The sequence below is a fragment of the Salvelinus namaycush genome, chromosome 3 (assembly GCF_016432855.1).
Source record: "Salvelinus namaycush isolate Seneca chromosome 3, SaNama_1.0, whole genome shotgun sequence".
Taxonomy (NCBI): Eukaryota; Metazoa; Chordata; class Actinopteri; order Salmoniformes; family Salmonidae; genus Salvelinus; species Salvelinus namaycush.
Window position 1 is genome coordinate 68,914,790 of NC_052309.1, and position 72,089 is coordinate 68,986,878.

Here is a 72,089-nt window from a genome sequence, read left to right on the forward strand (position 1 = left end):
AGTTTGGAAGGAACAGACATCTGTACAGTAGTCACTGAAGGTCTTCGTTTTGAAAATAGACTGCTGACTAGCTGATGACCCTGTAGCCTTTCTCACTTGCTCAAATCCTGTGAGTAAACTGATTTGCAGACTAATATGTGTCCCAATACACTGTAAAACCATTTTTATTCTATATGTGTTGATTCAACTTAAAATACTCACAGCAACCAGCTGCAATACAATTTCCAGTTTGCTCAACATTTGGGCATATTATCAACGACGTTGAAATGTCGGTTGGAGCATAATTAGAGTGTGCGACTTTCTTTATTTTTACATATTAGCAAAACCAGCATAAATTCTCAAGTTGAATTGTATGTTCACTCAACTTTAAATTTTAGGTTGAGGGAACATACAATTCAACTTGGAGATTCATTTTGGTTCAGCTACAATAATATGCCCAAATGTTGAGCAAACTATAAATCACATTGCAGCTGAACTATTTAAGCTGAACCAGTGTAGCGAATTCAGGCATAGCACCGACCAGGATACAGCCCTGGTCCAACAACTGTCAAACCAACACCTTAGCAGTTACACCAAGATATCCGAAGTTGGGTGAACGATAATATAGAGGATTGTTCAACTATGGAAAAGGTTTTGTTATTGACAGATGGCAGTTATATTTCTTGTTTTGGTTGAGTAAAGTATGTTAATGATATAGAGTCCCCTTTGACTCCTTTCCAGTTTCAGTCATGTTTCAATTAATGGGCCAGACAGTGGATTCTTTTAAATCACCACAGACCAGATAAACAGTTAAAACAATCTCAATAATGGTTTGAGCAAATTGACTATCTTTTTTTGCTATATGTGGTTTAAAGCATCATATTTCAGCCTCTGAAGTAAATGGTTTAGTTGTAAACTGGTCCCTCAAATTCATCTGACATTGACCTAAAATCATTGGGTTAGAGTAGTATCATGTCAGCTCAACAATTTACTAATTCCAAGTCCAGCCAGAATGGATATGTACGCTCTAGGGACATTTTTCTGAGTTGCATTCTTTACACAAATATCTTTCTTTGAAACACAAAAATACAGCCTGCTAGACTTCAGCTGTCAAAAAGGTGTGGATGTCTATTCATATAGACCGGATATACACTGAGTGTACAAAACATTAGGAACACATGCTCTTTCCATGACATAGACTGACCAGGTGAATCCAGGTGAAAGCTATGATCTCTTATTGATGTCACTTATTAAATCCACTTCAATCAGTGTAGATGAACGGGGTATGCTGTGGGGTATGGTAGTAGGTGCCAGGTGCACCGGTTTGAGTGTGTCAAGAACTGCAACGCTGCTGGGTTTTTCATGCTCAACAGTTTCCTGTGTGCATCAAGAACGGTCCCCCAAAGAAGAACATCCAGCCAACTTGACACAACTGTAGGAAGCATTGGAGTCAACATGGGCCAGCATCCCTGTGCAACACTTTCAACAACTTGCAGAGTCCATGCCTCAACAAATTGAGGCTGTTCTGAGGGCAAAAGTGGTGCAACTCATTATTAGGAAGGTGTTCCTAATGTTTTGTACACTCAGTGTAGCTTGCTTGAAGTGGAAAACTATTTTTAAGATGTATCCTCAATGTTGATTCACAGTAATTGAGATCACAAAGGCTGAAATGAATAGCTTCAACATGCTCTGTGACAACACAAGCTGTCAATAAAAAAATGTGATGCTATTTTGTTATGTCTCAAGGCTAGAGCTCCTTGTGAGAAACAGACGGAGCTGAATCAAGTTTGTAAGGAAACTTATATCAACTTCACTTTGTTTGTAGGGAAACAGTTATTAACTTAACACTAACAGTGAAGTGTACATAAGTCAAATATGATTTGGGTTTTCTGTCACTGTCAGCACAAGGTGTGTGGGGGAGGTCCCAGCTGGTGATGAGAGGAGATATGTTTTTATGTTTCTGTATTTATTATGTGAGGTAATGGCTGATGACAAATCTCTCCCCCCAGCAGTAGTTCCGTGGAATGTCTCACCCCCTGCAAAGCTGTCATTGGCATATCCACAGAGCTGCTGTAGTACATTGAGACACTGCTGGGCCCTCCAGTACACACAAAGAATGACGCATTCATCATGCATTCATCCACGTCACTGATGTATTGTCTGCCTCAGCTGGGACTGAGCTTGCTAGGACTCTGGGCCAAAATGACTTCCACATTTCAACACCGATCAATGATTTGTTTTTCTTTTTACAACTGATTGAATAAACCTCCAACGTTTAAGGACTTGAGTACATTAGCTAATCTGAATCTGCGCAGAGCCATCAAGGGATAATGCAACACATATCAATTGTACTATTGGTGCCATCGTAGAATTTTCACCATAAACTCAGCTACACTTCTTCTCTCTCTAGCTGATCAGCTTCCACCAAACGATTCCATTGGGAGGCTCAAATCAATGTTCAATGGGCTACAAGACACAAGCATATTTTGAGGAATGTCGAAAAAACGCTTAGCTCAGTACCTCAATTAGAGAATTATTTGAGATGATTAATAACTCTGCAATGTACTTCACCAGCTACACCGATAGGCCTCTGAACTGATCCATCTCCACTCTCACATCTGACGATTTAAAACCCTCTTTCCAGGTGCCAAGAGTTACACACACCGTTTACATAGAGCACAATTAAGAACTTTCCGCTGATAAGGGCCTCCCTCTCAAGCATATCTTCCTGCTTTCTCATGTTGACTATTGTTTCACATTCTAGTGTAAACTCGCCACGGCCCAGATCAAGCACCAATGTGGATGTGCCAGGAAAGAGAGAGAGAGCGGGCAAAGAAAAACGCACCGTAGAAGAGCACTGAAACTGCCTTACTGTCTGCAGTGTCAGAATTACGGATCAGGGGCTGTATTTAGCAAGCATCTCAGAGTAGGAGTGCTGATCTAGGATCTAAAAGGCAAGTCAGCGCTCCTACTCTGAGATGCTTAATGGCCCCAGGAATACACAGCCAGTAACTATGAGTGAGAATCAGAACTAATTGTACACAACAATTATTCCATTGTAGGTGGCCTGGACATACTGTGCTAAATGTGAATCAATGATCAATAAATTATCAATTAGGCCCGATGATACACAGTAAAGACTGAGCATATGGTTTATGTCAAAAGACAGCAACTAGACACATTTTGAAGATTATTTAATTACTTAGTCACTCTTTTATTCTGGTTTGCCTGGTGTTTTGAAGATGATTTCATTATTTAATCACTATTTTATTCTGGTTGGGCCTGGTGTTTTGAAGTGGATTATGTTATCCTTTTCCATCCTGTTGCTTGTCATTCGGCCCACCCCTGTTTAATCACCCAATGGCCCGATCATAAACCAGCCGTAGACTTGTCATTCTACACCCTGGAAGAATTGTAGGCCTAATATAGTGATATTGGTACAACTGTAATATAATGGAGAACTTTAATAAAAGTAGCCCTACAGTGCCATCTTGTGTATGGAAAAAAAAAGAGAGCAGGGTTCACTTTCACCATCAGTTTTGTTAGTTTTCACTCCTACCTCAACAGTACTTAATTTATAAAGCATCATGATGTAATATGAATCTATTAACTGTTTCTATGGTATTTATGAACACTCTATAATAGATTATGCTTTGCATAGTCTTTTCTTTCTATCTTCCAGACAGTTATTTGCCATTTAATTTAAACAGACATAGTGTATCATAAAAAGCAGTACGTACTCTAATGGTAGGCCAGGCTACTGTTCAATGAGCACTGACTGTTGAACACAGCTAACATTGGCCTGGCTGGGCCGCTGGGTTGTCTGTGTTTGGATCAGGCGAGTTCTCCTTCCTCTGAGAATCACGTGACTATGAGTAGCGTGCCACAGCCCCAGCTCGCGCTGCACACCCGCCCCCTGAGAGAAGGAAAACAACATGCGCTAGACTAGAGGCTGGAGGCTTCCTCTTCCATGAATGACGGAGGAACAATACTCACTGATAATATATGTTTATTATTACCCCTGTATAAATGTGTATGACATTTATACATTAATTATGGAAAAATACAACAGGGTACCTTAAAGTATGAGAGCAAAGGTTGTTGGTGATGAACGAATGATGTTACTATAACCTTCCCAAATACCATCACCTGACCCTCATATTAAAATGCATTACATCCATATAGGTATAGGCATTTGTTCTATTTTACTTTTTTTTTTTTAATTCTATCTCATTATATGAACAAATAATAAACATATTAAACATCATTATTATGACTACCTATCAACTGTAGCATTTTGATACATTAGTATTATCCACTAGTTATTAGTAGCCTATAGTAGCTTAGTCGCCTATGTAATAGTTGACTAATAGTAATAGTATTCTGATAGTAGTAATAATGTTAGTAGTAGCCTTATAGTAGGCGTGTAGCCCTTGTGAGTAGAATCATTCATAAGCTACATGTGGGCTATCCAAATGTCCATATACTTTCAAGTCGCACGCTTTTTACCCCAGTCCAGCTACCAAGCACAGAGTGATCATAATAAAGACGTCACTCTCTGAGCCAGTTAAGTGCGCAGCTTTTAACTGTACAACTTCAATTTCAGCATGCTTGCGGACGACATAGGAATCTTCGGATCCCATCGGCGTGTGAACACAAATACACGGACCCTATTATTTACTCCGCGTCCGTAGCGAAGAAATCCGTATTTTATGGTGGATTTCAAACGGGGAGTTCAACGCTGTAGTGGCGAGCTCAAGTCGCTACAAATAAGAGGACACGAGGATCCTTAAAGGTATTTCTAACTGCGACACTGTATCAAAACTGAACATGTGTGCGCGCATCCCAGAGAAGCGCATTAGAGATATCACATTATAATGTTATTGGTTGGGCGTGAAAGCTGTCCATTGCGTAAAACGAACATAATTGAAATGGATAGGCGATGCATCAACGTATGTGACTTCTGTTATCGACTGTTGGTGTAGGATTCTAAGGGTGTAGGATTCTATGGAAGGCTAATGCCTGGTACGGTTGATACGACTCATTTGCCCTGAAAACGAAAAGCCTTTACGCAGCGCGACATTTATTTTGCTTCTCACCAATCCCACAACATTTTTGTGGGATAGGGTTATAGAATTCTGCAGAAGAGGTTATGAAATCCTGGAAAAGTGTACTACGCACTTAGCTGCTCTGTTTTCATATTGGTTTTCAGAAGAGAAACGCCCACTTTTACTAATGTTGTATGTGTAGGGGAGAACGTGTTTTTCAGACTGCCAAATGGTCTAGGTATATGACAAGTTTGACGTGCTTGAGGTTTCACTTTATTATAGGCCCGTTATTTTATGATTCCGTTGTTCTAGTCCCACATGATAAGTGGCACATTGTAGCGCTGACCAGGATGCACTGGAAGGTGTTTAAAAAAAAAAGCCTTTTTAATGCAGTCCTTGGTGCTTTTGCTAACAGAAGGGGGCGGTGGTTCGCTCACGCACAAGCATGCAGAAGTTGGAGTCATGCGTTTCGTTTGGCTGTGTGTGTGTGTGTGTGGGGGGGGGGGGGGGGGGGGCTGAATCACTTCTCTTACGGGAAGCTCTTGGAAAATTACTTTTCCAATTGCCATTGATGTTATCACATCCCAGATCCAAGTAAAACGTGTTTTTGGAGTTAGTCACAAGCAATTCACACACCACATTCACACCAACAGTGATATCCATCTTTAATACTACTTCTAACAACACAAAAATTGACCCTGAAGAATCAGTGAAATAGAAAAGTGTTCTTTAGCATGATTGACCAGGGCACTTCCATGTGTTTTGTCTTTGTGTCAGTGCCAGTAACTCCAGTCATTTCTATCATTGTGCGGGACCATGGAGGAGGCTCCAGAGGCCCCTGTCTCAGACCCAGTCCCGGCCCTGATCCCAACCCCAACACCTTGTCCTGCCTCCAACATACCCTCCCGTAGCCTGTTGGAGTGGAGGAAGAGGGTGAAGTCTGAGTACATGCGCCTCCGTCAGCTGAAACGCTTTAAAAACGCAGAGGAGGTCAAGGTAAGGATTTTGAGCGAGAGAGATTGTGTGTATAGGTATTACAAACTCTTCTTACATTTCCTGTCTTTTCCAGGCCTTGTTCATGTCCAACCGGCAGAAGATAGAGGAACGTACCAACCTGCTGAACGAGGAGTGGTCCAAGCTGAGGATCCAGTCAGTTCCCCTGTCTACCCCAGGTGGAGCGCTACCTGGCAAAAAGGTGAGCGAGACAAAAGGATAGAGAGACATACAGTAGGAGCCGACTCATCACATTTTCTGGCCTATCCAGACAAAGCAACGATTTCCTGTGCCAGTGAACCTCGTAGCTGCGCTTGCAATAGCTCTTATGAAACGGGAGTGTCTAGCAGATGCAACAATAGCAGTTTCATCTCACATTGATGTTCTCAGATGGATTTATAGCTCTCAACAGGAAAAAATCTAAAATAATTTTGGAGAATTGAAACAAGACCACTTTCTCTTGGTCACAGATGGACAAAATCACTTAGTGCTTAAATATGAGGTTGTAACGAGTCTGCACCAAATACTTAAATACATGTAATGTTGTCTTTGAAAGATTTAATTGAAATACTTTAGAATTCCTTTCATTCCTATGGAGGACTGCTCCTACTGCGGAGTGCCAATATGGCCGACCGGTGGCTTCAAAGCCTCTCAATGGCCAATACATAGCACCAGCAATCCAGGAGTTGTAGGCATTGTTGGTCTGCACACATTTGAATGGTGTCTCTGGATTGCCCAGAGAATGTTTGTATGATCACATTTATTTTACAGTTATAAGAAAAGTGAAATCTTACAGTAAGTCATTTATAATTTGATTGTTTCAAGCCCTATTGTGCCACTTTTGTTGAATAGGAAAAAAAATAATATCAGATTTTTCATAATTTTTGTGCAATGTACTTGAGTTTGTGTCCTCAAAGGGGAGTACACCTTTATAAGGTTTGTTCTAGACCTTTCAACATTTTTGCAGCACTACCCGTTATTATTTATGGCCATCTCATGAAGAAGATTTACATTTGTGTATGTGTATTTAAGGAGAAATCTACATTTTGGCCATTAACTAGCCCTTTAAAGCCCATTCTGACTCCTGCCTCATTAACCAGGCCAGGGTCTGCTCTCCTATCAGGCCGACAGAGGACTGTGATGTTTCATCCCTTTTCAGGGAGATGCTGAGCTGCCAAAAAGGGTTCATGAGGCTGCCTTACTGAGGTCAATAACTAAACTCTCTCAGAACCTATGATGAAAACAGCCTGGAGGCAGACAGAGCAGCATCTTGTGTTCCTGAAATTCTCACTATGCTCTTCTCTAGTGTCTTGGTATTTGTTTCCTTGTTCATTTCAGAGTAGTGTCAGTGGATATAGCATTGTTTTTATCCATTTGGGTAATAGTAGCCTACCTGTTGGTTATAATCCAGTGCTGGTCTGTCCTCCTTTGTCATACTCACCCATCTGTCTCTGGTCCAATCACAGTTGTGCATGGTGGAGTTTGGCTTCCCAGCGTTTAAAGCTCAGGCGGTTGCCATGCGGCCCCTGACGACCGTGGCAGGAATCCCCTTCATGTACTCCTGGTCCCCTCTGCAGCAGAACTTCATGGTATGGGGCTTTCCCGACAACACACACACATTCAGTATACACTACCGGTCAAAAGTTTTAGAACACCTACTCATTCAAGGGTTTTTCTTTATTTTTACTATGTTCTACATTGTAGAATAATGTAAATAATCAAAACTATGAAATAACACATATGGAATCATATAGTAACCAAAAAAGTGTTAAACAAATCTAAATATATTTTATATTTGAGATTCTTCAAATACCCACCCTTTGCCTTGATGACAGCTTTGCACACTCTTGGCATTCTCTCACCCAGCTTCATGAGGTAGTCACCTGGTATGCATTTCAATTAACAGGTGTGCCTTCTTAAAAGTTATTTTTTTGAATTTCTTTCCTTAATGCATTTGAGCCAATAAGTTGTGTTGTGACAAGGTAGGGGGGTATACAGAAGATAGCCCTATTTGGTAAAAGACCAAGTCCATATTATGGCAAGAACAGCTCAAATAATCAAAGAGAAATGACAGTCCATCATTACGTTAAGACATGAAGGTCAGTCAATACGGAACATTTTCAAGAATTTTGAAAGATCCTTCAAGTGCAGTCGCAAAAACCATTAAGCGCTATGATGAAACTGGCTTTCACGAGGACCGCCACAGGAAAGGAAGACCCAAAGTTACCTCTGCTGCAGAGGATACGTTCATTAGAGTTACCAGCCTCAGAAATTTCTGCCCAAATAAATGCTTCACGGAGTTCGAGCAACAGACACATCTCAACGTCAACTGTTCAGAGGAGACTGTGTGAATCAGGCCTTCATGGTCAAATTGCTGCAAAGAAACAACTACTAAAGGACACCAATAAGAAGAAGAGACTTGCTTGGGCCAATAAATACGAACAATGGACATTAGACCGGTGGAAATTTGTCCTTTGTTCTGGAGTCCAAATTGGAGATTTTTGGTTCCAACCACTGTGTCTTTGTGAGACGCGGTGTGGGTGAACGGATGATTTCCGCATGTGTATTTCCAACCGTAAAGCATTGAGGAGGAGGTGTTTTGGTGTGGGGGGTGCTTTGCTGGTGACACTGTCTGTGATTTATTTAGAATTCAAGGCACATTTAACCAGCATGGCTACCACAGCATTCTGCATTTATACGCCATCCCATCTGGTTTGGGCTTAGTGGGACTATCATTTGTTTTTCAACAGGACAATGACCCAACACACCTCCAGGCTGTGTAAGGGCTATTTTACCAAGAAGGAGAGTGATGGAGTGCTGCATCAGATGCCCTGACCTCCACAATCACCTGACCTCAAACAAATTGAGATGGTTTGGGATGAGTCGGACCGCAGATTGAAGGAAAAGCAGCCAACAAGTGCTCAGCATATGTGGGAACTCCTTCAAGACTGTTGGAAAAGCATTCCAGGTGAAGCTGTTTGAGAGAATGCCAAGAGTGTGCAAAGCTGTCATCAGGGCAAAGGGTGGCTATTTGAAGAATCTAAAATATAAAATATATTTTGATTTGTTTAACACTTTTTTGGATACTATATGATTCCATCTGTGTTATTTCATAGTTTTGATGCCTTCACTATTATTCTACATTGTAGAACATGGGAAAAATTAAGAAAAACCTGCATCACTTCCGGCCGTGATTTGGAGTCCCATAGGGCGGCGCACGATTGGCCCAGCGTCGTCCGGGTTTGGCCGGGGTAGGCCGTCATTGTAAATAAGATTTTGTTCTTAACTGACTTGCCTCGTTAAATAAAACAATTAAATAAAAATGGTTTCCTAGGTGGAGGATGAGACGTTCCTCCATAACATCCCCTACATGGGAGACGAGGTGTTGGAGCAGGACGAGGCCTTCCTGGAGGAGCTCATCGACAACTATGACGGTGTCCATGGAGACAGAGGTGACCTGCCTACCTACCTAGACTAGGGATATCATAATTTCTGTCCTGTTTCGATTACCCACACTGTCAGTCTGATCTATCACAGAGTTATATTATTGGAGACGTGGGGGTTAGGCATGCTCCAGGATGTCACCGGTACAGTACGTGCGTTGCTGTGTGCTGCTGGGGCAATCTTAATTGTTTAGGGGATATGTGCTGACGTATATTGCATGATGTCATCAGTAGGTGCTGACATGTTGACTGTGTGGTTTGTCTCCCAGAGGGAGGGTTCATCAACGACGAGGTCTTTAAGGAGTTGGTGGAGGCCTTGAGCCAGTACTCCGACCAGGAGGAGGAAGAGGAGGAGGAGGCGGCGGAGGAGAAAGGGGGGAAAGAGGAGGAGGAGAAAGGGGTGAGGAAGAGCGCTGGGGAAGGGACTGAAGAGGCCAAGGTGGGCCCCACAGCCTTCTTCAGGAGGAAGAGGAGGAGTGTCATAGAGGGTAAGTGTCCTCCAGAGTCTTTTGACTGAAAGATGGAACCACAACTAACACAGTTGCTCATGTCTCCTAGATGTGATTGGATGCTTATCTAACAAAAGGCAATACGTGCTGTTTTCTATATGAGTCACTGGTTTTACTATGCTGGACTATCTGAAGGGAAATGTGCACGCTTATTTGTATTTGCTATAGACTTGTCCTCTTACTCTTATCAGTGGCATGAGAGAACAGCAGGTACAGGTCAGGTTGATCACTGTGACTGTACCCCATGTTGTACAGGAGCCAGCAGGTCGCTCTGTCCCAGCACGGTGGCACTGCCTGGCATTGTTTACATAGAGACTGTCCCAGGGACAGACAGGGTGGATGGGGGAACATGTTTGGTCATAACACCAATACAATACGACCAGGTTCTGGTTACAAGGCCCTTTGACCTCTGGCACATAGAGAGCACCAGCGATTATGGGAACTGGGGGGGGGGGTGACACTCACATAGAGAGATACTGTGGCATCAGACACTGTCACTCAGTATCAGAACACATCAGTATGACAAACACCCATTGGTACTCTCTCAATACACAGAGCACATGGACAAATAGTCCTTCTCAATATGCTTGGGACTTTGCTATCGTTCCAATATGATTGCTTACATGGTAAAAAGTGCAAATACAATTACATATCAAATTTTATTTGTCACATACACATGGTTAGCAGATGTTAATGCGAGTGTAGCGAAATGCTTGTGCTTCTAGTTCTGACAATGCAGTAATAACCAACGAGTAATCTAACCTAACAATTTCACAACAACTACCTTATACACACAAGTGTAAAGGAATGAAGAATACGTACATAAAAATATATGAATGAGTGATGGTACAGAACGGCATAGGCAAGATGCAGTAGATGGTATCGAGTACAGTATATACATATGAGATGAGTAATGTAGGGTATGTAAACATATAAAAGTGGCATTGTTTAAAGTGGCTAGTGATACATGTATTACATCAAGATACAGTAGATGGTATAGAGTACAGTATATACATATGAGATGAGTAATGTAGGGTATGTAAACATTATATGAAGTGGCATTGTTTAAAGTGGCTTGTGATTTAAAAAAATAATACATTTTTACATTGTTAAAGTGGCTGGAGTTGAATCAGTATGTTGGCAGCAGCCACTCAATGTTAGTGGTGGCTGTTTAACAGTCTGATGGCCTTGAGATAGAAGCTGTTTTTCAGTCTCTCGGTCCCTGCTTTGATGCACCTGTACTGACCTCGCCTTCTGGATGATAGCGGGGTGAACAGGCAGTGGCTCGGGTGGTTGTTGTCCTTGATGATCTTTATGGCCTTCCTGTGACATCGGGTGGTGTAGGTGTCCTGGAGGGCAGGTAGTTTGCCACCGGTGATGCGTTGTGCAGACCTCACTAACCTCTGGAGAGCCTTACGGTTGTGGGCGGAGCAGTTGACGTACCAGGCGGTGATACAGTCTAACAGGATGCTCTCGATTGTGCATCTGTAAAATTTTGTGAGTGCTTTTGGTGACGAGCCAAATTTCTTCAGCCTCCTGAGGTTGAAGAGGCGCTGCTGCGCCTTCTTCACCACGCTGTCTGTGTGGGTGGACCAATTCAGTTTGTCCGTGATGTGTACGCCGAGGAACTTAAAACTTTCTACCCTCTCCACTACTGTCCCGTCGATGTGGATAGGGGGGTGCTCCCTCTGCTGTTTCCTGAAGTCCACGATCATCTCCTTTGTTTTGTTGACGTTGAGTGTGAGGTTATTTTCCTGACACCACACTCCGAGGGCCCTCACCACCTCCCTGTAGGCCGTCTCGTCGTTGTTGGTAATCAAGCCTACCACTGTAGTGTCGTCTGTAAACTTGATGATTGAGTTGGAAGCGTGCATGGCCACACAGTCGTGGGTGAACAGGGAGTACAGCAGAGGGCTCAGAACGCACCCTTGTGGGGCCCCAGTGTTGAGGATCAGCGGAGTGGAGATGTTGTTACCTACCCTCACCACCTGGGGGCGGCCCGTCAGGGAGTCCAGTACCCAGTTGCACAGGGCGGGGTCGAGACCCAGGGTCTCGAGCTTGATGACGAGTTTGGAGGGTACTATGGTGTTAAATGCTGAGCTGTAGTCGATGAACAGCATTCTCACATAGGTATTCCTCTTGTCCAGATGGGTTAGGGCAGTGTGCAGTGTGGTTGCGATGGCGTCGTCTGTGGACCTATTGGGGCGGTAAGCAAATTGGAGTGGTTCTAGGGTGACAGGTAGGGTGGAGGTGATATGGTCCTTGACTAGTCTCTCAAAGCACTTCATGATGACGGAAGTGAGTGCTACAGGGCAGTTGTCGTTTAGCTCAGTTACCTTAGCTTTCTTGGGAACAGGAACAGGTGGCCCTCTTGAAGCATGTGGGGACAGCAGACTGGGATAAGGTTTGATTGAATATGTCCGTAAACACACCAGCCAGCTGGTCTGCGCATGCTCTGAGGACGCGTCTGGGGATGCCGTCTGGGCCTGCAGCCTTGCGAGGGTTAACACGTTTAAATGTTTTACTCACGTCGGCTGCAGTGAAGGAGAGTCCGCAGGTTTTGGTAGAGGGCCGTGTCAGTGGCACTGTATTGTCCTCAAAGCGGGCAAAGAAGTTGTTTAGTCTGTCTGGGAGCAAGACATCCTGGTCCGCGACGGGGCTGGTTTTCTTTTTGTAATCTGTGATTGACTGTAGACCCTGCCACATACCTCTTGTGTCTGAGCCGTTGAATTGTGACGCTGCTTTGTCTCTATACTGACGCTTAGCTTGTTTGATTGCCTTGCGGAGGGAATAGCTACACTGTTTGTATTCGATCATGTTTCCGGTCACCTTGCCCTGATTAAAAGCAGTGGTTGGCGCTTTCAGTTTCGTGCGAATGCTGCCATCAATCCACAGTTTCTGGTTTGGGAATGTTTTAATAGTTGCTGTGGGTACGGCATCGCCGATGCACTTGCTAATAAACTCGCTCACCGAATCAGCGTATTCGTCAATGTTGTTGTTTGACGCAATGCGGAACATATCCCAGTCCACGTGATCGAAGCAATCTTGAAGCGGGGAATCAGATTGGTCGGACCAGCGTTGAACAAACCTGAGCGCGGGAGCTTCCTGTTTTAGTTTCTGTCTATAGGCTGGAAGCAACAAAATGGAGTCGTGGGCAGCTTTTCCGAAGGGAGGGTGGGGGAGTTAGAAGTTAGAATAACAATCGGAAGCGGAAGTTAGAATAACAATGATCCAGGGTTTTACCAGCCCTGGTTGCACAATCGATATGCTGATAGAATTTAGGGAGTCTAGTTTTTAGATTGGCCATGTTAAAATCCACAGCTACAATGAATGCAGCCTCAGGATATGTGGTTTCCAGTTTACATAGAGTCAAATGAAGTTCGTTCAGGGCCATCGATGTTTCTGCTTGGGGGGGAATATATGCGGCTGTGATTATAATTGAAGAGAATTCTCTTGGTAGATAATGCGGTCGACATTTGATTGTGAGGAATTCTAAGTCAGGTGAACAGAAGGACTTGAGTTCCTGTATGTTGTTATGATCACACCACGTCTCGTTAATCATAAGGCATGCCCCCCCCCCCCCCCCCGCCCTTCTTACCAGAAAGATGCTTGTTTCTGTCGGTGCGATGCGTGAAGAAACCAGCTGGCTGTACCGACTCCGATAGCGTGTCTCGAGTGAGCCATGTTTCCGTGAAGCATTGAACGTTACATTGGACATTGGCGAGAAGTATGCTCGGGAGCGGTGTGCGATGTGCCCGTCTCCGGAGCCTGACCAGAAGACCGCTTCGTCTGCCTCTTTTACGGCGTCGTTGTTTTGGTTGAGTTGCTAATTATCTGCTCTTTGCTTTTCTTCTCACTACCTTCCTTAGTGAGGGACTTGGCTGCCAAAAAGAAGATCCCGCATGATAAGATATTCACGGCCATCGCCTCGATGTTCCCCTACAAGGGTACGACGGAGGAGCTGAAGGAAAAGTAAGAAAAGTGCCCAACAACTGTGCTGTGCTTAGCCGAGCGTTGCTTAGTGTTCACCATGGAGATGGGAGCTCTCAGGGAGATGCTAATAATGCTCTCTGCCTTCTCTCCTCACACTCAAAAGAAAAGTTGTTGCATCCCTGTCTGAAAGGGATGGATAAAGTAATCCTTCTAACCCCCCCCCCCCCCCCCCCCCCCCCCCCTTAAAAGATTTAGATGCACTATTGTAAAGTGGTTGTTCCACTGGATATCATAAGGTGAATGCACCAATTTGTAAGTCGCTCTGGATAAGAGCGTCTGCTAAATGACTTAAATGTAAAGGCCTTTTTCTTATAAAATACCGCAAACTAAACACTCACATCCAAATCCACCTGCAAATGAGCATAGGCCAGGGGTCGGCAACAGGGCCCCCCAAAGTTTTTAGTAAAACAAAGAATAATGATGTTTTGTTTTTCGTAAAAAAGAAAAGGACTGTAAAATCACCAGGAATTCAGCAAAATATTTGTTTCATTTAGGAAATCTGTTCCCAAGTATTTCCACACAAAAAAAATGTACTTGATCATGTCTCAATGTAATCAAGGTATGAAATTATTGTTATTTCCAAATGCAATTTATTTCTGGGCTTAGTTGTGGTCTATTTGCAATGTACAAATTATTATAATTATGTTCCGGCCCCCCAACCATCCTCTCCGACAAAAATCGTCCAGCGGCTGAATCTAGTTGCCTACCCCTGGCATAGACCTACTTGAGTCAGAATACGGCTACTTACTCTAGTTTCCCACTTCTACTGTATATCATGCCATATACCATGCTCATACAAAATACAATCCTAATACAAAGTTATATTATGCATGGTAAGGCTATGTTTTGTTTTATCCCCTTCTTCCCCAAATGACACCTCCCTAGGTACAAGGACCTCCTGGAGCCCCCCAGCCCTGTAAAGCTGCCCCCCCTCTGCACCCCTAACATAGACGGGCCGTTCGCCAAGTCTGTCCAGCGGGAGCAGTCCTTACACTCCTTCCATACGTTGTTCTGCAGGCGCTGCTTCAAATACGACTGCTTCCTCCACCGTAATGTGTCCTATGGGTTTACTCTTTTCTCTAACTTTCTGTATCTCTCTCTAACTCTCGCTTTCTCTCTAACTCTCTCTGTGTTTTTAACCTATTGACATCTGTCAACATGTGGCTTTTCCTCTGGATTTCTGTTTTTCTTTTTTCTCTCTGGAATCAACACGTCTCTAGTGTTATAATAAATGCATTATTACATATTTTCACGATTTCATCAAAATCAATGAATCGTAGCCCGTTTTTGGGCTCATTCAGTCGTTTTTACCTGATAAAGTATAATTCAGTTTTAAAATAATTATAAAAAGTACCGTTTGTATTCCCTAAAAAAACATTGAAAATGACACTGTTGCTGCTTCCTGTTGTCACGGCTTTTTGATTTATGGCCGAGTGTCAAAACACCGGTTTTAAATGTCCAAATTCATAATCAATATGCTGAAATACTTGTGATATTTTGAAGACCAATACATAAAAGTTACACCCTACACACACGTGTCACACATGTTCAGAATACTTGTATTTTGCTAAATGGTTAGTGCGTTGGGCCAGTAACCGAAAGGTTGCTGGATCGAATCCCCAAGCTGACAAGGTAAAAATCTGACGTTCTGCCCCTGAGCAAGGCAGTTAACACACTGTTCCCCGGGCACTGAAGGATGTCGATTAAGGCAGCCCCCCTCTGTGATTCAGAGGGGTTGGGTTAAATGCGGAAGACACATTTCAGTTGAAAACATTCAGTTGGACAACTGACTAGGTATCCCCTTTTCCCTTTCCCTAAATTAGCACCTTACAAACTGCACACGTACTAATATTTACCGAGCGGTCACTCAAGAATGGAATTGATGAGCTTGTTCTACTAATCAATAGCGCACGCATATTAATCACTCACATCGATATTGTATTGAAATCAATTAACTGGGACATTAACCGTGGCGATATGTACCATTAGCACTCTTCTACCAGACAAACCTCAATGAACTTGGCTATACAACATATATATGTCGAATGATGACAACCTGTCGTAGCCATTTATCAAACTATTTCTCTGTGAGAAAATGATTTTGGTAGATGGCCAATACGGAAAAGGATTTATTTTTTGGACTGGATAATTTCAACAAATCACCACCTCATCATCGGTTTCTAATAGCAATAGGGGTTGGCTTTCATTTGAATGATAGCTTAACCCTCAAATCCATTAATACATGTAATGCCAGAGCGCCCAATTTTTTTCTAGCCACCGTGGTCTGAAAATGACAGCTGAGTTCTAAGTCCCACAAAGGACTGGCGTGTATGATAAAAACCGTGGCAGTGTCCAAAATATCTGATTATCAGCTGTTGTCAGTCTCAAAATTATTCTCTTCCTCAATAGTGTGTAGCGAATTCTACTAGATGAAAACCCCCAAGTTAGTATGACATCCTGGCATTTAAAGCATACAACATTTTCAACATTTAAAATACTATCAAACATTCTTTTTTTGCATTCCCAAAATGCCTACTATTTAGAACAAGTATGGGTATTGATCTGTTTTAAGCAATTGATTTTATGAGATTATGATGACTATCAACTGTAATACTAACATCACCCATCTGAGGTAAAAAGGATGTGTATTTCCTGCAATTCTTGTGTGGTAAAAACGTTAGTATGTGTAATGTAGTAACACATTCTGTCCACCATTGGGAAATTAGCATAATGTAACCTAATTAAATATGTGAAAGTAATTCAATATTTTAATATATGATAATAGTAAATGTAGCAGACTCACACATTTTTACAACAATGACATATATTTCTTCCTACTTTAACCATGGAGAGAATTTATATGCTCCTAAGCACAATTTAACCAGGTGCTCTAGACTAGAGTGTCCATAGGGTCTGTGCAGCAGGCAAAATGTGTTATGTCCCTAGTATTACTGTTCTACTAACATACAGTATATTGTTACTATCAGTATACTAATAGTATGTGTCTTTCCAGCTTTTCACGCTACGCCTAATGTTTACAAGAGGAAGAGCAAGGAGATTCGCATGGAGACAGAGCCCTGTGGTCCGGACTGCTTTCTGCTACAGGTGTGCTCAGATCCTCTACGTGTCCTCTGTGTTTAACTCTGCCCGACAACAGACAGACAAGCCAATGATGACGCTCTGATCCATTCATCCCTCCTTTAACACTCTTCTACCTCTTCATTTCCGTCCCTCTCTTCCTCTCTCCCTCCTCTAAAGAAAGGGGCCAAAGAGTTTGCAGATCAGGAGATGCTGCGCTCCCAGAGGCCCCGGCGGCGGCGGCGACAGCCGCGCCCTCCCAGCTCCAGCTGCCCTGGCCCGTCAGGCACCACTGAGGAGGCCAAGGAGGTGGATAGTGACCACGAGACCACCAGCTCCTCAGGTAGCTTGGGGAAACACTAGCATTATAAGGGACAAGACAGATCAGTAGAGCACCTGCTGGGTGTCGACAAATGGTGGCAATTCAACATGTAGAATCGTTGGGAAATGAACAGAATATGACGACCGATGTTTTGTGGTCAGAGGCGATAGGACGGCCACCCACTGCGCACGGCCGATTTTCATGTTAGTCTGTCTGGTCCGTAAGTACTTTAAGAGACAACTATGGGGAAGACTAGCTTTTAAAGTACTATTCATAGGTTGCACCTGCGTCACTCGGTCGCGTCATGCATCTAAAGTTAATCTGGCGACATCAAAATGATGACAAAAGGTTTTTATTTATTTGCCTTCTTTTTTAGTTGCATTGTGTTTCTAAGCCACTGTAATTCTCTAGCTAGCAATGAGGAATCTGCCCAGAAGCAGTCCTCTTCCAGGCGTCCGGAACTGATTGAATTGGCCCGGAATCGGGTGTCGGACTCGGCCCGGAATCAAAATGAATGACTACCCAGAATCGGGCCGTTTCCATCTACCAGAATTCAGACGACTTTGTCGGCATCTTACCAGAATCCCCCCAGAAGCAGCCCGACGCAAATGTAAATAAATGTATACAAAATTAGTAATTTGAAATATTACTATTATACATTTTATACATACAAATTATACCCATCCACAAAAAAAACATTTTGTGTCAGAGGAAACACCATACACCTGGTGACCGTGTCAGCGTGCATGCGCCTGGCCCGCCACGGGAGTCGCTACAGCGTGATGGGACAAGAACATCCCGGCCAAACAAACCCTCCCCTATCTCGGATGATGCTGGACCAATTGTGCGTCGCCTCATGGGTCTTCCGGTCGCGGCCTGTAGCAACGCAGTTTTCACTACGATGCAGTGTCTTAGACCGCTGCGCCACTCGGGAAGCTCCATCCACAAAGTTTATAATGCTTATCAATCGCCTTCCACAAAGTATCACAATACTAAAATACTACACGGGACTCCTAAAGAATTTAATTTAAATGTTAATTGTATTTTTTGATCACAGAAACAATGAGAAAATATGGACAAATAAATAATGAAATGTTAATTATATAAAGCAGCGCGTGTAATCATCTGCTAGAGAGTAGCCACAATCGGCCCGGGCCCCAAGTAATACATTTGGGCCAGATAACTCACACCGGAATCGGCCCGAGCTCAATCCCCACATCCTAGCCATAAGCAATACTGCCGAAGGCGGACTCTCAGCCGGAATCGGCCCAGATCCACTGTGCTAGCTTGGGGCACTTTTGATTACATTTTCATCAGCGCTCATTGACAATACATCGAGTAGGATGCTCAGTTCGGCATCAGTCCAAAACGAACGTTCAAAACAATATTGTGACGAAAGATGCCACCCATGAATAGGAGACTACCAGCTTCCTGTCTTCTCAGGTAGGAGAACACTAATGCCTCAGCTGCTACGGTACTACAGTATATCTGTCATACCTCAGTGTATTAATGACAGAATGGATCGACTAAGTTCCCCATAATGCTCATCTGCCAGAATGGTTCATGTGTGCTGAATGCAGTACATCAGAAAGAAGAACATTGGCTGAAGAATATATATATATTTTTTTAAACCATTCACTCTCACTCGCTCTCCAAACACAAGAATCCAACCATGGGTTTCAGCTCCAAAACCAATAGATTCTTCACTCAGCCTCTCCCCCTGGTTTCCTCTTTCTGTTGACAGACTCATGTGGAGAACAGTGGGAGGGAGAAAGAGCAATCTCCTCAGGCTCTCGTTTTCTCTGTCTTAATCATTCACTCATTCACTCTCTCTACTGTCTCTCTCTCTTGCATTCCGTTTGGAAGGAACTCATATCTGTACTGTGATGTCACTGCAGCTCTTCATTTTGAAGATAGACTACTGACTTAAGCTGGTGGCCCAGCGGCCGTCCCCTCTAGCTCAAATCATGTGTAAAAACAGATTGATGAGCGGACTAATAAGCATTCCCCAGTCATAGCATGTGGTCACAGTAACACAGCCTTGAACCTGTTGCCAAGCAACATGTTGCTCTCTGCCTTTGGCAGTGGGTGTATGTGCATGAGTCTCAAATGCCCCCCCCCCTCTGTGTGTGTGTCTGTGTGCGTGCGCATGTGTGTGTTTTTGGGTACGGTCAGAGAGCAACTCTCGCTGTCAGACCCCCACCAAGCTGTGCCCGGGGGAGGAGCACGGGGAGCAGGTGGGACCTCCTGTCCAGTGGAGTGGGGCTGAGGAGTCTCTGTTCAGAGTGCTGCACGGAACCTACTACAACAACTTCTGCTCCATCGCTCGCCTCATCAGCACCAAGACCTGCAAACAGGTGAACCACCAAGATCCTACACCCACCAGATGTTCATATACTCTATTGATACGGCAATTAAAGCAAGTCTCCTGGACAACACACAAATGACCACAACACATTACAGACTAGTACAGACCGACAAGACAACGAAGTGGTGCGGTGACTGTGTTGTAGTGTGTTGGCATTGATACAAGTGTCGTAACACATAATACTGTGTGGGAAATTGGGATGATTACAAATGGAATGTAAACAACATAAATTAGGACTTTTACGACATGTACATGACATCTTTGTTATTCTCCGAGACTCTGTCACGGTCTCCGGGCTCAGACGGCTTATAGCAAACGGATCCCTTCTGAGCTGAGGTATTGTGGGGATGTTATGTGTCTCTAATATGGGGGAGTTATGGGAGTATTGTATGGGGAGCATATTAGGCCTTCTGATCAGATTTACAAAGCTATTGAGAGACACGTTCCAATCCTCCAAAACAAAACGGAGAGACAAAGACCGAGAAACAAAGAGGGCGAAGCGCGACGACAGAGATCCGCCACAGACATTGCAAAGTAGCTTTGCCCCCTGCAGCAGCATCCCGTCCCCCAACACAATGCCAGTGTGACTCTATAGCATGGCCTTGTTATCCCTCAGAGAGCCTGTGGTTTGGCTGGATGGAAACACCGCTGCTACGAGCCTCCCAGTCCCTCCCTCTGCGTAATGTGTCTGTCTGTTTTAGGGAGGAAGCCAAATCTGTTTTTTTGGCAGGCAGAAGTGGTTTGGGGCTTTGCGGGTGTGTGTGGGGAGTGGGATGGCGGGGAGGTGTGTGTGTGTGTGTGTGTGTATTACGCTGAGATGGTGGTGGGTTCTGATAGGGGAGGAGAGGGCCGTGTGTTTTATGGAGTAATCACATGCAGCGATGCGCTTCCCAGCTTAATTTGAGAGACACTCAACTACACAATGGGACCAATTCCAGAACCACACAACATTCTGCATAGTTGTGTATAGTTGCCTCATATCTGTGTGTATGCGTGTAGTGTATGCGTGGACAAATATGCCTGCATGTGTGTGTTTAATGTGTGTGTTCCCTCTCTTCTTCAGGTGTATGAGTTTGCTGTGAAAGAGGTCCTGATCCATCGTGTTCCGTTGGAGGATGGTGGCAGCGCCCCTCAGAAGAAGAAGAGGAAGCACAGGCAAGATGGCCGCCGACTTTTACACTCACTCACTCCCAGTCCCTGTTGCAGCATGACCTCAGGAATGTAGTGAGAATGGACCCTGATACACAGATCAGTGGGAGAAAAAGATTAAACCGTACAGAAAATGAAAGTAACTGCTCTTTTTCAAATACCTTTGTACAGAAATAGACATGATTATTGAAAGTGTTTTTCATTTCTTTCTGTAGGTTATGGGCAAAGATACAGCTCAAGAAAGGTGAGTTCTTCACTTGACTGAAGTATTGAAATAGTCAAATTAACATTGTCAAATGCCTTTCTTATACACTAATTCAGAATGATGTATCTGCTCATTGTATAATTAAAGCCTTTGTCCTCTCTAGATAACTCATCCAATCAGGTGTACAACTACCAGCCATGTGACCACCCGGACCAGCCATGTGACAGCTCCTGTCCCTGTGTGATGACCCAGAATTTCTGTGAGAAGTTCTGCCAGTGTGAGCACGAGTGTGAGTGTCACCTTACTCAAACACACATCCACTGCTACCACCACGTCCTAACACACACACACACCACTTCCCAACTCGTACAGACCCTTTGCAGAAGTCCAAGGCATATAAGTGTAAAAACAGACATATTTCAACACGTACTGAACATTCCTTCCACTAAACTGGCTGTGGTAAATGTGTACTACAATTACCTGCACTGACAGCGAGAGGTTTCACAGCTCAACTCTGTAATGGGAATAGGAATGTGTTCACAGGACAATTCTGCTGAAGACTAGCTCTCTTTTACTCGGTGGATAAAAAGGCCCTTTTGACAGGCCATAATAGACAGTGGAACAGTGTGTAAGACGATCCTACTCCTCGCTGTGTGTTCGCAGGATAAGCTGTCCTCTGGCAGGCAGGGTGTGGTTAGCGGCATGGGCATCTGTTCAGCATGGGGCCGTGTTCACAATGCTCTGACACATTCATCCCAGGAGAAATGAGCCTGAACCGCTGGGCCCACGCACTTCCACAAATGGCCACAGGGAGGAAGGAATGGAGAGAGAGAGACTCTGAATTCACAGCTTTGGCTCATTTTGTGTTCTAATAGGAATACAGTTCTCCCTCCCCCCTCCCTGGTTCTGACAGGAAGCAGCGTATGGAGGGTTTTATGTGTGAGCTCCACAGCCCTGGAGAGGAATCAAAGAGATGTGACAGGCACAGTGCCTGAGCTACAACATCCATCCCTACATTTATACGAGACAGACCGCTACAACTGAACACTGCTCGGTGATGCGCGCACACACAGCCACACAAACTGTAGGGAAGAAGACTTAGGAAGGAGGAGAGACAAGACTAATGTTACTGCTTTGGTTATGGAGTATTGTCCTCCAGCTAAACCTGTTGGAGAGGAGAGGGACATTTAAGTTGTCTGCTGCTCGTTTTCCTTCTTCCTCTGCCCGGAAGGCTTTCCATTACTCTCAGCACAGCTGTATTTCAGCATAGCTGCCAGCAGAGGTCAGTGATTGATGAGTTACATTACAGAGCAGCAGCTTTTTTACCGTTGAGGCAGCGTTCATTAATGAAAATGCAGTTGCCATTCGCCACACAGCCACAGAGAATTCTGTTACAAAATAGTTTTCTAGTCCACTGAGGCATATAACTGTTACCGCAGTATGTTTCTATGCCGTTTCTAAAAGCGACTATCAACCTCTCCGCTGAACGTTCCCCTGTCTGACTCTGAACACTACCCTGGGGTGTTACGTTGTTCTCCAGGCCAGAACCGTTTCCCGGGCTGCCGCTGTAAGACCCAGTGCAACACCAAGCAGTGTCCCTGCTACCTGGCGGTGAGGGAATGTGACCCAGATCTGTGTATGACCTGTGGAGCCGCAGACCACTGGGACAGCAAGGTAGTCTCCTGCAAGAACTGCAGCATCCAAAGGGGGCTCAAGAAGGTAGGCCAGTGGGTCATGTTCCAGTCCAAAGGAATAGAAAATAGAAGCTAGCTTGATAGCTGATGATGTGCTGTATCTGAATTCAGGTCGGAGTCAGAACCCATATTAACATACTTATGACTTGCTGAGGAATAAAAGGCACAGTTGTATTATTCCGGTGTTGTCTTGTCATTTTTGCGTAAATGTCAGCCAACTTTAACCTCTAACCTCTGACCTCTCCCAGCACCTCCTGCTGGCCCCCTCAAACGTGGCAGGGTGGGGCACCTTCATCAAAGAGTCAGTTCAGAAGAATGAGTTAATCTCAGAGTACTGTGGAGAGGTGAGGCTACATAAAACTGTTGAACGTAGCTTTCTTTATCCTGTAATGGGGTATAGTTGGATGTGGGGTTTATACCGTATCAGTATGCGTTTGTATGAATGTCTTTGTATTAATGTATAAAACATTTAGTCTGACCATCACACTCTGAAACTGTCTGTGTCTGCAGCTAATCTCGCAGGATGAGGCGGACCGACGGGGGAGGATCTACGACAAATACATGTCCAGTTTCCTCTTCAACCTGAACAATGGTAATAATATCCTTTAAAGGACATCACAGTCGCTGTGTTCTGTGATCGCTGAGCTGACACTGTCCCTGTAATGTCTCAACAGACTTTGTCGTGGACGCCACAAGGAAAGGGAATAAAATCCGATTTGCGAATCACTCTGTGAACCCAAACTGCTACGCTAAGGGTAGGATCACATAGAAAAATACAAAGCCTGTTTTGTGGAATGATTTGGTTTGGTGACGTGTACAAATCAATGATGTGATGGCTGTTGTTGCAGTGGTCATGGTGAACGGAGACCACCGCATCGGGATCTTTGCCAAACGGGCTATCCTACAGGGGGAGGAGCTCTTCTTCGACTATAGGTAGAGCCTTGTGGCCATGGGAACACTGGAGCCTCCGATACAACACGGTATCGCAGTCCTTCTTTGGTTGTCTCTGATATTTGTGGGATGACTTGCATTTCTTTTACACTGATGCTTCACACTGTCCTGACTCTCTCTCCTGCCCCTTACAGGTACAGCCAGGATGATGCCCTGAAGTATGTGGGCATAGAGAGAGAAGTCGACATGGCCTAGCATTAACCTGCCGCATTTCAACCACCCGCACTGACCCCTTGCTGACTGACACCCCCACCCCCCCCTCCGCCACCTGGTAATGCTTTTGCTCCTCCCCACAGTGCCACAACAAACGGAAGCTCTATTGGCCTCTGTGAAACATTCACCGTAATGGAGGAGAATTAAAGTCCATGATCTATGTTACTGACTAGTCCCCCATTGACAACAGTGCTGAACGGTTTTCTTCTCCCTTTTTGACAATTTCCTCCTGCTACCACATCAGTGAAATCACTTCCTCTCTGTATGACGCACTTCCCCACTGCTTTATCACTCACCTAGCGAAACTGTGTACGTGAAGCTCCTGGAACGAAACAAGCAATTAGAATGGCAACTAAATCTACTATCTACAGTATATATTCAATGTATCGCTTATACTGTACCATCAGCCTCACAGCATTGTTGTTATTTTCAACATGAAAACATGCTGTGTGTTGTTCTCTCTGTATTTTTGTTACTGTACTCACATCTATTAACTGTTGCTTGTCCTCTCAATGAGCAACGCTAGCTTTTAGCCTACAGCGTATCTATTAACAGTGCAAGACAGCGCATGTGTTGTCTTTTGGTTTAAAATTAACTGTAAGCACATTAGCAAGATAACTAGCTTTTATTTTCAAATGCAGCTCTATGGAGGAACTCAGTATTCTGTCATGCTAACTTTCCTGTTACTCAGAAAAAGCCTCTTCCTGGTAGCTTTTTGGAGGCAATGCTAAGCTCACGATAATGCTAAAGCTCTGTATCTGACCTGTCTCTGTGGCTATAGCATCAACACCACACCTTCATACATAGTGAAATAACTTACTGTGCATTTATATCAATGTTCTTCAAAAAAATATGCCGTACCGTACGAGAAACCGACTAACTGAATGTGAACTCTGAAGTGGTGGTTGATGGGAGATCTCATTCCTCCTTTAGTTTGACAACTAGTCACCTGTGGCATTGGTACTCAGTGATATGTATACTTTATGAAGAATTTGCCATTCAGTTTACATGAGCGTCAGCTCTTCTAACTCCAAAAAGACTATATTCGTATATATAAGAACCATGAACACTATAGTCTTCCCTGAACTAGCTGCGAGTGCCAAATGAATCTAAACTGAAAGAGAAGGGTTGTCATTATGATGTTTGTACTGTATATAATGGACAGGACTGTGTTACAGGTAACCATTTTAAGGTTATACTCGCCACGGGAAAATAAAATAGGAAAAATTATGTTTTTTTGACAATTTCAATTTTCAAGTGCCCCACCTGTATGTTGTGTACATATAACCATCCATCTGATCACGTTGTCACACTATATAAAAGTGAATTGTGGAACTGACATCCAGGTGTGATATTCACCCAGGATTTTATCCTTAAGTCCAAAACATTTACACCCACGACAAGATGAGATCTTTCTGCACCGAGGTGACTGAAACTATATGGAATTTATCGTTATGTACAACTTATGCCTATGAAAATAAAACTTTTAACTTTATACATTACAATATGCATCTTGTCGTTGAGTACCATTGTCATTCGGATAATTCTGGTTTCCTCCAGGGTTTAAATGTGGAAGTGGGGGAGTGCTATTTGGGGGCTAGGATGAGTCAGGGTTGAACATACCCTAGCCTCAACCACAACCCTAAATTTAGCCTCAACTACAGCCCTAACCCTAGTTTGATGTCCACATCCCGGTTCAACACTAATCCACAACCCTAACCCTAGCTACTATATCCTACTTTACTTTTTGAATACCACGAGCTTGGATTCAGGTAACACCAACTTAATTTACCCACTGGTTTCATCTTAGGTGTTCCAATTTGTCTCTATACCAACATGGATTTATTATGACTGTACACCAGACAGACACATTGTGCCTTTGTTAACAGGTAAAGGGAAAATACACCATTTGAATTTCCTTCAGAATTCTTTATTGAAGTGTCAGTTTGGTTTTGCTTTGATTAACATAGTAATGGTCATTTACAGTGAAATTATTACAAAACAAAACCAACATAACAGAAAGGGAGAAAAAAAAAACTCCACGATTTCAGTGTGGTCACAAACACCAAGTCCTGCAGTCGGTCACCACCTTCAGCAGGGTTTTAAGAAACCTGAAACATCCGGTTTTCAGGGATACAGCATCTTCAACCTAGCTTCTTATCCCCCAGAAAACCAGATGTGGGGACCCCGCTCAGGCATTTACTTTACACCTGCTACATTAGGTCATACAGTCACTAACTGTCTGGTGCCTCCTCTTGCAAGATTCTATAGGGTAGCGACCCGCAGAGGGGTCTGACCCTCTTAGACTCCCCTGCCTGCTCCTCCCTCTAGCCTGGCCCTAGCTCTGTCTGTAGGCCACTCCTCCACTGTAGGGAACAATACTAGTCTGTCATATGATGACACCCTGCTTGTAGGATGGACAGAATCCTCGTCTCCTTCACCCTTGTGCTCACTCCCTCAACCCCTTATTACATTTGAGTCTCCTTTACACAGAGAACCTTAGCTGCTCACCCTGGCGGTCACCCTATAGGGATGGCCAAGTTGATCCGCGGCTAAGTTGATATTCCACTCTTAGGAAAAAAAAGTGCTATATAGAACCATAAATGCTTATTTGGCTGTCCCCATAGGAGAACCCTTTGAAGAACCCTTTTTGGTTACAGGAAAGGGTTCTACCTGGAACCCAAAATGGTTCTCATATGGGGACAGTTGAAGAACCTTTTTTTCTAAGAGTGTACGGTAGGGAACTTGCTATAGACTGCCAATCAGCACAGATCTAAGAGCTGAGGGTGTCACACAGTGTAGTCAAGTTTGTGGTCATACACACATCCTTAAAAATGCTGATATTTTGACCTGATGAAGATTCGGATCGAAACGTTGTCAATAAAGCGGTGAATTGGGAGCATAAACAATGCTCTGGCCTTCCTGTTCTTTTCAGTGTAGGTCCTGATTACCAAAAACTGTAGAGCAACATCCGAGTAGGGAGGAGCCTGTCTGGACAGCACCCAATCACTATCTGCTCACTGTTCTGCTATTGGTGGACGACAACAAGTGAGTTGGCTCATTCACATCATCAGTGCAGAGACTGTCCTCATCATCAGTAGGAAGGGTTAGGTGACAAACAGAACTGTGAACACACAAAAAAAAACCCGTCTACTGTACATTCAATCACACACACTCCAGGGACCACGCATGGATGGACTAGCTAAGGTGTGGCATCGCAGCGATGCTAGGCAGGATGCACATGTACTGTAGTCCATTTCAAATAAATGCATCGCAGCGTAGACATGTACATAATATATCAATAAGTCGACTATTTCCCTAAAAGGCTTCAAAGCACATTTGACCCAGGTTGTTGACTGGTCTACTATGAGCTCTGTAAGAGGTCAATGTTCATCTCTGTACAAAAACACATTCCTATTTCTCCAGAGGTGGAACATGTTACTACTCTAATTGCCCAATGCTAACATTAATACTATTTAAAATGGTCCATTGCCAATTCTATCTTATAATTGATTGTAATTGTAATGCTTTTTACCATCTAGTCTTAACGGGTTGTCCTCTTTAACAGGCTAAACCAAAGATGTTGAAATATGTTCTGTGATGTTTTCTACTGAAACATCGGGAGGGTACTGTATTGTCCACATCCTGAACACATGAGAAAGCTATGCTGAATAGTTTTCTGTGTAATGAGTGTTCATACCATACAGAGCACACACAGAGAGGAGCAGAGCACGTCTTGCTGCAGAGCCTGTCCATATTACAGGGTCATAATTAGGATTTACATTCAAACCTCTCAGCCTCATTTTCAACTCTTTCATACAAACCATAGGAATGAAAAAGTCGATAAACACCTTATTCATATATTCACGTATACATATTATGTCTAGGATCCTAACTGCTGCAAGTTACTGCGAACGGAACAGACAGAAAAAATATCTTTAGGTGATCTGCGCTGGAAGCGGCTGATTTTATTGCATTTCATTGCAAGGTGCGATCATCATGCTCTATATGTGCATAGCTTATGATTTTCAAAATGCTCTTATGTTTTCTCTCTTTTCTCTATGATGTATTACTGCTTTAGCTTCAAAGGGCGCTGGGTGATGATGTCAGAGACAAGCTTTGGTTACCACGCCACACATTACATGGGTCCAATGACGTTTCACCTACTGGGAAAATCTTCCCTGACCGTAACCTCACCCACCATCTAACCTGAAATCGTGACTTTCCAGACAGGGAAATATCATTGGACCTAAAGAAAGAGAAGCACCATAAGAAGCACCAACCCACTGGGCACAGACGTCAATTCAACGTCTATTCCACGTTGGTTCAACGTAATTTCATTGAAATAGTGTGGATACAACGTTGATTCAACCAGTGCCCAGTGGGTAAGAAGCAACAGCGGCGGGGGTGGCACAGCACAGCACAGTACTGTCCTACAGAGCAGTCAGATGCAAAAATAGTCTAGTGTGGTGAGAAGAAGTACAAGACTGGCATTGACATTGTTGTGGTCCTCTATACAATATGCCAGTGTGTGTGTGAGTGTGTTTGCATGTCCGGATGTTCATGCAGAGCAGCTCTTTTCCAGAAAGACATTTGTAATGATTCCTGACCAGGCTGGTCGACAGGGCTGCTGTTGGTAGGGGCCCCTCCACGCCGGGGCCTCTGAATCTGAAATAGCACCCAGATTTCGGCCGCATGTTCACTCGCTACTGGAAGTCAAACAGTAAACGAAGCTTGGAATGAGGATTAATAGCAATAAGGAGTCCTGTCCCTGGTTAGGTTCAACATCTCCATTCCGTTTTCTGCGGTGCACCAACAGTCAGTCTCACAATAGCACCACCTTTGGGAAACTTCAAACTACCATGGCTTCTTGGCGCTACCCACCCATTTCATATGTTACTCTGAGGATTCTGAACAAGAATATGGCGATCGGCTTATATTCCAAGCCAAATGTCACATGTATTCCGTATGTTTTGTTGATCGTACATGACTGCTTAATTGATTGGTTGGGAATCGGCTAGGAATCGCAGAGCATACTGTAGTTGGCCAAGCTGCTATCTAATGAAACTAACCATTAATAGATGTTCCTCTTTTGTATAGGTATGCAATTTCATAGGCTGCAATACAACAAATATATGTTTATATGCCTTCCATTATTCTTTAGATATGTCATGTCAAAGCTTAGAGCTCCATGCTTTTTATAGCTTCTTCAATTGGTGTTAAGCAGGAAAGACTGTTTGCAGATGCCAGACTGTGCTTGTTGTTGTTGATGTTGTTGCTGCGGTTGTTGTTGCTGCACAGTTGCAGCATCTCTCTGTGGTGGATCCTGGCTCACTAGTCAAAGGATGGGGCGAGTGGGATAGTTTGGATGTCTTTATCAAAATGGCTGCAAGAGTGGATGGTCGGAAAGAGTTACACAGTAGATGGCATTGATCTATCAAGTGATCTCAATAACAGACCTACAAACCAGAAGAGGCTGCTGAATACGTGTTACTGCATGTGAAATCTAATTCCCTCAGTTTAAGTCTCAAATCCTGAATGAACTGATAGGATTATTTCTGATCTCGTTTTGCTCTGTCGAGGCACTTCAGTTGGTCAACCCTTCAATACAGTGTGAGCTTGGTCGGTCGTCACTCACTCAATACGGGCTTGATTTGATCTCCGAAGCCTGCAAACTATGAACCCATTAGACAAACAACACTACGTCGAGCACCAGGCTTAAGATAACACATACCTGGGGAAAGGAAAACAAAACCGAAAAGTAAATCAAGAATCAGGAATTATAAAACATAAACAGGTATTGTGGTTGTTGTAAGCCCCAAAACCGCCCCACTTCAATCCCTCCCACCCCCTCCTCCCTCCCACCGTTCCCCAGCCTGAGGTTAGTCACTCCGAAAGTCTTCCTCTATCTCTGGAAATCGCTTCTTCTCCAGGGTCCCTGTCAGGGGCCTGGAGCTGCTGCCTCCAGGGGACTCCAGGAAGTTCTTGGGCTCGTTGGTGTCGTAGCTGCCCTTGTACCGGTACAGATAGATGTAGATGCTGTACAGACCTATGAACAGCAATATCACGGCCGCGATGACAACAACTAGAGGGAGAAACACACACAGTCAAGGTGTGGTTAAAAAACGGTGTGTAGCAAACAGCTGAAAATCCATTGTTCATCACAGTAGGGTTCTATGATTCACGTTGGAATTGCCACTGTGAAAAGATATACCTGTATCTCGATGGATGGTACAAATATCCCTTTCAATCAATATCATTATGACTCAGTTGGTTCTCTGCCAAACTAACTTAACTTCCCTTTAGAGACAAGCGGTATCATTTCTTATACAGCCACATATTGTTATGAGGGTGCCATCCATCTCAAATGATGTCTAATAACTGGAGGAGGTCGGCTAGGGGACAGCAGGACCAGCCCAGACATTAGAAATCAAACTCACATGTTCTGCGTTACCATAACACCCCTGTACAGATGTATCCAGGACATTAAGCTGAAGCATATATCTGTGATGAATAGTGGAGGGAGGGGCAGCTCTAAATATAGTTGATCCGGGTGAGGATCTCAGACAGGGATAGAGTACAGACTACAGACTCTCTGAGCTGCTGTCTAATCCTGGGCTTCCTTCGCCTCTCATATTCAACAGATACAAGAAAATATCCTTCTTACATTCCAGCATTCGTTCTGGTACATGTCCCATTTTTTGCTTTTATCGTGAGGACGTAAAGCCTATTCTGGAATCTGATGGTCTCAGATTTTAGGATTAGGGGATTTTAGGAAAATGAAAATGAGAATTTCAACTACTGCCGATCTGTGTCAGTAGGGGAGAGAGAGAGGTAGCAAGAGGAAGAGAGAGAGCTGGAGAGAGAGAGAGAGAGGTAGCAAGAGGAAGAGAGAGAGCTGGAGAGAGAGAGAGAGAGAGAGGTAGCAAGAGGAAGAGAGAGAGCGGGAGAGAGAGAGAGAAGTAGCAAGATGAAGAGAAAGAGCGGGAGAGAGAGAGACAGAGGTAGCAAGAGGAAGAGAGAGAGGGAGAGGGAGAGAGTGAGAGGAGGCTTAATCTGAATCTTGAGGTAAACTAAGGTCAGGACTCACAGATGGCAGACGATAGATAGACTTACATCGATAGACTTACATTAATAGATTTCACAGAAATCATCAAAGTATAGTTTCATGAGAAATTATTCACATTATTGTGAATCGTAAGCAGTAAAGACTTACCTGTCAACCAAAACAGGCCTAGGTCATCGTGGATATAGATGTATTCTGAAATGAAAAAATACATAAATTATGTTATTATGGGGAACTTATATTATCATCACTAGGTCATAATTGCTGATGGGATATGTAGTCCCATGTAAAGTAGATTTACTGATGGCTTCTGGGATATGTCGTCTCACCTATAGAAGTGAACCAGTGGTCCGCCTCCCAGGGGACATATCCATGGACAGGAGGGAAGGCCCCACAGTTAGACTCGGAGACGAAGCCCTGCACGGTGACCGGCGGTTCCGTCTCATTTGGCCGGAAGAGGGTCTTAAGAGGGGCGTAGATGTTGTACCTCACCCCAGATATACAGCCCACCAGACCAGGACTGTTATGCCTCTGGATCTCATAGTCAATGTCACCCACCTCTGAGGGGGTTAGAGAGGGACAGAGGAGTTACAATGTGCACATCCACCTCAACTAATTCCCAAACTTAGTGGGACAACTGATACCTTACTTCCATGGGTAACAGTTTATTTGGATAGTCCATCTGTAAAACCTTGCTCTACAGACTATCAGTAACATTTCAACTATCTACTAACCCTAGTTCTAACCCTAATCCTTATCCTAACCCTAAACTTAACCCTAACCTTAACTCTTACCCTAACCATTATTCTAACCCTAACCGTAACCATAACCTTAGCAAGCAGTTGCTTATCAACAGATAGTTTGTTGATAGTATGACCATCTGTAGAGTACCTACAGATGGACTCTCTGGACTATCCAAATAAAGTGTGACCAAATCAATTCTCACGAGGAAAGCAGAAATGTTTCAGCTGGGGGGGGGTGAAATGTAAATTACCCATCACTCTCCCCAGGAAGATGTTCTTGGGTGAGTCAAACCTGCCGTCCTCCACTAGGGTGATCTTCTCCACTATCGGCTCCATGTAGTCCACCTAGGAGTTACACACATCACCACAAACACATTGGTATTCACACACAACCATAAACATGTCAACATGAACAAATAAATCAAAGACTGAAAATACACAAATGCACACAACTTTACAACCCAAGAGATGTGGTACCAGACAATCCTGATTTGTGATGGACTTTTAAACTGTGGTGAAGGAGGTAGGTAGTGTTAACAGGTGTAGACATTGGGGTGGAGCATCAGTGCACCTGTGTCTTGATGGTCCTGTTGTGTCTGGTTATGTTGACGTAGTGGGGGTATCCATCTGCCAGGTTCCTGAAGGACAACTGGTACTTGTGGGTAATCAACCCCAACCTATACCTCATGTCTAAGGTTCCTGTGGATGGATGGTGCAACAATTCACTCCACAGTTCATAATGTAAGGCATTAAAACATTATATTTCCATGAACTATTGTGAGGAGTGTGGCTTGTGGCTGCTTCGCGTGATGTATTGTCGTCTCTACCTTCTTGCCCTTTGTGCTGTTGTCTGTGCCCAATAATGTTTGTACCATGTTTTGTGCTGCTACCATGTTGTGCTGCTGCCATGTTGTGTTGCTACCATGTTGTTGTCATGTTGTGTTGCTACCATGCTGTGTTGTTACCATGCTGTGTTGTCATGTGTTGCTGCCATGTTGTTGTCATGTTGTGTTGCTACCATGCTGTGTTGTCATGTGTTGCTGCCTTGCTATGTTGTTGTCTTAGGTCTCTCTTTATGTAGTGTTGTGATGTGTGTTTTGTCCTATATATATTTTTTTTTAAATCCCAGCCCCTGTCCCCGCAGGAGGCCTTTTTCCTTTTGGTAGGCCGTCATTGTAAATAAGAATTTGTTCTTAACTGACTTGCCTAGTTAAAGAAAAAAAGTATAAAAATATTGTAAAGTACAGTGATATATTTTTGTCCAAGTCCTATCTTGCTTTGTGTTTCCACTCAAATAAATTGGATGACTAAAGAACATACCACAGGAGATTGGTGGCACCTGAATTGGGGAGGACAGGCTCGTGGGGATGGCTGGAGCGGAATCAGTGGAATGCCATTCCATTTGCAACCTTCCAGCCATTATTATGAGCCGTCCTCCCCTCAGCAACCTCCTGTGGAACATACAGTAATCCAACTTCAATTAGTGACAGTAAAATCTTCATTCAAAAGCCGGTTCAATTCGAACACTCTCTGCCTTGAATCTTAACCATGATAACCCATAATGTTAAAGCGCTCCTCCCTGCCGAGCGTTCCTACCATCTTTCTTCAGGATGACAGCCATGTAGTCCTGGACGAAAGAGCTGATGTAGAGCAGTACAGCCGGCGTCTGGAAGGTACTGAAGCTGAACTCGATCTCATCACTGGTGTCGTTGTAGCCCAGGCTGAAGTTGTGGTAGTGGGGGTCCAGCCAGTTAGCCCACCACTCCTCATTGGTCGTAGGCTTCTTTCTGATGTTGTAGCGTAACCACGAGCCTATCTCAAAGTAGGCCCCAATGTCTAAGGGGTTACAAACAGGATCAAGTTGAGCTTAAATGCCCATTTCTATTATGAAACTTTGTGGTTACTTTCGCCAACACTGTCAAAATAAATCAAGGTTTTTGTTACTGTAACCCAGTGTGCTTAAGGCAGTCTTAGTGATTCTGGGGCTCCGTGAAAAACCGAGGTAACCCAACCTGTGTAGAGCTCACCTTTGTGGCAGTAGAATCCGTCGAAGGCAGTGTTGCCGCAGTCACAGGTGTAGGCTGCGTAGCCCTCGATACACTGGGCGGCGTTTCGACACGGTATGGTCGCGTTCAGACACTGGCCCGTACAGTTCCGCCGTATACCCTGTTCCTCATTCGCTTTGCCTTCCAAGTCAAGGGTCACACCGTTCATTCGTAACCCTCGGAGGCAGCCCAGGAATGGCCACAGCGTGCGATTGGCTGCGCCTGGATATATTGGGACACCGTCAGTTAATCATCACATTGCAAAGTTGAGCATTTTGGATTAAGAAGAATAAATAAGTGTTCGTTATAAGAACAAACAAAAAAACATCTGTTTCCCGTGCTGTAGTGCTGTTTAAACTCATAGGAGTGGACTACATCAACCAATGGGAGAAGTCCAAAATCCTTGTCGACTACCACCCCGCCCTCCCCAGCCCCAGCAGCCAGGTGACATACCCACGAGGAGAGGGTGGGTGAACTCCATGGTGACAAAGGTCTGGCCAGGGAAGCGTCTCACAGCCCATGGCTGGTAGTCCACTTTGATCCTGGCCAACTTCACGTTGAGCTCTGCCTGGACAAAGTGCCACTCGTTGTCGTTTAGAGGCACCGGCGAGCGTAGCGTCACGTTGAGGATGCCGTCTCCCACCATGAATATGAAGATCAGGTTCTGGGTGGCTGGGAGAAGGATGAAGAAGAGACAAAACAGAATGAGGGATGAAATATATTATATAAATAAATACCGGAAAATATTGATAATATAATTTCTAAACCTGTTCATTCATCAAGTTATTATAAGTCTCACTGCAACAAAACCTTTCAAAAATTGTAATTCGGAAATGATGTTTCCTGCCTTGGTCCTATGTGGCTCAGTCGGTAGAGCATGGCACTTACCATGCCAAAGGTTGTGGGTTTGATTCCCGCTGGGGCCACCCGTATGTAAATTGTATACACGCATGACTGTAAGTCACTTTGGAGAAAAGTGTCTTTTAAATAGTGTATATTATATGAATCATTTCCTGTGATTCACACTAGGTAATCTGTGGTAATTTACTGTTGAGCTCAATGCGTATGAAGTTACGAAGCCAGTCATCTGAGTTCTCCAGGAACACTCCGTGGGGGCGGTAGGTTTTAAAGTGGAAGGAGATGTCCACGGTGCTGCCTGGCCTGAAGGTGGGGAACTCGATGTAGGTGGGCTTGGTGAACGATATGGTATTCCAGATGCTCCCTGTGAGTACAAAGAGGCCATGAGATCCAAACCAGAACCACGATAAACAATCATTTGACAAATGATATACCGCAGAATGGTTTAACTACAACTCACTGTCGCCGTGGCAACGTAGGGGCCCGAGGCTGATGTGGGCCTTTGACCCGGTCCTGTTGGTGTCCCCCACCACCACCTTCCTCACTGGGAGGTGGTCCTTCCACATCAGATAGCCCTTGTCTGAGTACCTGCACAACAGTTTCCATTTGTACAGTAATGTATATCAATCTATGAAAACACTTTTCTAAATGTTATAGAAAAGAGTCTTTCAAATCCTTTCTCTCTCACCATTGGCGGTAGTCAGCGTCACAGTTACAGTGAAACCTGGCATCAGTGCAGGTCTGGTTGATAGCACAGCCACACTTCCCACTCTCAGGGAAAGCCCCGCCCCAGTACTCGTGACTCTCGTTATTTCGACCAATCCAGAAACTGTACGGTCTCCCATCTGAATGACATGACAATAGAGCAAAGTAATATGATTATTATGATGTGATCATTGAAATGTTCTATGATAAATATACAAATAGGTACAGATTCAGGTGCTTTCGGTAGCTACCTTCCTAACCACTCCTACTCACTGAGCGTGTTGAGGATGCGTGACTTGTAGCAGGAGTAGTCGATCCACTGTTCACAGTACATGGAGGTGTTGGCCAGTGCTGAGACATCGTCCCAGGAGGCATTCCAGTAGTTGACGTCTCCTATGTAAGGACGGTCCACCGTGCTACCGGTCACCTTGATGCCGTCGATACGGTCATGCATCACTATCGTCCATGCCTTGTCGGCTTTGTCAAGAGACAAGGACGGGGTTGACATTAAAGGGTAAAAATATATGATTGTGTAAGTGAGAAAGAGAGAGACAACTAGCGAGAGACAACGTGAGAGAAAGCACATCTACTACTGAGGAATCTGTTTTTGTGCCATGCTGTGTCCAGAGATCTGATATTATCACAGAAAGCTCTAGCACAGTAGACCCTGACTAATCTAAGGGATTTACATGGAACCTACAGTAATAGATTTTGGTTAATTGGATAGGATTGGATGGAGAATACTCTGTCCCCACAACCAATTACTGATCTGGCCCCAAACTGGTTCTCCATTGTCCTTGTTTGAGTTCATTATTACATGATCAACATCCAACAGATGGCCCTGCTGTCTCCTCTGCTGTTGCCTTTTCATTCCTCATGGAACATACAGTCAACATTCACCTCAACCTGAACACAGTTTCATATCAGAGTCTCTGCCTCAACATGTTCAATAACAGTCCATTTCTGAAAGGTACTGTAAGCACTGACTACCGCTATGTTTGATATGCACCATGGAGTCATGTTGGTCAGATGGTATAATATAATTGTATACTAGTACATTTTATGAATGTATAAAATACATTTGAAAAGCCAGTTACTCACATTTCATCGTGCAGTACACCTCGAATGGTTTCAAGGGTCCGCTCAGGTCCGGGTCTATGGTATAATTCCCTGACCAGGATTTGCCAGTAAGTCTGTAGGCCTCACACGACTCTTTGTAGACCGCTGTTGGGGAAGAGAGAAGTCGTATTTTAACTTACACCAGCAAGGTTTTAATGATGACATGGGTCTGTCTCACACTACCGCAGGATATAGGCCTCAACAAACTGGTTGTTACACTGGTGAGGTTACGACAATACGCTGTCATTAGTACTCGCAAACAACATTAGGCTCTCGCAGGAAATACTCACACATATGGCACACCTCCCCTTTGTAGCCTGTGTTCTCACACAGACATATGAAGTCATCCCAGGACTGGATGCATCTGCCCTCGTGTTCACAGGGGTTTGGAGTACATCTAGAGAGCATACCATGCAGGAGTATGGGTAAAAGTGAAATGGGGCATGTACAGTGCATTCGGAAAGTATTCAGACCCCTTGACTTTTTCCACATTTTGTTACGTTACAGCCTTATTCTAAAATGGATTAAATTATTGTTTTCCCTCAACAGTCTACACACAATATCCCATAATGACAAAGCGAAAACCTTTTTTTTTTTTTTTTTTTTTACATTTTTGCAAATATATTACAAATAAAAAACAGAAATACCTTATTTACATAAATATTAAGACCATTTGCTATGAGACTCAAAATTAAGCTCTGGTGCATCCTGTTTCCATTGATTATCCTTAAGATGTTTCTACAACTTGATTGGAGTCCTCCTGTGGTAAATTCAATTGATTGGACTCGATTTGGAAAGGCACACACCTGTCTATATAAGGTCCCACAGCTGACAGTGCGCGTCAGTTCAAAAACCAAGCCATGAGGTCAAAGGAATTGTCCGTAGACCTCCGAGACAGGATTGTGTCGAAACACAGATCTAGGGAAGGGTACCAAAAAATTTCTGCAGCATTGACGGTCCCCAAGAACACAGTGGCCACCATCATTCTTAAATGGAAGAAGTTTGGAACCACCAAGACTCTTCCTGGAGCTGGCTGCCCGGCCAAACTGAGCAATTAGGGGAGAAGGGCCTTGGTCAGGGAGATGACCAAGAATCTGATGGTCACTCTGACAGAGCTCCAGAGGTCCTCTGTGGAGATGGGAGAACCTTCCAGAAGAACAACCATCTCTGCAGCACACCAACAATCAGGTCTTTATGGTAGAGTTGACAGACGGAAGCCACTCCTCAGTAAAAGGCACATGACAGCCCGCTAGGAGTTTTCCAAAAGGCACCTAAAAAACTCTCAGACCATTAGAAACAAGATTCTCTGGTCTGATGAAACCAAGATTGAACTCTTTGGCCTGAATGCCAAGAGTCACGTCTGGAGAAAACCGGGCACCATCCCTATGGTGAAGCATGGTGGTGGCAGCATCATGCTGTGGGGATGTGCAGTGACGCTCCCATTCCAACATGACAGAGCTTGAGAGGATCTACAGAGAAGAATGGGAGAAACTCCCCAAATACAGGTGTGCCAAGCTTGTAGCGTCATACCCAAGAAGACTCAAGGCTGTAATCGCTGCCAAAGTTGGGTCTGAATACTTATGTAAATGTGATATTTAATTGTATTTATTTTTCTCTAAATATTCCAAAAACCTGTTTTTGCTTTGCATTATGGGGTATTGTGTGTAGATTGACGAGGAGTAAAAATTATTTAATAATTTTTTTGAATAAGTCTGTAATATAACAAAACGTGGAAAGAGTCAAGGGGTCTGAATACTTTCTGAATGCTCTGTACACTTAATACACAAAACATATTTTTCCATGACATAAACTGACCAGGTGAATCCATGTGAAAGCTATGATCCCTTATTGATGTCACTTGTTAAATACACTTCAATCAGTGGAGATGAAGGGGAGGAGACAGGTTATCAAAGGATTTTTACGTCTTGAGACAATTGAGACATGGATTGTGTATGTGCCATTCAGAGGTTGAATGGGAAAGACAAAATATTTAAGTGCCTTTGAACAGGGTATGGTAGTAGGTCCCAGGCGCACCAGTTTGTATCAAGAACTGAAAAGCTGTTGGGTTTTTCACAGTTTCCCGTGTGTATCAAGAATGGCCCACCACCCAAAGGACACCCAGCCAACTTGACACAACTATGGGAAGCATTGGAGTCAACATGGGCCAGCATCCCTGTGGAACTCTTTCGACACCTTGTAGAGTTGAGGCTGTTTTGAGGGGGAAGGGAGCGGGGGATGTAACTCAATATTAGGAAGGGGTTCCTAATGTCTGGTATACCCAATGTATTTTGTTCGGTAAACATTATTTGGGGGGTGAGAGAGTATGAAAGGACATGAGAGGGTTGAGAGAGGATTAGGTCACTCAATAGCTTTCTCTCCCTCTCTCTCTCTCACTTTTCTGTAGTCCTCTGGTTTTATTTACTGTCTGAGGGAAGATTTAAGGGCTGTGGTCGGCTCTGATTGGGGTGGGCGTTGTCTGCAGCCCCTCAGCCCTTAGCGTCAACTGATAAATGACTTTACAGGTCTTTCATATAATTTACACATATTGGTCTCAATATTGATTCTCAGGGTCTAAGGGTGTTTTCACACATAGTTTTGATCTATAGTTTGAATCAAAGTTTGATTATTTGTTACATTGTATTTTTTCCATTTGGTCAGGTTGGTTTCACATTGCCAAATGTCAACCAAACACAAATTCCTAAACAAAACCACGTGTCCATGCATGTCATTTGTTAATTGGGAATAAATGCTCACGTTAAATCCATCTATGACTATCATGAAGCATCACTTGTGTGCCCCAATGTTCGTATTACTTCCAACAACATGAGGGAGGAAACAGCGCAATAGCTGATCTCACTGTGTTGTGAATAGCCTTTATTCAGTCGCCTATAGCCCCAGTTTAGTCTCCCCAGCCACCCCAGTCATAGACTGTTCTCTCTACTACCGCATGGCAAGCGGTACCGGAGTGCCAAGTTTCGGACAAAAAGGCTTCTCAACAGTTTTTACCCCAAGCCATAAGACTCCTGAACAGGTAATCAAATCGCTACCTGGACTATTTGCATTGTGTGCCCACCCCAACCCCACCAAACCCTCTTTTTACGCTGCTGCTACTCTCTGTTTATCATATATGCACAGTCACTTTAACTATACATTCATGTACATACTACCTCAATTGGGCCGACCAACCAGTGCTCCCGCACATTGGCTAACCGGGCTATCTGCATTGTGTCCCGCCACCCACCACCCGCCAACCCCTCTTTTACGCTACTGCTACTGTATCAAGTTATGATGCTGTGTGCATTTCATCAAATACTCGCAGTCAAACAACCAATAATACTGCATAACTCCTAAATTGAACTCTGGTGTGTTTTCCACCTTAGTTCGGATAGTTTGGACTGGTGTCCCTTAGTTGGGATAGTTTGGGCTGGTGTCCCTTAGTTAGGATAGTTTGGACTGGTGTCCCTTAGTTGGGATAGTTTGGACTGGTGTCCCTTAGTTAGGATAGTTTGGACTGGTGTCCCTTAGTTGGGATAGTTTGGACTGGTGTCCCTTAGTTAGGATAGTTTGGACTGGTGTCCCTTAGTTGGGATAGTTTGGACTGGTGTCCCTTAGTTGGGATAGTTTGGACTGGTGTCCCTTAGTTAGGATAGTTTGGACTGGTGTCCCTTAGTTGGGATAGTTTGGACTGGTGTCCCTTAGTTAGGATAGTTTGGACTGGTGTCCCTTAGTTAGGATAGTTTGGACTGGTGTCCCTTAGTTAGGATAGTTTGGACTGGTGTCCCTTAGTTGGGATAGTTTGGACTGGTGTCCCTTAGTTAGGATAGTTTGGACTGGTGTCCCTTAGTTAGGATAGTTTGGACTGGTGTCCCTTAGTTAGGATAGTTTGGACTGGTGTCCCTTAGTTGGGATAGTTTGGACTGGTGTCCCTTAGTTAGGATAGTTTGGACTGGTGTCCCTTAGTTAGGATAGTTTGGACTTGTGTGAATACTCTATCCGCACTAGGGAGAACACTAAACAATGCACTGTGGTTTGCTCAAAAAGGGTGGTCTCGGTCCGATTACATTTGTACAATGGTGCGGTTCTTGCAGGTGAGAATGCAGTACAGACCAAACAGGGAAAAAACAGAGTCGGGCAGTATTATTGGTTGTTTGACTGCGAGAATTTGATGAAACGCACACAGCATCATAACTTGAGATATTTGAAACATTCTGTGAATACCAGCGCATTTATGAGCGCATCCGATGCAGATTAGGGGAGACGGGAGCTATAACGGGGATATACAGTAGGATACTGAAAATAGGCTATTCACGTTGTAGTTAGAGGGGCTATTGCGCTGTTTCCTGTTGTTGGAAGACCAAAGCGAAAATAATATGAAGATTGGGGCACACAAGTGATGCTTGATGATAATCAGAGATGCATTTCTGTCCAATAAATAAATGGTTACATGGACACGTGGTTTTGGTTAGGAATGTTAGTTTGTTTGATATTTGGCAATGTGAAACCAACCGAACCAAATGAAAAAAATACAACGTAACAAATAATCGAACTCTGATTCGAACTATACATCAAAAACTATGTGTGAAAACACTCTGAAACACCAGGAAACCAGGAAGACTCCGAACCACCAAGGTTGACTGCGCCACATACATAGTCATGCTGATACCCTCGTGAAACAGAGCAGGCACCGAGAAAGTATCATAAATCATAAAGCAGATGAATATGTAACATACTGATGTAAGCATGTGACAAGAATACAAACTAGTACACAATGGTTTTGAACACAATGGCCTTTGCACATGATTTTGGAGAGAAATTGGCGCTCCCTCCGAATCTTTTTCATATAAAAGGAGGGGAGAAGTGGAGGAGGAGAAAGGAGTGAGTGTAGAAAACTGTTGACTGAAGTTTAGTGTTACATGTGATGGTCTTACATTGACATTTTTCTAAAATGTTGATCTCGCAAACGTTTCGCAGTGAGAGAGGTTACATGTGGCGTGGCCGTCAAAATACTTTATACCGTAACATGGATCCTACTCTGATGTAAATAATCCTCGCTGTCCAGACAGGTGCATTCAACTGAGCATAGCCCCTGTCATCAGCCGGTACTAAATCTCCTGGAGGTCTGAGTGTTATAAGTCCCACGTCTGCCATGGGGGCTGAGATGAGAGGCCTTCTCAGAATGATTCATCCCTATAGCAATGAGCCTTGACTCCTATAGCAATGAGCCTCGACTCTGTCTGTCACATTGGTCCATCAGGAATCAGGATGGAACGTTCCAACACTATCTCTGTACTGATATTACAAGGCTGAGTATAGTGTTTAGAATGCATCCAATCAGTTTACCCATGGATTCATCATGGATACTGTATGTAACCTTTGCCCTTGTGCTACTACTGTCTAGCCCAGGCCTGGGCATAGGCCGGCCCAGGGGCCGTATGCAGCCCACGACCTGATTCAATACGGCCCACGGAATCATGCTCAGATAACGTAAAGAATTTGCGATAGTAAAGTTTTGAAAAACGTATTTGTTATTCAAATTAAAAGCCCAATGAATACTCGTCTTTGTGTAATGATTTAACTCCCACTGCTTGTGGGACATTTATTTTGAAGGCATGTATAAATAACAACTGCAAGAGGACAGACAGTGACTGACAGGCTGACACACACGTCACAGTTACAAATAGTAGCTAGTTAGAAAATATATATATATATGTTTTTCAAAGATTTCAAAGAAAAGGAAAGTAGACCATGAATGTAGGGTGTTTCAGCAAGAGTGGACATCGAAATATGTCTTTATTGAGGTATCAGGGAAAGCTGTATGCTTGTCTTGAAAGACTACAACTCGTCCCGACACTTCCAGACGAAGCATGCAGAGAAATATAGGAATATGTCTTCTGAGCAGAGCACTTGCCGTGCATCGAAAGAGTTGCTTTCTCCGTTGCAAAAGCAGCAAGGACTTGTCACAAAACTGCACTCAGCAAACGACAGAATTGCGAGAGCTAGCTATGTACTGTCCCACAAAATTGCTCAACACAGCAAGCCATTCGCTGAGGGTGAATTCATTAAAGAATGTTTAATTGACTCTGCAGCAATACTTTGCCCCGACAAGAAAGAGCTGCTTGAAAATGTTTCCTTGTCAAGACGAACAGTGACACGGCGTGTTGAGAACATCGCAGAGAATATGAAAAGCAGTTGAAAGACAAGGTAAAGGATTTCACCTATTTCTCCTTGGCCCTGGACGAGAGCAGTGATGCACGTGACACGACGCTGTTGTTGATATTCTTACAAGGCATAAGCCCAGACTTTGAAATTACAGAGGAGCTTGCTTCAGTGCAGTCAATGAAGAGCACAACCACAGGGAAAGATTTATTGGAGGAGGTTAATAAGTATGTGGCAAAGCTGGGACTGAGTTTTGAAAAGTTATCCAGTGTGACCACTGATGGGTGCACAAACTTGACAGGAAAAAACGTTGGCCTTTTGAAAAGGATACAAGATCAAGTAGCTGAGCTGAACCCAGATCAGAAAATTATTGCATTATTCATCTGGAGGTGCTCTGTAAATGTGTTCTGAAAATAAGCCATGTTGTGGATACAGTCACTAAAGTGGTCAACTTCATAAGAGCAAAATCTTTAAACCACAGGCAGTTTGTCGCACTGTTGGCAGAGGCAGAGTCGGGTCATGCAGATCTCCCCTACCACACAAACGTGAGATGGCTGAGTTTGGGGAAGGTGTTTAAAAGGGTGTGGGGCCTGAAGTCAGAGATGGATTTCCCTCAACTGCAAGATAAAGAATGATTGGCTGATTTTGCCTTCACCGTGGACATCATGGCCTCATGAATGAACTGAATTCCAAACTACAAGGGAAGGGCCTTTTTGCACATCAGATGTACAGCCTTGTCAAAGCCTTCTAGGGAGAATTACTCCTCCTGACCCGCCAAGTAGAAGCCAACAATCTCACCCACCTTCTGACACTATTAGTCTGTTCCTTATCAGATGACCAGCGGGAGAAGTATACCGGTACATCGCTGCTGCATGCTTTGAACGGTGAGTTTTCTCGTCGTTCTGAGGATTTCAAAGTGTTGGTAAATGACATGCTGTTGGTTTCCTCTCCTTTCACCTTCAATGGGGAAAACGCTCCCACTGACCTGCAACTTGAGCTTATCGATCTTCAGTCTGATGCAGTGATTGGAGAACTACTCAAAACAATGTCACTGGCGAGGTTCTATGCATCTCTTGATGAACAAAACTTTCCAAAGATTAGGAGTCATGCTCAGAAGATGCTTGTACTGTTTGGGTCAACCTATGTATGTGAACAGACATTTTCAGTGATGAAATATAACAAGGCACAGATCATCTCTTACTGACTCTCACCTCTCAGCAGTCCTGCACATAGCGACAGAAACTATACCTGACTTCACTGCTCTAGTCAATGCCCATCAGAGACTTCACTCCTCACACTGATTGAGTAGTTTAAATGTAATGTTGAGCTCTCTCTCTGTGTTGTATTTTTGTGCATACCCGTTAACAAGAGTCCTGTCCGTGGTGCTGAATGCACAGTGTACTTTTCCCTCCGTGTAGTTCATTGTCTGTTTAATAAAGAAAATACCTACCAAAAGGAGAACATGGATGTGGTTTATTTTTGTGCATGTTTAAGAAAGTAAAATAGGTAGCATATCTGGACGTGATTTACAGTAGATATATCTGTCAACACAGTCATACACATGATGTATAATCCTGTAATATGATTCTGGCCCGCGATGGCAAAAAATATATTCTAATGTGGCCCTCCATGGAAAATAATTGCCCAGGCCTGTCCTAGCCTGTTGCAAACAAACCATTTCACCATAGTATCTTAGTCTGTTCCCCTGCCCCTCAGCTAACCTCCTCCATATATATGTCTCTGATGACCCCTCCCTCTGCTCTATCTGTCTCTGATGACCCCTACCTGTCAGTGATACCACAGGTGCCCAACAACAGTTCAGCGTAGCGTCCCCAGCGTCGCTGCAGGATGATGTCGATGTCCACCGGCTCGTTGTCGATAAAGATCTGCTGCATGCAGCCGTGGAAGTGGTTCAGCTTGGTCTCACACTTCCTGATCGTGTTGTTCGTCTTCGGACACCCTGAGGATCAAAGCACAGAGGGAGATGTGAAGATATGTTCCTATTGGGTTGTCATTTTGATAGTGAGAACATCAAAATGGTGGCTAGCGGTTAAGAGCGTTGGGCCAGTAACGGAATGGTCACTGGTTCAAATCCCCAAGCTGACTAGGTGATAAATCTGCTGATGTGACCTTGAGCAAGGCACTTAACCCGAATTGCTCCTGTAAGTCGCTGGGGATAAGAGTGTCTGCCAAATGACAAAAAAAGTAAAATAAATAATTCATTAAATATAAAACAAATGATGTAGATGAACAGTGTTCTGGTATATAAGAGCAAAAGTAGTGCACTATAAAGGGAATTGGGTGCCATTTGGGACGTACCCCAGGTCTGGTCAACAGCTCACCTCCAAAGAAGTAGCGGTCCCCTGTGCGGACAGTGAAGGGGTTGGTGATTTTCAGCGGAGAGCCCTCCTCCTCATCTATGGTGATGGACAGTAGGTTGTCCCTGGCTGCTACGTCTACCGTGTGCCAGAAACCGTCATTCAAACGGTAACCTGAAGAGGAGAACAAACAGGAACAATATTAGAACAGCTTTAGATGTAATGGATGAGCAATCAGTATGAATGCAACATAATCCAGTATTAATTTGCCAAAGCTGCATCTTCTACCTTCTCAACAAATGTTCTGCACATTATTTAGAATTTGTAGAAGAGTGAGGGTGAGTTCAGTTCCACATTTTGGCTCACCTGCTGCGAACTGTAGTTTCTTCTTGCCTGGCTGAAAGAGTGTGACATTGACCTGTCCCTCACTCAGGCCCAGCTCCAAGGCTCCCAGGTCGTCAGCGAAGCGTGTAAACATCAGCAGGCCTGTGTAGTCCCAGGAACGGAACTTAAACTTGACAAACATCCGAGGCTTCCTGAAGAACCCAGGCACCTGCAGGTAGTTGTTGGGCCCGGCGAAGGTCATGGGTTTCCACAGGATGTCACGGCACGCATAGTGCATCTTCTTCTGAGAGAAAAGAACACGAGGTACGAGGAATGAATAATTGCATTTACAACAAACTACGAAGAAAGATTAGCTACATCACTGTAGGTCACAGGTAAATCGTGTGTGTGTGTTGGTAAACGAGTACGTGATGCAGAGGTGAAGTCTGATGAGAAGCTACACCTGCCGAGGGATGCGTATCTCAGGCTCCTGGTCCTGGGCCATGTTGATGATGTTGATCCCGTTGATGAAGACGTTCTCCAGGCAGCCACGGAAGTTAGGAACCTCTGGGAGGTGGGGCACATTGGGCTCAATCACTCCGCCCACATACATCTAGGAGAGTACCAGCAGATGAATAAATTAGATAAATGTACCCGTATGATCAATGGAATATTATACTCAAAGGCACACATTTATTTGCTGTTTGTTTTTTTTAAACTTTATTTAACTAGGCAGATCAGTTAAGAACAAATTCTTATTTTCAATGACGGCCTAGGAACAGATCATGTGTATATCAACAAAGTACACCCTGAATGACTAGCAGGCGCCAGGTAAATAGTAAACTGATCTCTGTCTATGACCATTGACCCCTTCAATGACCACTTCATTCCTGTCCTTATGGACCACTGTCACAAGCCTGACTCCAAACTCTCCAGGCCCACTAGCTTCTAATGTTCAACAACAAAAAACATGTCCAGACATGTCTAGTTCTACGACCAACCTGAGTGTCCAGGTCTATGTAGGTGAAATCTCCTTTGCTAATGGCCGTCTCAGTGTGGGCGTCCACTGTGAAGTTGACCTGTCGACCGTAGCGCTTGATGGTGACGTAATGCCAGTGCTGGTCATCTAGTATGTTGCCAACGGTCATTGTGGTCCGACCGTCCACCTGGTTGACCGTACTGCTTCCTTTAATAGGAGAACCGAAATGAATGACGTAAGAATTTGATAGGATGATGGGAGTACTACGATGTAAAACTCATTCAATAATCAAGTTCGCTATACTTCGCTATAGTTCGCTATAGTTCAAGCTATAGCTATACTGTATGCCGTTTAGCAGATGCTTTTATCCAAAGCGACTTAAAGTTACTCGTGTACACATTTTTCTATAAATGTTTCCTTTAGAGAAGGTGGAGCTGAAGTAATGGCTATACCAACCTGAGTTCTCCTCACAGATACAGAAGCCTAATGTCTGCTTCAGCAGTATTGGAGGATTGACAGGGATATTCACGCCCTGTTTCTCATCCAGTAAAGAGAATTGAATCTAATCTAGGAAACTGAACCCCTAAATCATATCCCAGCCTATCAGATTGTATAATCACCCCACAACATGAATATTTATGTTCCATTAAGCATTTCATTGTATCCTGTATCTTGTGTTTATGACAATAAACATTTTATTCGATTTGATCCTTCACAGACCAACAGGTCAGAGTGCTTCTTATCTGTCCTCCGTCTATGGCATACAGCACTCTGACCAGTTTAGAGTCTCTACCCCATGCATTCCAGCTGATCCTACCTAGGCCGATGGTGAGGACGAGGCGTCCTTTCCTCAGCTCCAGGGTCAAGATGTCCCCCTGGACTCCCTCACTGTGTAGCAGCAGCCCATCCTGCTCCAGGGTCTTAAAGTTCACGGCAAAATGGTCCTGCAGGGTCCGGAACCTCTTCCCTGGGAACATGTAGGCCACCGAGTCGTCCCCGTTCATCTGCATCACGTAGGAGTCTGGCCGAGAGAGAAGGGGAAAGTGGTTAGATGTTAGAGGTTGAATGGCACATTTGTGATCCTATGAAGATTGAAATGGTTGAGAGGCTCAAAAGTGTTCCTGTGATATGGTGTAGATAGATGTTTGATAGATACTGTTTGACGTTGGTGTCATTGAGTTGTGAGGGTTGACTCAATTGACTGTTGAGGTTAGTTACTGACTGTTAACTGTGTTAGTTGCACGACTGTTGAGTGTGCTATCTTGAGATTTCGAAGAAGACTCCTACAGCAAATGATAGTTACACTGATTCTGAAGGATGTCCTCACCGTAAGCACAGCCAAACACCTCCAGCCTGACGCCAATCTTGCCTCCATTCTCTGTGTTCCACCCCAGGGGCAGGAGGCGGATGTGTTTGGCTGTGAAGGCATAGTGGAACACATTCCTCTTCACCTGGTGGTAGTTCCAGTTCCCAGGCATCGTCTGTGGAAGAGAGAGAGAGAGAGAGAGAGAGAGAGAGAGAGAGAGAGAGAGAGAGAGAGAGAGAGAGAGAGAGAGAGAGAGAGAGAGAGAGAGAGAGAGAGAGAGAGAGAGAGAGAGAGAGAGAGAGAGAGAGAGAGAGAGAGAGAGAGAGAGAGAGAGAGAGAGAGAGAGAGAGAGAGAGAGAGAGAGAGAGAGAGAGAGAGAGAGAGAGAGAGAGAGAGAGAGAGAGAGAGAGAGAGAGAGAGAGAGAGAGAGAGAGAGAGAGGTTTTCATTCACTAATAAACAGATGAAAACAGATTAGTGTTGTCAGACTCTCTCACTGAGGGATAATGTGGTAATGTTGTCTCTAACTGTTACTCTGTGGTGAACATTTCTAAAATGAACATGAAATCAAACAACCCACTGGGAACACACTGGTTGAATCAACGTTGTTTCCAAGTTATTTCAATGAATTTCAATGAAATTGAAACAAAAGACTGCCAAAGATTACATTTGAATGACTGTTTTGTGACCTGACAGACCCCAACCTAAATGGATAGTTCACTCAAATGTCATAATTTCATAACAGTCACTCCTAGCCTGTAGACAACTTTCAAGTTGAGAACCAATAATAAATCATTTGAGTAAATTATCCCTTAATACCCCCCCCCCCCTCTCTCCCCTCCCTACCGAGTTCCCTCCTTTCATAACGTAAGGCGTCCAGGAGTCGGGGCGGTCACCATAGAGAAGGGTGTACTTGGTGACCCAGTCATAGGAATTGAAGGTGCCCTGGGTGGCGATGGCCTGGATGCGGTACTTCCTCTTCAGATCAATCTGCAGCCAGGGCTGTCTGTCCCGGGGGGACGGGGACCAGCCACTGCTTCCTGGAGAAGGAACGCAACGCACACACATGTCATCAACCAGAACTCACACTCTGACTTCATTACAGACTAAACACACACATAGATATAGGTAATATTCTCACACTGGCCATGCGCACACACACACACACACACACACACACACACACACACACACACACACACACACACACACACACACACACACACACACACACACACACACACACACGCACACACAGTTCTCATCACACAGAACACAGAGCTACTGTAGATAATAGGCAATATACACAACATAAATCATCCAATCACATACACAACACCAACTGGTCTACATAAAGACATAAAACAAAAAAATGAATCAATGAAGTAGTTAAGAAAAAGAAAACTAACCATACAATTTGGCAAAGTTGGCCGAGTACAAAAAGTTATATCTGGAAGAGGCCAAGAAGGAGTTGGCATAGAGCGAAGATACCAGGGGATCAACACATTCATCTAGGACAAAAGAGAGAGAAGAGGCGGTTAAACACAGAGATTACAGTAATACTCAGACTACACAATACATCATTCTCCAAAACTGTTCAAATCACATGATAACACCAGGGATTTCCGCTGAACAGAACCCAACATGTCTAGTGGTGCCTCTCCTCACACAGATAAGGGACAGACGTTGGATTGCAACTAATTAGGCACTGCATAATCTCTCCTGTAGCTGGCCACAAGCTATGGGCAATCAAAAAGTCTGATTACATTCAGAGGCAGGAAAACAAAAGCACAGACTAATTAGGCCTCTTGTGTGGTGTGCGGTAATAACCCTTCCAGAATATGACCTCCCATCTGCACAGTGCATGGTGCAGTCATCTGTCACGCTACAGTATAAAATGGCTCCTTAAGAACAGGTGGAGCTGTACTGGTGAATCTAACCATCAATCCTCCCAGATAAAGATGCAGAGACCTAACCAATGTCTTTATTTCAGCAGTAATGGATGGTGGATTGAGTCAGGCATGAAATCAGAAGCCAGTAAGTATTTTTCCACTGTGCCTGTGAGATGAATGATCGTTATCAAGAAGATAACCTCCACCCGTCCCCTTTTTATTGAGCTAAAGAAATAAATGGAATATGCAGAGGGCTTTCAGCTTTGCAAACACATTTGGAAATGAACAGTGCGAGTGCGAGTGCGTGTGTGTGTGTGTGTGTGTGTGTGTGTGTGTGTGTGTGTGTGTGTGTGTGTGTGTGTGTGTGTGTGTGTGTGTGCGAGTGTGTGCGAGTGTGCGAGTGTGTGCGTGTGTGTGTGTGCGTGTGCGTGTGCGTGTGCGTGTGTGTGTGTGTGTGTGTGTGTGCGTACGTGTGTGATCATATACATCTGTTTGCATGAACTACTATGCAGTTAATGAACGGCGTTACTGACTGAGGCCTCGTCTGTCTCTCAGGGAGATAGCTGGTGTTATTCTATGGGTGCCTAGTGGACAGATAGCAGCAAAATAAATCAGAGGCGTTCCCTCATCGTCTCATCAACCGTCTGTCTCATCCGCCGTCCCCCCTCCTCGATAAATACCCTCAGCAATTAGGAATCACTATAATTCTGCCTAATCTTGTCACTGGCACAGATAAACCCACTATATCCTCGCCATGGTCACTAGAAAACACTGCCTTATCTTCTGCAATGTCATAACATGTCTGTTACTCCTCCGCCCTGCTCAGAGTCATGTAGATAGGTAGAAAAGGAATAGATCGACGGACAGTTGGACCAAAAGGCGGAGAAGATGGAGAGAGAGAAAAAGACAAAGGGGGGAAAGAAAGAGAAACCCAAATCTCACAGTACAAAACCTGGGGAGGCTAAAACAATGCTCCCCCCACCCTCATGTCTTGGAGGAATCCTCTCTGTTACACGGTTGTTGTTTAAAACTAGTTTCACCGTTGTAGCTTCTATTAATACAGCCTTCTCTGAGGTCAAACCGATGAGGGAGGGAGGGAGACAGGGAGCAACAGAGAGAGGTCGAAACCAAGGGAGACGTTTGCAGAATTAGTATTCCGCCTGCAGAGGGAGGGAGGGAGGGAGGGAGGGAGGGAGGGAGGGAGGGAGGGAGGGAGGGTGTAGACTCATCTTTTAGAACACCTCTTGAATAGGGAGAAAATAAATGGAGACAGGAGCGTCGGAGCGGAAGAGCTCAAACAGGAACAACTATCAGGGGATAACCTCAGCTGAAGAATTAAACCTTATCTCTGTACTCTCCATACTACCCCACAGTATATGAGACAGCATCATTGAACTGAACAGGCACCCTTGTTACAACAGTCAGTAGTACACTATGCCACTCACTCTGAGCCTAAACGCCTTCTATTTCATTTCCCACCCTCAAAACAGCTCAATCTGTCACGGGACCTTGAATGCTGTCATCCAAGGACAAGGCCATTCAGGTGGAAAGAAATCAGCTGAGCCAGAGACATGTGCTGCCTTTGACCTTGAGTGTTTTGTATACTGTCTCTGTCTGGGTATCTGAGTCTGGACTGGGTGACCTTTCTGGCCATGTCCCCTGATCCTCTCCTGCAGACATTACAGAATGAGAACTCACTGTTAATGAGGTACGTCATGAAGTACAATACTCTGCTTCCTATAGTTTGTTAGTCAAGTCAATAATTATTCAGCTCCAACAACAAAGCCTATAACTAACCCTACACTAATAGAAGTTAAAGTGTACTTACAGTTTAAGGTACATAGATTTTTGTTAATTTCTGTGGTGAGCAGTGTAGAGGGTTGTAGAGGGTGGAGAAGAACTACAGGTAGTAAAGGCATAGAGAAAGCAGAGAGCCAATAGGACTGCTTTAGGTTAACCCAGGCCTTGCCACTCAACGCCCACCCCCTACTGAAAGGATGCTCTTCTCTCTTCCTCTCCCCCCTCCATCTGACTCCAAACCTCCCTCCACCCTCTTCTCTCTCCTTACATCACCTATCCCTCCATCTCACTCAGCATGCCTCTTCTCGCTCTCTCTCTCTCTCTCTCTCTCTCTCTCTCTCTCTCTCTCTCTCTCTCTCTCTCTCTCTCTCTCTCTCTCTCTCTCCCTCTATCTCTCTCTCTCTCTCTCTCTCTCTCTTCCTCTCATTTTATCTCTCGAGTGGGTGTCGCTGTGTCGCAGTTACTAAAAGATGTACCCAGAGCTTATCCAGACAATTCCACCCCCCGCTCTCTCTTCCTCTTCTTCTCTCTCCCTCTCACTTTCTTTCTTTCTCCCTCTCTCTTTCTCCTCTCTCTCTCCATCTCTTTCACTCTCACCCCCTCTCTCTCGATCATGCTACTTCTCTCTCTCACCCTCTCTCCTACCCCCATCTCTCTAACTCCCTCTATCTCTCTCTCCTTCTCTCTCTCTCTCTCTCCTCCCTCTCTCGCTCTCATAAATTGTATTTAAGGGCTTTATTGGCATGGGAAACATATGTTAAAATTGCCAAAGCAAGTGAAGTAGATAATAAACAAAAGTGAACTAAACAATACAAATTAACAGTAAACATTACACTCACAAAAGTTCCAAAAGAATAAAGACATTTCAAATGTCATATTATGTGCAAATAGTTCAAGTAGAAAAGGGAAAATAAATAAACGTAAAAATGGGTTGTATTTACAATGGTGTTTGTTCTTCATTGGTTGCCCTTTTCTTGTGGCAACAGGTCACAAATCTTTCTGCTGTGACGGCACACTGTGGTATTTCACCCAATAGATGTAGGAGTTTATCAAAATTGGGTTTGTTTTTTCAAATTCTTTGAGGGTCTGTGTAATCTGAGGGAAATACGTGTCACTAATATGGTCATACGTTTGGCAGGTTAGGAAGTGCATCTCAGTTTCCACCTCATTTTGTGGGCAGTGTTCACAAAGCCTGTCTTTTCTTGAGATCCAAGTCTGTCTACAGCCGCCTTTCTCAATAGCAAGGCTATGCTCACTGAGTCTGTACATAGTCTCTCTCTCTCTCTCTCTCTCTCTCTCTCTCTCTCTCTCTCTCTCTCTCTCTCTCTCTCTCTCTCTCTCTCTCTCTCTCTCTCTCTCTCTCTCTCTCTCTCTCTCTCTCTCTCTCTCTCTCTCTCTCTCTCTCTCTCTCTCTCTCTCTCTCTCTCTCTCTCTCTACACCACCACCACCAGGGGTTCTCTCAATCGATCTATCATTAAGGGAATGGCTTGGCTCAGTTGGCTATAAGTGGCTTATCAGAGATGCTAACGCATCAGTCTAGTGTTACTGTAGGGTGGAGAGGCTGCAAGAGGCTGGGGCTGTCTGGGCTGACACATCACAATTGCTGTGCATATTGAAACAGCCTCCTCCGGACACATCATGCAGTGGCCCATGATAAATGATGTACAGTGTGATGAATATCTCTGCTTTTTCATGTATGGTTAGGAGCCAAGAATTCTAATGTTAAATGCCAGAATGTTTTGTATTGGGGTTGTGTGGCACACAGAGTGAAAGGCAGGTTGGTGCGTGTTAGAGTGCAGACTGAATTATTCATAGTCAAAGTCAGGCCTCACAGTGGGGAGTGTCTGCCTGGCGACACGGAGGACTGAGGGAAAGTACAAAAAAAAAAAGAAGCTAAATATGAAAGACATCAAAGCCCCAAAACATCTCATATACAGGACCATCATCCCACAGCATCCTGCATCTGTCTAAGAATAGAACAGAACAACGTTTCCACACTGGTGCACCTCTATCCTCCATATCAATTCCCCTCACTCACTCTCACACACACACTCACACACACACACACACACACACACACACACACACACACTCACTCACTCACTCACTCACACACTCACTCACTCACACACACACACACACTCACACACTCACACACACACACTCACACTCACACTCACACTCACACTCACACTCACACACACACACACTCACACTCACACTCACACTCACTCACACACACACACACACACACACACACACACACACACACACACACACACTCACACTCACACTCACACTCACACTCACACACACACACACACACACACACACACACACACACACAACTAGTCTCTGTGAGGACTGGAGATGCATGGGCAGCACACCAAGACAGAACAACACACATCAGTGCACACACACCCAAACAGATATTTACCCATTTTCATAGTAATAAACACATACACACACACACCACAGGAGGCTGCTGAGGGGAGGACGGCTCATAATAATGGCTGGAACGGCGCAAATGGAATGGAATCAAACACATGGAAATCATGTGGTATTTGATACCATTCCACTGATTCCGCTTCAGTCATTACCACGAGCCCGTTCTCCCCAATTAAGGTGCCACCAACCCCCTGTGACACACACACGCACACACACACACGCACGCAAGCACGCACGCACGCACGCACGCACGCACGCACGCACGCACGCACGCACGCACACACACACACACACACACACACACACACACACACACACAGCAGGGCAGCTGCACAGACAGTAGCATAGTAGGAGTGCTCCAGCAATGCTGTGTGCTAGCCCCACCCCAGATGAGAATGTCCCAGGAATGGAGTCTCCGTTCTAATCTGGCTCAGTTCCACTGTGTACCTCACATCCCATCCACAGCAGATGTAGAGTATATTCCTGGTTGCCTGCCTGACACAGCCTGTCGTGGGCACTGCCTCATATGCCTGCCACCACCCAGATACACAGGCCTGGAGGCCAAACTGCAGGGGGTAAATCACCACAACACCATCACAGTAAACCAGTCAGGTTCCAAACACCGTAGTGCGATACTACACCCCTAATAGCCAGTATTTACAACCAACTTCCCTCAATACTGAAGGCATACAGTTGTAACACAATAGACCACAGAACAAAATGCCAAATACTCTACTGGTATAAACACATCTAGAAAAACTGACCAGTGTGGTTACCCCAACACACACATGGATTCCATAACACCACCTAGTTACCCAAAATGGAATCCATGTGAGACCACAACAAAAAATACATGTCGCACCACATGACCATAACAAGTGTTCACAACGTATTTATACAACCAAATGTACCATACATGGACATACAGTACAACTCACCACAATATTACACCCAAATGCCCCAGATATTTAATTCCCACCTTAATCACTCTATCTGATAGTCCAGCAGCGCAGGATAGCCTGCCTGTGTGATCCTCTTACAGTAGGCTAACACCACCACAGCACCAAGAGGGCACTGGGGCACTAAGTATTCACTAGTAATCCCTAATATAGCCTAGAGAGAGAAAGACAAACGACCTGCTCTGTTTACTGTACTATATGCAGTGATATGAAGTGAAGTAACAATGTTTTTCATAAGTTTAGACCTTTACATGGTACATTCATATATCATGGTGTCAGGTGGTCCTAGCCCACGTCCCCCCTCTCTCCCTCCACCCTCCCCCTCCCCCTCCACCCCACCCTATCTATTCAAAAACTGCTTGGTGAATCACACTGCTGCAGCCTTTAATTCAGATCTTCTGAGGTAATTGTTTCGACAGTGATTTATGGAAAAACACACCACCAAGTGTTTCTCCACATGCATCTCAAATCCATCTCCCTACGACCTTGCATGTTATACCCTGCTGTACAACCACATCAAAAGCGACTATTAAAAACGATGTACATCATTGATCACGGAATTCCTGTTAGGTATTTTTGCCGCGTCATGCGTGTTCCTAGATGAAGGGAACGTTTTGCTCGCGTACAGGTGATGAGCACACACTCTGCGAAAGTACTGCAGTGGGGTGGTCCCGCACGCAGCCGGCAGGTTAGGACACGGCTCAAATTATTCCATCATCCCACAGCACCCTGTAGCTTTTACAGATAATAAACCACATTTCAGTGCCATCATTATCATACAGTTTGGGATATTCTCTACGACACAGTGGTTATTTGTCATGACCATTACAGAGTGCTAGAGAGGTGGGCGGGAAATGAACCATGCGATGCAGAAACTTGCACGCTGGCGCGAGAAAGCACTGCAATGCAGAAAGCCCAGTACGAGACTGTAACTGCCGCGCGCCCTCAGGAAACATGCCACTTGACTTTCCTCAGAATTCAAAGCAAAAATATATAGATTATGCAACTGTGTAAAACATAACAGCCATCGTTAACCCTTATACAATGTTTTGATGATTATTGGTCATTTCAAATCAGATGTTCTGCCCTTCAAAGACTAGATGCACCTATTGCCCAGAGGTTTTTGCCACTTCTTTCTTGATTCACATTTTTACAATGAATCCCTTTTTATGTCAATATTGTTATCAATATGATGCATATACAGGCTTAGGCTATTTAATTAATATGATAGCAATAGGCTAACGAAGGACAAGACACTGACATAAATGACCGTTACTGTTTCACAAGACTTACGTGATGAGCATTCTTGAACACCCCAAAATAAAAGGCTTATGCTCAATATTTTGCAAATCATCCTTTACAGAGGACACGCGTTTCCGCACATGCTATGTTAATTAGATCGTAGATTGTGTTCTCCTATCCACAGGGCACGGTAGCATCCTTTCACCCCCCTTTTCCCAACTTTAACTAGCGCCGTTTCAACTCCTCTTCCCGGGATCTCGGGTAGCCTCTGCCGGGGCGGGGACGCGCATCAGTTACTGGTGCTGATGCTGCGCTTCACCGAGAGCGCGCACTGCTAGACTATATTTTATGTAAATTGTTTTTAATTAAGGTCACATATAGGGGACACATTTCCAAGTGATCATTGTGATCACTTTGTGGATGTGAAATACTGGCAACGCGTGCTTTGACACTGTGACTTCAGTGGATCCTCCAGAATTCCGCGTAGTTTTTGGTCCAGGGGAAGGAAGGGGTGGGAGAGAAAAAAAACTTTTTTGTCGAGCAAGCTACTTCTGTTTCCCAGTAGATAATTTGAACCCTATACGTTTGACTTTCTTGTCAATAGTTCCGCAAATATACCTAGTCAGTAGCTTAGTGACCCAGGATTTATGCGATTCGTTTTACCGTCGTAGAATACGGTTGTTCCTTTCCCGCATCGTTACACTCGTATACTGCTTTAGTTTGGCATCTCCCATATTATATCAGTGGGCTTGGCATGCGGTACTTCTCACGGCCTCGCACTGGTCATAGGCGCACTGAGCCTATCAGAGAGCATCATCAATTTGGTCAAAAGCCTCTTACTCCCCTGAGACCAAAAGTCTGACAACGATTCTGACGTTTATAATGTCTGCCGTTGCTCCCTAGTTATGTGGTCGAAAATAATACTGTGCTGTACAAGAGGCTACACCACAACCAGTTATGTGGAGGACTGACCTTGACCTACAATAGGGCCCTGAATAGGTACCAACAAAATTACAAGAGACTGATCATGTGTAGCCCAGGTTACTGACTGCCAGTTTGTGGCTGATGCTGAGACAAGCAGAGGCAGAGAGGATAGGGTGGGGGCGGGTTGGTAAGATTGACTGGGGGATTTATCTATGAAATGCGTGGCACAATGGCCATAAACTAAAAAGGCTTTGGGATTAAGAAGTGGGTTTATGGGACAGCGGGCAGCGGCAGTGTCAGTGCCGGGATGGGGTGAGATTGGACGTCAAGGCGAGTGTGGGATTTGCGTTTTCAATCAAATCAGATTGGCATTTTGTAATCTCTCTGCCTCCACCTCCCCCAGCAATATCAAAACATACTATATACCTTTGGAAATGGAATATATGAAGCCTATACTCTCTAAGAAGATGAGGAGGAGGGGGAGGAGTATTAGTCTAGAGTTGTTTTTCTTCCCACTAATTGCTTGTATTAAAGAATAATCATTGTGGTTTTAAAATGCATGTCACATTGCTTGGATTGGTTCACTCAGCAAAGCGCTGATTGGTCAACAACAGTGAGAAAAATAGAGTTATGGGCTGTACGGCCAAGGTAGATTAGAAAAAAACCTAAAAGTCATCAATGAAAAAAAATAGCATACACACACACACACACACACACACACACACACACACACACACACACACACACACACACACACACACACACACACACACACACACACACACACACACTAGAAAGTGTTAATCTCTCTCATTCACACACAGGTGTATACATTCAGGTTGGGGTCAGGGGTCAAACTGAATGCAACATCCATCTTGATTACCATCTGTTTCCAGGGTGACCTTGACCTGTCTCTTCTTACAGTTTGTGGTGAATCTTCAAAACTCTTCGTACAGAACTCCAAACTGTTAACATTTGTAACACAGCCAGTCTTACATTCAAAACCTTTCATTGTGCATTCATTTTGTTTGGACATCTTTCACCACACAACCATTGATACAACATATACGTTTACTGTGAAATATAATGAGTACATTAGTTTAATCACCAAAACACAACATAATGATATCTTCTCAATGCAGTTATTTTAACAGCCCGTTAGCAATAGCAAAAAGTAAGATAAATGTTTCGAAATTGCTATTTGAATGTAGATGCTACGGTACTGTAAATTACAGTACATTACACTGTTTTCACATTAGGCAATACACTTGTACTACCCATTAAAAGTGACTGAACATCAAATTGGCCAAATTTTTATCCCATGTGTGTGGTCAATGGTGTGATCATTGTAGACATCTTTCACAATATCCACTGTATATACAAAAGTATGTGGACACCTCTTCAAATTTGTAGGTGTATAAAATCAAGCACACAGCCATGCAATCTCCATAAACAAACGTTGGCAGGAGATTGGCCTTACTGAAGAGCTCAGTGATTTTTAACGTGACACCATCATAGGATGCCACCTTTCCAACAAGTCAGTTCGTAAAATGTCTGCCCTGCTAGAGCTGCTCCAGTCAACTGTAAGTGCTGTTATTGTGAAGTGGAAACATCTAGGATCAACAACGTCTAGGCCGCGAAGTGGTAGGCCACACAATCTCATAGAACGGGACCGCCAAGTGCTGAAGCGCGTATCGCGTAAAAATCGTCTGTCCTCCAAACGTCAGCACAATAATCTGGAGCTTCATGAAATGGGTTTCCATGGCCAAGCAGCCGTATACAAGCCTAAGATTACCATGCGCAATGCCAAGCATTGGCTGGAGTGGTGTAAAGCTCGCCACCATTGTGGAAATGCATTCTCTTCACCATCTGGCAGTCCAATGGACGAATCTGGGTTTGGCTGATGCCTGGAAAACGCTACCTGCCCGAATGCATAGTGCCAACTGTAAAGTTTGGTGGAGGAGGAATAATGGTCTGGGGCAGTTTTTCATGGTTCGGGCTAGGCCCCTTACTTCCAGTGAAGGGAAATCTTAACGCTATAGCATACAATGACATTCTAGATGATTTTGTGCTTCCAACTTTGTGGCAAAAGTTTGGGGAAGGCCTTTTTCTGTTTCAGCATGACAATGCCCCTGTGCACAAAGCGAGGTCCATACAGAAATGATTTGTCAAGATTGGTTTAGAAGAACTTTACTGGCCTGCACTGAGCTCTGACCTCAACCCCATCGAACACCTTTTGGATGAATTGGAACGTCAACTGCGAGCCAGGCCTAATCGCCCAACATCTGTGCCCGACCTCACGGATGTTCTTGTGGCTGAATGAAGCAAGTCACCGCAGCAATGTTCCAGCATCTAGTGGAAAGCCGTCCCAAAAAAAGTGGAGGCTGTTATAGCAGCAAAGGGGGGACCAACTCCATATTAATGCACATGATTTTGGAATGAGATGTTCAACATGCAGGTGTACACATACTTTTGATCATGTAGTGTACCTTAAAAAAAGTAGGGGAGTGGATCAGAAAACCAGTCTGTATATGGTGTGACCACCATTTGCCTCATGCAGTGCGACACATATCCTACGCATAGAGTTGATCAGGCTGTTGATTGTGGCCTGTGGAATGTTGTCCCACTCCTCTTCTATTTACATTTACATTTAAGTCATTTAGCAGACGCTCTTATCCAGAGCGACTTACAAATTGGTGCATTCACCTTATGATATCCAGTGGAACAACCACTTTACAATAGTGCATCTAACTCTTTTAAGGGGGGGGGGGGGTTAGAAGGATTACTTTATCCTATCCTAGGTATTCCTTAAAGAGGTGGGGTTTCAGGTGTCTCCGGAAGGTGGTGATTGACTCCGCTGACCTGGCGTCGTGAGGGAGTTTGTTCCACCATTGGGGTGCCAGAGCAGCGAACAGTTTTGACTGGGCTGAGCGGGAACTGTACTTCCTCAGAGGTAGGGAGGCGAGCAGGCCAGAGGTGGATGAACGCAGTGCCCTTGTTTGGGTGTAGGGCCTGATCAGAGCCTGAAGGTACGGAGGTGCCGTTCCCCTCACAGCTCCGTAGGCAAGCACCATGGTCTTGTAGCGGATGCGAGCTTCAACTGGAAGCCAGTGGAGAGAGCGGAGGAGCGGGGTGACGTGAGAGAACTTGGGAAAGTTGAACACCAGACGGGCTGCGGCGTTCTGGATGAGTTGTAGGGGTTTAATGGCACAGGCAGGGAGCCCAGCCAACAGCGAGTTGCAGTAATCCAGACGGGAGATGACAAGTGCCTGGATTAGGACCTGCGCCGCTTCCTGCGTGAGGCAGGGTCGTACTCTGCGAATGTTGTAGAGCATGAACCTACAGGAACGGGTCACCGCCTTCTATTGCTGGACATTGGCGGGAACTGGAACATGCTGTCATACACGTTGATCCAGAGTATCCCTAACATGCTCAATGGGTGACATGTCTGGTGAATATGCAGGTCATGGAAGAACTGGGACATTTCACCTCATGCTGAAACATGAGGTGATGGTGGTGGATGAATGGTATGACAATGGGCCTCAGGATCTTGTCGCGGTATCTCTGTGCATTCAAATTGCCATCGATAAAATGCAATTGTGTTCGTTGTCCGTAGCTTATGCCTGCCCATACCACCATGCGGCAGGGCACTCTGTTCACAACGTTGATATCAGCAAACCGCTCGACCAAACGATGCCATACACATTGTCTGTGGTTGTGAGGCCGGTTGGACGTACTGCCAAATTCTCTAAAACGACGTTGGAGGCGGCTTATGGTAGAGAAATTAACATTAAATTATCTGGCAACAGCTCTGGTGGACATTCCTGCATTCACCATACCAATTGCACACTCCCTCAAAACTTGAGACATCTGTGGCATTGTGTTGTGTGATAAAACTGCACATTTCAGAGTGGTATTTTATTGTCCCCAGCACAAGGTGTACTTGTGTAATGATCATGATGTTTAATCAGCTTCTTGATATGCCACACCTGTCAGGTGGATGGATTATTTTAGCAAAGGAGAAATGCTCACGAAATGGGATGTAAACAAATTTGTGCCCAAAATTTGAGACAAATACGTTTTTTGAACATATGGGTCTTTTATTTCAGTTCATGAAACGTAGGACCAACACTTTATATGTTGCGTTTATATTTTTGTTCAGTGTAGTATACTGGTCTATGACTGGCCCAGTGGATATTAATTATACCATCGGGACTTTACACTCTAGTCTATGTTACATGACAGGCCTTAATAGTTATTGAAAGTAATGGATCAACAGCTTAACAAACCGTTTCATAGAGCTTCATCGCACCTAAATGTCCCACAGACATCATAACAACATGTCCCACAGACATCATACCTAAATGTCCCACAGACATCATAACTAAATGTCCCACAGACATCATACCTAAATGTCCCACAGACATCATACCTAAATGTCCCATAGACATCATACCTAAATGTCCCACAGACATCATAACTAAATGTTCCACAGACATCATACCTAAATGTCCCACAGACATCATACCTAAATGTCCCACAGACATCATAACTAAATGTTCCACAGACATCATACCTAAATGTCCCACAGACATCATAACTAAATGTCCCACAGACATCATACCTAAATGTCCCACAGACATCATACCTAAATGTCCCACAGACATCATACCTAAATGTCCCACAGACATCATAACTAAATGTTCCACAGACATCATACCTAAATGTCCCACAGACATCATAACTTAATGTTGCTCCAAGGACGTCATATGAAACAATCAACATTCCAAAATACGTTTTGAAGGCAATGATTCTGCCTACTGAAATTGACTACAATTTACTTGATCAATGTATTCATTTGTATTCATTTGTGTGTATAGCATTAATGAGTTGAAAATATTATGTGTTGTAAATAATGTCAGTCTAGGATTCGTTGCATTCTTGTGTTATACATCAACTGACCACCAGATGTCACCTGAGGCTCAATGTTAAAGCTCAGTCCCTGAAGGACGCAGGCTGTGACTGCTGCTGTCCACATCTCACCTTGTCTATTCATCACTAGACTTTATTCTCCCCCTCGAAAATGTGCCTTTTTACTGACACTAGAAAATGTATGAAAACTGAACACACTGGATGAATAATGTGCAAATAGCTACTGGGTCAATATGCTACTTCAAAATCCCAAATGACCTTTCTCATAAGTATTACATATTCCTAAAATGATCATTTTTATAGTTTAGCACTTTTCGCACTCATTCTCTCTCTCTCTCTCTCTATCTCTCTCTCTCTCTCTCTCACACACACACACACACACACACACACACACACACACACACACACACACACACACACACACACACACACACACACACACACACACACACACACACACACACACTATGTCTCCTTTCCCACAGGGAATTTTTTACCAGATTGTAATTTGGCCAGCCCCCATTGGAGAGTGTGTATTTTCCATAGGGGTGCCATTGTACAAGGCAAGGGACACAATCTGTGTACACACACACACACACACACACACACACACACACACACACACACACACACACACACACACACACACACACACACACACACACACATGGTCCGGTGCTGCAAAGAAGAACCTAGAAAAACTGTAGCTGGCCCAATACTATGCATGCCAGTCTCTCTCGTAAGTTTCGCTTCTTGTTTTTATAGGAAACATTAATGTGTTGACACACACACTTACCCCACCATACATTTCTTTTCACAGCTCCCAAATCAAGTGAACAGAAAACCTGGCTTTAAAAAACAGATAAAGCAACACCTCACAGCACCTCTCGCCTGTTTTACCTAAATATTTTGTGTGTATGTACTGATATGTATGTACCAGTGGAGGCTGTTGAGGGGAGGACGGCTCATAATAATGGCTGGAACGGAGCGAATGTAATGGCATCAAGCACATGGAAACCATGTGTTTGATGTTGTTGATAACTTTCCACTGATTCCACTCCAGCCATTACTCCGTGCCCATCCTCCCCAATTAAGATGCCACCAACCTCCTGTGTTATGTACTAATATGTATTGTACTGGTATGTATTGTACTGATATATATGTACTGGTATGTATTGTACTGATATGTATTGTACTGATATGTATTGTACTGATATGTATTGTACTGATATATATATGTACGGATATGTACTGTACTGATATGTATGTACTTATATGTATTGTACTGATATGTATGTACTGGTATGTATTGTACTGACATGTATTGTACTGACATGTATTGTACTGATATGTATTGTACTGATATGTATGTACTGGTATGTATTGTACTGATATGAATTGTACTGGTATGTATTGTACTGATATGTATGTACTGATATGTATGTACTGATATGTATTGTACTGATATGAATTGTACTGGTATGTATTGTACTGATATGTATGTATTGTACTGATATGTATTGTACTGATATGTATTGTACTGATATGTATGTACTGGTATGTATTGTACTGATATGAATTGTACTGGTATGTATTGTACTGATATGTATGTACTGATATGTATGTACTGATATGTATTGTACTGATAGGAATTGTACTGGTATGTATTGTACTGATATGTATATACTGGTATGTATTGTACTGATATATACTGTACTGATATGTATGTACTGATATGTATTGTACTGATATGTATGTACTGATATGTATTGTACGGATATGAATTGTACTGGTATGTATTGTACTGATATGTATTGTACTGATATATATGTACTGATATGTATTGTACGGATATGAATTGTACTGGTATGTATTGTGCTGATATGTATTGTACTGATATGTATGTCTAACTGATAGCCTACAGTAGATGCTACTGAATGCAAATGTCATATATCCAAATGTAAATCATAAATGTTTGATTATTAATATTCTGTATTATGTCAATCATAAATGTAGGCCTCGGCTGGACCCCAGGAATAGTAGCTGCTGCTATCGCAACAGCTAATGGGGATCCTAATAAAATACCAAAAATACCAAATGCACACACAAAAACATACACAATACACAACTGGGGATGCAGACAAGTCCTGACGCACACCCAAATGTTCCCTAGAGATAGTTTCACTGATCATGGATGAGTGCTAGATGTCATGAAGATGGATGGAAGGAAAAACGTGGTATGATGAGCACGTTCTTCATTTATATGTGTATACTGTGTGACAAGCAAACAATGAAGTTATAGTAAATTGAAGAGGACCTGTGTATGTGTGTGTGTGTGTGTGTGTGTGTGTGTGTGTGTGTGTGTGTGTGTGTGTGTGTGTGTGTGTGTGTGTGTGTGTGTGTGTGTGTGTGTGTGTGTGTGTTTCCATCAGAGAAAACGGAATGTCTCTCTTTATGATGTTGAAGTGTACTACTCATGATAGCAGGGTGCTTTTTGTAGACAGGCATTTCTCCAGCCCCCACCCATGGGAGCCACAAGGACCCCACACACTGGTGGTCTGTTGTCCATCCACCTGTGTGACCTCCACCAGGATGACTCAGTCCCAGCTGAGAGCATGCCCAGCAGGGGGCATCCAGACTGGGATCCCACCTGGTGTCAGCCCCGCTCCTGGTCGAGCCACACTGTTAGCTCAACAGGTGCCTCCTGGACAGCTGCTACAATGAGCAGAGCCCGCTCCAACACTCAGGACTTAGAGTGGACATAGACAAACAAAATAAGCAAGCAAACACGCTTAAAAGAGTGATTTCCCAGCCATCCTAAAAATGCTTTTGTAATAGTTTTCTTTACAGTTCATGACGTGTGTACAATGCAACAGATATCTCACAAGTGCATATCCAGCAACTTCCTGAAAATGCTTTGTGAAGTTCCTCTTACATGAAATAACTTCCCCCTAAGTAAAGTTTCCCCAATGGCACTGAGAGGAACTAATCCTTTTTTGTCTTTTCAGCCAGAGCAGTAGAGGTAGGGTTATAATAAGTCTTGGCCAGTATTCACTGCTCTATCATCACATTCCACTTTACTATGTTGAAGTGCCATGACAGCAGCATGGTGAGGTTCACTCAGGTCACGTGACTGGGGAGTGTGAACACTGTCTGGGTGTCACTGGGCCTCCACCAACACGCTGCTAATGAAGGCACACACACACACACACACACACACACACACACACACACACACACACGCTCTGTTCATTTCCAAATGTGTTCGCAAAGCTGAAAGTCTTCTGCATGTTACATTTATTTCTTTAGCTCAATATTAACAATTCACACACACATCTCCAACAAACACTCAAACACAAGGAGACGATGGAGACACGCACTGGTAGCTTCACAAAGACGGCAGCACCTGCACTGAGTTTAAATACCAACAGCTGTGCCCTACTGGAGCAAGAGCTGAGGCTCTTTTGTTCCCACTGTTTGCTGCCAATCCCACACACATGCACGTTTGCGCGCACACACACACACACACACAGACTCATGCACACTTCCCCCTGCCTAGTCCTATATTTCCCCACACGCCAGACAAGCCATACATGTTTAGTCTGTCTGCCAGTTTGTTTGCCCACTGTCTTCTCTTTTAGTTGCCCTGTCTTCTCTTTTTGTTTGATGTTGATTGCTGACTGTAGCACTTGACAATTGCAGCTGGGACGAGAGGGTAAAGGAAAACAGATGGGATCAGGTGACCGAATGTGAGAAAGGACTGGTTTGAGTGATGGGAATTCAACTTAGCACAACACAAACAGTGAGTCTGAGTATACAGTACGAGACTGTTTCCAGTGGAGTTTGTCCACAAAGGACACCTTGTGCCTGTGGAACAAGATCTTAGATAACAGACACAATGAGGAGGGAAACCCTGTGATTCACTTGGTTTGGTCTCACTAACACTGTGTGTTCATCCTCAAAGTTACTACAGTTTTTTACAATCACTTTGGCACTAATTTCAGAACCTTGTAGTCATTTTTCAAAACTCTAGACACAAAACTCAAAACGGTCATCACTTGTAACACAGGCTGTCCAATGTTGATAACATTGCATTGTGCATTCATATATTTAAAGAAACCTTGCACTTGCAGAATCATTGGTTCAAATAACTGACTTATCATGAAATACCATAGAAACATTCATTTAGATTACCCACACACAAGATACCGATAGTTTCACTGTGTAGTTGTTCGTACAATCATTAAATATTGTAGTACAAAATATGTGATATATGTTTCATTGTGGTACTACACGTAAATACATCACTGTAAAAGGACTAGTAGAGAGAATACTACAGACACAGTGGAATCATTGAAGAAAATCTGAAATGTATTGATGAAATACAATAAAATCACAACATAGGCTTCTTTGAGTCAAGCAAAAATAATTAGCTACAAAAAAGAAAAAACGACAGTCAAATGTGAACTGCAGTGTTCCTCACCTGGCTTACTGTAAAAAGCAAAACAAAGAATTGATTACTGTACTTCTAAATTTCCATCAACCTTGTCTTGTGGATTTGGCCACAGGTTCTCATCCACATTACAATGGATGTTTTCATTAGCCAAACATCTTGGGAAGAATCTTCGGGCATGGCGAATCCAGGCCTGACACTGGTCTGCCGTGATGTCATTGCATGCGTCATTCATGGCCTGGAGAAGGGTGGCTTGTTCGTGAGGGCGCCTATCATATACCTTCCACCTCCATGTGGAGAAAAATTCCTCAATCGGGTTAAGGAAAGGAGAGTATGGGGGTAAGTACAGGGTGGTAAATTGTGGATGGGCCTGAAACTATGCTTGCACCGTTTGAGCATGGTGGAACCTGGCATTATCCCACACAATTACATAAGTCACGCCATCAGCTCCAAAGACCTGATTTAGCTCATCAAGGAAGGTTACAAGGAGAGCTGCATTATATGATCCAATATGAGGTCTGCGTCCCACCACACCATCTTCCCAAAATAGCCGCACACATGGTGATGTTGGCCCCACGTTGTCCAGGTACTTGGATGGTTGCCCGCTGGCCACTGAAATTTCGATCTCTCCTCATTGACTTGGCCAGGTTGAAGCCTGCCTCATCCAAAAATAGGAATTTGTGATGGTTTTCATCAGCATCCAGCTCCATCACCCTCTAAAAATACATTTTGGAAAGAGAATTACTGATTACAATGATGCAGAATTTTGGGGGAATTTTTCACAACAGGCATCTTGAAACTGAACATACCTGAACATACTCAGTCCTCAGTTGCTTCACTCTATCTGTATTTCTTTCAAAAGGCACACGGTTTAGCTGTTTTAGAGATACCTGGTGCCTTTTCAGCATGCATGCAATAGTCGACAAACTTATGGCTTCCACATTGTTGAACATGTCGTCATTGTCCAAGATGTGCAGCTGAATTTCTATAAGGCGAATATCATTTCTGTCCCGAACCAAATTGACCAGCCCGCTCTTGTTGGTCAGTCAGAATTTTTCCTCTGCCTCCCCTATTTGGCCTAGTCTTGATTCTGCAGGGAAAATGACAGTAAGAACACATTTAGTCACATCACCTACTCTGTGGTACACATTGGCATGCAATATACAGTCATTTGACAATTGAGAGTAGCCTAATGTTTAGTGCATGCTGAAGACTTACCGGTTCTCATTGCGGAAAGTTCTGATGATTGAGGCCACGGTTGATCTTCTGAGGTTTGGTTGAATCATTGTAGCTGCCTCAGTCATTGTCATGTCATGATTTACAACATGGTCTACAACTATTGCTCGGATTTCATTGGACACTCTTTGCTGTTGCTGCCGCTGTCTTGGTCCGTGGCCTTGTCCTCTACCACGTTCCCCCACACCTCTCAAACGAGGCCCACGACCACCTCTCAGAAGGGGTGCTTGTCCCCTGCCATTCCTTTGACTAGTGCGTATTCCTTGTCTTCCTCCTCCCACTGCTTGACCTCTATTGTGACCTGGATCACCTGACGGCTCCATGTTATCACTATATTGTTGTACGTGGATATGACTCATTTCACTATATACTCGTTGTAATGAGGTGTAACGGTCGTCTTTCGGTGAGAGAGTGGACCAAGGCGCAGCGGGTGATGAATACATAATGATTATTTGACAAGACGAACACTGACACGAAATACACTTGATAATTACAAAATAACAAACGCACGTAGACAGACCTGAACTAACGAACTTACATATACACGAAGAACGCACGAACAGGAAAACTGACTACACAAAACGAACGAACGGACAAACAAACCGAAACAGTCCCGTGTGGCGCAACATAGACACAGACACAGGAGACAACCACCCACAACAAACAATGTGAAACAACCTACCTTAATATGGCTCTCAATCAGAGGAAACGCCAAACACCTGCCTCTAATTGAGAGCCATACCAGGCAACCCATTAACCCAACATAGAAAACACATAACATAGACTACCCACCCAAACTCACGCCCTGACCAATTAAACACATAACAAACAACAGAAAACAGGTCAGGAACGTGACATGAGGTGCGTACTGGCGGCAGAGAAGTCAGGCGCAGGAGAGCAAAAACTGATTTACAACGGTGTCATTTAATCAACATAAACCACCGTCAACAGAACAATACATGAAATGGGTCAAACAAAACCCGGTAATCACCAGCATACCGTGCACAAGCACTACAAGAAACAATTACGGACAAGGACATGGGGGGGGGGGGGGACAGAGTGTTAAATACACAACATGTAATTGATGGAATTGGAACCAGGTGTGATGGAAGACAAGACAAAACCAATGGAAAATGAAAAGTGGATCGGCGATGGCTAGAAGGTCGGTGACGTCGACCGCCGATCGCCAAACGCCGCCCGAACAAGGAGAGGGACCAACTTCGGCGGAAGTCGTACCACAATGTGAAATCAATCATCGCTAACGAGTTGGCAGTATTGGAAAAGCAATTACAAGGGCCTGCATACATACACTCACCGGCCACTTTATTAGGTTAATCTACATGTTAACGCAAATAGCCTGCTCCTTCGAACAGCGAATCATGTGGCTGCCTGCAACTCAATATGTAGAGTATTAGATGTTGTTCGACCAAACATTAGAACAGGCAAGATGAGTAATCTAAGGAACTTTGACTGTGGTATGATTGTTGGTGCCACACATGGTGATTCCAGCATCTCAGAAACAGCTGCCCTCCTGGGATTTTAACACACTACAGTCTCTAGAGTTTACAGAGAATGGTGCGATAAACAAAACACATTCAGTGAGCAGCATGTCTGTGGGCAAAAACACCTTGTTAATGAAAGAGGTCAGAGGAGAATGTCCAGACTCATTCAAGCTAGCAGAAAGGCCACAAATGCTGAAATAACAGCTGTTTAAAACAGTGGTGTACAGAATGGCATCTCTTAACGTACAACACCTTGAATAATTCAGGCTGTTGTGGAGGCAAAAGGGGGTCCTACCCAGTACTAGATAGGTGTACCTAATAAAGTGACCGGTGAGTGTACAGTAATGTCAAATCTGAAAACATGGTCTGGAAAAGTGGTACATGGGACCATAGAAACAGTGTCTGATAAAGAATGATGATGAAATATTACATCCATAGATAATGTAGTCCAATTGGTTCATGTTCCACAGTAATTGGTGTCAATGGATCTCGTTATCCTGAAACTTTCATGATCTAAACATGGAATATAGTTTCCATAAAGCTATGCATTAAGAGTAATGCAACAGTGTGAATTGCATTTTGAAATGGTAATACTTTGATGTTAAGTTGTGTCATTTTGAACAGGTGATTTTAGTTCATTGAACAAATGATCTTAGCTTTATGTGTATTGTATCCAAGATATTGGAAAAAGTTTTGAAAAATGTGCATTTTTATCACCGGTTGTGAGTTTTGTGTCTAGAGTTTAGAAAAATGACATCAAGGTTCTGAAATTAGTGCCAAAGTCATTGTTAAAAAACTGTAATGAGACTCAAAGCAGAAAGGCTTGAGGTGATCCAGGGGTTCACCAAACATATTTACTTGGAATCTCCTGCACCAACCCCCTCGAACCACTCTAGATACACTCACTCACTCACTCACGCACACACACACACACACACATACACACACACACACACACACACACACACACACACACACACACACACACACACACACACACACACACACACACACACACACACACACACACACACACACACACACACACACACACACTGAGACACACACACAGAGTTGGCCAGACAGTCCTACAGTCCTTCACCCTGGGCCAGTGCTGATTCCTTTTCCTTGGAGCAGAGAGCTGAGCTCCAGTAAAGTACCTCTGGCAGTACGGCCTGTCCTCTCAGCGCTGCAGATGGCCCCCACTCAGCCCAGAGCACACGGGTGTGTGTGTGGGGGGAGGGGGAGTGCTTCTCTGGATTGGCTGCTTTTCCTCTCTCAGGCCTAGCAGGGCAGGCAGACTAGTGGCATAATATGATTTTAAATCATGTGATGTTTCTTTAATCCAAGCAGGCTTGTGTTGCACCAGTTGTTTGGAGGTCAAACCCACATTGAGTCTGTGTTAAATGTCTGACACAGCAGTCTGTGTTCCTGCATGATGAGAGAGAGAGAGAGAGACCTCACAGTGAATGGTGGCCATTCTGACTCTTCTGGTCAGCCAAAGAAAAATAAGGCCATCAGCATTGATTGGTGGGGACGTTAAGAGATGGATGTTGCTCCTAGCATTTACAGAATTAACCCATGAGCGGTTCCTGAAGGAGACGGCGGTGGTATGTGGTGTGTTTGGAGGAGGGTGTAGTAATGAAATACTGCCCCACACATAGCAGGGTTCACCCTCCGCCCAGGAAACTGTTGCTTTTGGAGGTCACAGCGCCTAGCAACAGTCTTGATCTGGGCCTCAGCAGAACCTGAGACAACACACACACACACACACACACACACACACACACACACACACACACACACACACACACACACACACACACACACACACACACACACACACACACACACACACACACACACACACACACACACACACACACACACACACACACTTACAGTATATACATGGAAGACATGCTGATGTGCTTTTCAACCTTACTGCCTTGAGCTAAACACTCCCACAGGCAGAGCCAAATCAAAGGAGCAGAAGTTTGCAAAGGTCCTCTGTGAAGGTTCTTTGCTAAGTTCGAGGTACAGCAGTGGCCACTTTTTTCCCCATATTCAATAATTATACTGCTTGTATTGCTAAGAGCCCTTCTCAAGGCTGATATCTAAACACAGGAAACTAGGGCAAAACCAACTACAGATACACAGGCATCGTATTAGTCGCGCATGGCAAAGGGTTTCCACTGAATCTGCCAATGTTTCTGACATGTCCATCATTCAGCAACGCTCTGTTGTGACTGCCAGTCAACACATTCCCCCAGCGTGTATACATGCAGACACGAACACACACACACACACAGTCGCGCACACACTTACAGTACACTCACACACACATATGCATGCTCACACACACATGCACATGCACACACACAAACACACACACACACACACACACACACACACACACACACACACACACACACACACACACACACACACACACACACACACACACACACACACACACACACACACACACACACACACACACACACACACACACACACACAGGTCGGTCCAGAGTTTTATTTTGGCAAAGTACCACACATTCTGTTTTCTGAGTACTGAGCACACAGTCGAAGAGCCAAAAATAGTTCAAGGACCCTGGCCATCTGCCCAGTCCCTTAACTCTCAATAAGTTACCCTCTCTCCTCTCTCCCAAACACTGAGCCTTTTACCCTCCCTCGATTCTCAACAAACCTCAGTTTTACTGCCTCCTACCTCTCCAATGTCCACCATGCACGGAAGAGTGGCAATGCACGCACACTAACTCCAAAAAACAATTTGAAACGCTGTTTTGGCTTTCGAGCAGTGAGCCTTGCCCGAGGACAGAATAGACGGAGTGTAACTGTATTGAACTGCGCAGTGTGCATTCCATCAAGCCTTATCTCTCCAGCCTTTTCCCTTTAATGTGAAAATACCAGGCAATATGAGGGCTTCTGGCCTCTGTCTCTCCTCACTGTTTGTTTGGCTTTTTCCTTGTTTTGTCTTCTACCTCTTCATCGCAAGCCCAGCATCTGTCCTATCCCGTTATCCCTCCTTTCCTATCTCCTATCTATTATCTCCCTGTTTTTTCTCCCTCGTTTTCTCTCAAGGCTGTGAAGTTCTTTCCTGCCTGTTGTTTG

At 44.1% G+C, this 72,089-nt stretch overlaps 2 protein-coding genes across 3 annotated transcripts; one reads left to right on the forward strand and one right to left on the reverse strand.

Annotated features, from left to right (window-relative positions):
* Positions 1 to 4,486: 4,486 nt before the first annotated feature.
* LOC120036107 (histone-lysine N-methyltransferase EZH1-like) lies at positions 4,487 to 25,447 on the forward strand. Of its 2 annotated transcripts, none has more exons than XM_038982586.1 (20): positions 4,487 to 4,774; positions 5,805 to 6,023; positions 6,097 to 6,222; positions 7,487 to 7,609; positions 9,355 to 9,472; positions 9,733 to 9,951; positions 13,842 to 13,944; positions 14,851 to 15,014; positions 16,979 to 17,070; positions 17,224 to 17,386; positions 19,541 to 19,722; positions 20,797 to 20,888; positions 21,098 to 21,126; positions 21,251 to 21,376; positions 22,628 to 22,806; positions 23,030 to 23,125; positions 23,292 to 23,373; positions 23,456 to 23,536; positions 23,630 to 23,714; positions 23,867 to 25,447. In XM_038982586.1, the coding sequence occupies exons 2-20, from the start codon at positions 5,844 to 5,846 to the stop codon at positions 23,925 to 23,927; spliced, it is 2,301 nt and encodes a 766-aa protein (XP_038838514.1). In that variant the 5' UTR covers positions 4,487 to 4,774; positions 5,805 to 5,843; the 3' UTR covers positions 23,928 to 25,447. The 2 variants fall into 2 exon arrangements, with proteins under 2 accessions (XP_038838514.1, XP_038838520.1); XM_038982592.1 differs by having other exon boundaries at positions 4,488 to 4,774; positions 23,630 to 23,761.
* Positions 25,448 to 29,827: 4,380 nt separating this feature from the next.
* LOC120044005 (contactin-associated protein 1-like) lies at positions 29,828 to 51,172 on the reverse strand. The gene is made up of 24 exons (XM_038988597.1): positions 51,154 to 51,172; positions 48,973 to 49,074; positions 48,410 to 48,603; positions 47,586 to 47,739; positions 47,076 to 47,279; positions 46,281 to 46,465; positions 45,743 to 45,892; positions 45,322 to 45,577; positions 44,980 to 45,129; positions 44,423 to 44,597; positions 36,772 to 36,878; positions 36,464 to 36,586; positions 35,636 to 35,839; positions 35,346 to 35,502; positions 35,118 to 35,245; positions 34,848 to 35,021; positions 34,253 to 34,471; positions 33,782 to 34,021; positions 33,351 to 33,590; positions 32,326 to 32,453; positions 32,006 to 32,099; positions 31,341 to 31,571; positions 31,162 to 31,206; positions 29,828 to 30,030 (listed from the first exon to the last, which is right to left on the reverse strand). The coding sequence occupies exons 1-24, from the start codon at positions 51,170 to 51,172 to the stop codon at positions 29,828 to 29,830; spliced, it is 3,882 nt and encodes a 1,293-aa protein (XP_038844525.1).
* Between the last annotated feature and the right edge of the window lie 20,917 nt (positions 51,173 to 72,089).

Bases quoted from the DNA above. Each gene is read 5' to 3' on its own strand.
- LOC120036107 (XM_038982586.1), top strand. From the start codon at position 5,844: ATGGAGGAGGCTCCAGAGGCCCCTGTCTCAGACCCAGTCCCGGCCCTG. The intron at 13,945-14,850 runs GTAAGAAAAGTG...ACACCTCCCTAG, and splicing joins ACGGAGGAGCTGAAGGAAAA to GTACAAGGACCTCCTGGAGC. The intron at 21,377-22,627 runs GTGAGTGTCACC...GTTGTTCTCCAG, and splicing joins CTGCCAGTGTGAGCACGAGT to GCCAGAACCGTTTCCCGGGC.
- LOC120044005 (XM_038988597.1), bottom strand. The intron at 47,740-48,409 runs GTAGGGAGGGGA...TCTCTTCCACAG, and splicing joins TTATGAAAGGAGGGAACTCG to ACGATGCCTGGGAACTGGAA. The intron at 35,022-35,117 runs GTGAGTTGTAGT...TTGTACTCACAG, and splicing joins CCTACGTTGCCACGGCGACA to GGAGCATCTGGAATACCATA.